This window comes from Beta vulgaris, chromosome 9, assembly GCF_026745355.1.
Source record: "Beta vulgaris subsp. vulgaris cultivar EL10 chromosome 9, EL10.2, whole genome shotgun sequence".
In the NCBI taxonomy this organism is placed as follows: Eukaryota; Viridiplantae; Streptophyta; class Magnoliopsida; order Caryophyllales; family Amaranthaceae; genus Beta; species Beta vulgaris.
The window spans coordinates 12,101,176-12,173,264 of record NC_079210.1 but is presented as its reverse complement, the minus strand read 5'-3'; the positions used below and the strand labels follow the sequence as shown (position 1 = coordinate 12,173,264).

Here is a 72,089-nt window from a genome sequence, read left to right as displayed (position 1 = left end):
GCTCTCTTAGCCGGCATTAAAATGTGCAAAGCGGCTGGGGCCCTGGAGATTGAAGCTAAAACTGATTCTCTGCTGGTGGTCAGCCAAGTGAACGGAGATTTTGAATGCAAGGAGGCGTCCATGAGTAAGTATATGAGCCTTGTAAAAGAGGAGATCAAGTCATTGAAGCGATTCGTCCTAGATCAAGTACCAAGATCTGAAAACCATCAAGCTGATGCCCTGTCCAAGCTAGCCAGTTCCGCTGAAGGGGATGTGCCTAGAACAGTCTTCTGGGAGGTCAAGACGGCCAAGAGCATTGATGCCAAGGAAGTTCTGATTCTTAGCCGAGAAGATAAATGGATGAGCCCTATTATTGAGTACAAGAAGACAGGCCGGTTGCCCCTTGATCCTCTAGAATCTAAGTATGTGAAAGCTAGGGACAAGTGGTTTGAGTTATGAAATGAAACTCTATACAAAAAATCCTTCAACCGGCCTCTTCTTAAGTGCATCAGCAGGAAGGAGGGATTGGACGTTTTGAAAGAACTGCATGAAGGAGTCTGTGCTTCCCACATTGGGGGGAGGGCGTTAGGAGAAAAAGCTTTAAGGACCGGCTATTTCTGGCCGATCTTGAAGGAGGACGCCTTGCTTTACGCTAAGAAATGTGATAGTTTCCAAAAGCATGGCAACATCCATCAGAAGCCGTCCAATTACTTAACTCCAATCCTCTTTCCTCTTCTCTTTGATAAATGGGGGATGGATATTCTTGGCCCTTTTCCTATTGCGGCCGACCAGAAGAAGTTTGTAATAGTGGCCGTCGACTACTTTACAAAATGGGTGGAGGCTGAAGCACTAAGAGGCATAACCACCAACGACGTCAAAGGGTTCATCTGGAAGAACCTCATCACAAGGTTTGGTATGCCCCAGTCCATTGTCTTCGAAAATGAACCGCAATTTGAAACACCCAAGCTTCGTCAATGGCTGGCCGATCAAGGAATCAAGGCTCACTTTGCTGCAGTGGCTCATCCACAACCTAATGGGCAGGTCGAAGCTTTTAATAAGATCTTGTCGGCCGGAATAAAAAAGAAGTTAGATAATGCAAAGGGGTTACGGGTTGAAGAATTGCAGTTGGTCTTATGGTCAATAAGGACAACGGCAAAGAATTCTACTAGAGAAACCCCATTCATGCTGGTATATGGCTCTGAGGCCGTCCTTCCTATAGAGATTGAGGAACCAACCCTTGAGCGGCCAGTATTGTTCGATGAAGAGGATGAATCCATTTTCTTAAAATATGCTTGAAAATACAAAAGAAATGAATGAGGAAATACCTGTAGAATTGGACGAGTGTCAAAGACGAATGATGCTTCGGACGAACAGAGTAGCAGAATGCAAGAGCTTGGACGGGAGTTACTTCTCTCTCTAAAAGCTCAGTAAAAATTGCAGAGTCTCTCTCTCTAGAAATTTTCGCAGCGGTGTTAAAATGATTTCAGAAACGACAAAGTCACATATTTATAGAGGGGTGAAAGTAACCCCCTCATCCGGTAAAAGTAACCGTTGCCATGGAAAGTTGACCTGTGGAGACCGGCAAAATGGCGCCTCTTTTTTTAAAAAGAGAAGGGCAGTTCCAGGTCGGTTAAAAGAGGAAGATCAACCGTCTTGGCGCCTAAAAAGTAACTTCCTCTTTTAAGGGGAAAATGTTGTAGCCTAAAAATCGAAGGCTACCAAGATGACACGTGGCCTCATCAGAGCCCTACACGTGGCGCATGCTCAGGGAGGTAAAGTACGCAAGGTCAAGTGGTTATATGGCTAAAAGTACATTTCTCTGGAAAATGTGTACTAAAGCTCCTCTTATGGCCCAAAAATTGTACTTCGGCCCAGCTAAGGCAGCCTGCATCTCTGCATAAAGGTGAGGTGTATTGGCCAATCAGCACCTGCCACATGTCACCATTTTACAATTTAGCCAATCAGATGCTCCCAAATTAGGGTGACATCAAGGTACAACAGTCATTTCAAACAGTATAAATAGTCCTTGAAATTAGGGGAAAGGTACGTTTTTCAGAGCAAAGTACTGTTATTCTGTCTGCCATAAATTCTCTCTCTCTCTCTACTGTCTCTCTCTTAAAGTTCCTTCATATTCCTGATATCTGACTTAAGCATCGGAGGGGGAAATACCACCCAAACCTCCAGGGCGGGTCCCTTTGTTGCAGGTGGCTAGTCGGAGCTCCGGATCAGGAATTGGATCAACCATTGTTGCACAAGTCTCCAAATTAAGAACCCGAAGTTGGGAGTTGTTGTATTTAATTTCTAGTTTCATACTACGTAACAGGGCCTATCTTGGCCAGCCATGCATTTGATTATTTTGGACATGGACGGCAAAGTCAAACGACCCAATCTTTATCTGTGCAGGGTAATCTGGCGCGCGTCAAGCAAACAACTCGCATTAGACGAGGGGTAAACCTTCCGGCCTCCAGCTTAGAGATGGAGGCATCAACCGGACGAATTCCTGCTGACGGGGAGCGCGAAGTTCAAAGCGCCCGGCCAGCAAATCAAAATACTTCTATTGGAAGCGTCCAGGAGGAAAGTATTCCCAGAGAGTCTCCAGAACTCAGCCTGTCCGGACATGATATGGCTATGGACGAGGCCAACGAGGTGGAGGTCTCCTCTAGTCCGTCTAGCGACTCAGAGGAGTCGTCCACTACTTCTTCCGAAATAAGGCGCCGACTGGGCCCCTTATCTAACCCTAGATTCATTCTAGCCGACAACAGTTGGCTAGGACGAATAGGTCCTGACCTCAAACACTTTTCCTCGGCTATACCAATGCCGGTGTACCGTTTCATTCTTCCTGACCGGGAAGACACTATACTTAGTGCTCCTTCCGGCCATTTAACTGTTTATCGGCTGGCTTTGGATGCCGGGTTACGATTTCCCTTGCATCCATTGATCAGCCGCCTTCTTCAATACTACAACATTGGCCATAACCAACTTGCCCCAAACTCATGGCAAAACATCCTAACCTTCTTAGCTATTTGCGAGCGAAAAGGTGTTGATCCTTCACTGGTCGCCTTTTCCCGGATTCATTACGTTTCTAAGGTTCCAAGAACGGTGGACGGAGCCTGGTTCAGCTTATACAATCGTCAGGGCTACCTGACGTCTTGGGACAAAACGTCCAAGATGCATGCCTAGAAGGCCAAATTTCTGTTCGTCCAGGCGCCTAATGAAGCCGTGGCAAGACGGTACCGGTATTTTAGCCAGGCCACCACCAACACTGGATGAACAACGTCCTGCTTAGAGCTGGAGAGCACTTCAGCCGAAGAAATGAGAGTATCGGAGTATACTTCAGAGTATCGGAGTATTCCATCAATAATTCCTCCTTTAAGGGTCCGTCCAACTGGATCCCCTTCAAGGAGATGTTTTACAATGATAACTTCCTGGTCGCCGCCGGCTTGCAGCGTGCCGAGGATAGAGGTATAACTTGCTATTTTTTTTAAGTAATGCTTTCATCCAATGAAACCATTAATCTAACCATGCTTTTTCTTCTCATATAGATTCGGCCAGAGCAGCGCTTAAGAAGTCTTGGACGAGTAACATAAGCATGTCCAAGTTTACAGACTCCCTCTAGAAAGAGGACAACAAATCCGGCTCTAAAAAGAGGACGGATACTTTGGTAAACACTTAGCAATATTTTATGTTTTTTTTTTGTGGACGAACCCTCTCTTTAAGAAGCAAATCGTCCTAGGGTCACTTGGTCGACTTTCTTTAACCCACGAGACTCGTCCAAAAGTGAACATGCTGAACTCTTGGACGAGTGCTATTGTCTAGACGGGTCTTGCCCTAAAGGGGAACTCGACCAAGGTTCTGCACTTCTCCAAGAGGGAAGTCGTCCAGAATTTATTGGCCGGCTTCCTTCCGCAAAGGATATCGTTTTATTTATTTTTTAGCCTCTGATGGACGGGCTCCCTATTTAACAGAGCTCCGTCTATACTAAAGTTGTACCATCCATGGCCGGTAATCTTTTTCCTTTTCCGACCGCTGGTATTTTTACTTGTTTCTTTTTTAAAAAATGCCCCAACGTCCAAGGCATTGGCATAGAAGGCGGCTTTAAAGAAGAGGTCGGCCACGACCGGGGATGCGCCTCCCCCCAAAAAATCCAAAGGCTTCACAGCCAAAAAGAAAATACCCTCTCGGCCTTCTTTGCCGAAGGTTGTGATTTCTATACTGGCCGAGGAAGACCCTCCTACTACCGAGGAGATGGCCTTAGTCACTTATGTCGACCCATTTGATCCAACTCTCCCCCATTCTTCTGAGCAACCGGACGCGGTTGTTCACTTGGACGGGACAGAATCAATCTACCCAGCCGGACGCGGCTTTGGATGGGTCGGCCTTCTCTAGGCCGGTCGACAAGCTGGTATCACAGACGCCGGAAACTTATAGGTCGTCTTCCCGATCTTCTGGTGAGTCTTACTATTCTAACATTGTTAGGACTTTGCGCGTTGGCGGGCGCCCAATGAGTCCGTCCAACAAACAGGCCGTAGTTATACCCGTTAGAAATATTGACGAGTCTCCTCTTTCAGATAAAGGAAAAGGGGCAGCTGAAGTAGCTCCTGACGGTTCTCCCACTCTCTCGGACGACGAATCCTCGGCCGCTTTTGCGAGGATGAATTCGGCCGATCATGAGAAGCTCAAGCAGGAGCTTTTCAAATGCTTCCCTAAGCCTTATATCAAGGGCTTGAGAGGGGCTTCCTCAGGACATGTAGGCTACATGTCTCAACTGGCTGCTGAGGTACATTTTCTGTTTCTTTGCCGCCTTTATTCTTTACTTGGTGAGTTTGCCTAATTTATGCGCTCGTCCTAACATACTTATCGTTCCTTTTTCAGCTGTTTGCTCACAGCATAAATAGTGAGGATTGAGCAAGGTTGCTCAGAAAAGAGAACAAACAAATCGTCCGGGATGCTACCAAGGCAGCGGACCAGGCCCAATTTTCTATGGCCGAGCAAGAAGTATTACATCGCCAGTCCAGAGAGGCTTGAAAAAAATGCTCGGCCGAGATGGAGGCCGACAATAAGAGTTACCTGATCCGGCTGACGGAGCTGCTGGACGAGAAAGTTGCCCTTGAGCTGGCTCTTAAGGACAAGAGAAATGCAACCCTTCTGGCGGCCGCGGAGCTCTAAAGAGAATATCTTTATCTTCGGGTGAAAATCCACGAGCTAAAGGAGGAGGCCACTGCAACTTTTCAGTCGGCCAAGGAGGCTCTGAATGAAGTGATTGATACTTCGAAGTCCTGGGCTATGAAGGCCTTCAAAATGCTGGCCGAGGAGGACGACATTCCAAGATGTATTCGTCGGCTTGACTTTCAGGAGAGCCTTCATAAAGCCAATTTGGTCGGGGAGGAAGCTCCAATATTTCAAGAATCCTCAGATGACGAGGAAGAAGAAGAAGAGGCCGACCCCGAGGCCCAGGCCGACGATACCAACACTACTCCAGAGTCTTAGCTGCTCTTTTTGTTTTCTTTTCTCAATCTTGGCCGCAGGCCATTTGTACTTTGTAGCTTTTTTTTTTTTTTTTTTTTTTTACTTTTTTGTATTACTAGGTTGTAATTTCCTATTTTGATCTTCTATAAAAAAGTTTCTTTTTTTCACTTCTTGCCTCAGAATTCTATACATATGACGTCTATGATTTGATCCAATTATTTTGAATAATGATGCTAAGTATAAAAATTGTTCGGCCTTTATGATCAGCTTACACCATAATTTTCAACTTAGTCCAATTATCAGAATAATGCCAAGTTTAAAAAATGTTCCGCCTGAAACTCAGATATTGTTCGTCAGAACTCATTATGCCAAATTTCTTTGAACAAGGATTTTTGTTATTTGCAGTAGTATATTTAGCCTATATGCCCCCCTTGGACGAAGAAGTTTCAACAACCTTTCTTTGGTCCAAGAAGGAGAATGACCATGATAATAGTATGCAAGATAGGAGTTAATCCTTTACTAAGGTTGTGGCAATTCGTCCATCCTTGTTAAAGTTTGAAATAACTTTTTCCTTTACTAAGGTTGTTATCTCAGTGAATGGCCTTTGGACAGAAAGTATGACCCTTTTACTAAAGCGTCCTAATTCCAGCCGCCTTTATTTAGGAAATGTTAGCTCTTTAAGCCAATCCATAGTAAGCCTTCGTCATGTGCTATCCTTATAGGATTTTGACATGTTGGCCGATCTCTTAATAGAAGGTGTTTTTATTTGCCGTTCTACTTTGAATGTCGGCTTGGCCGATGGTATGTATCTTTGAACAATTAAGTAAGGCATACATATCAAACAAAGAGACAATCATAGGAGGGAAGTAGATTTGTATTATATGAATTTTGCTTGGCTGGGAGCCAAGATACATGTATACATTTCTACTTTTTCATTAATGTGCCTAGGGCACTTAGTTAGTAAGAGATTACACTTCTCCAGCTACATCGAATGTAATATCTTTTCAAAGTATCTGAATTCCACGTCTTAGGGATAGAACGGTCGTCCATGTCTTCTAGATGAAAGGTGACACCCTGAACTTCGTGGACTATCTTGTAAGGTCCTTCTCAGTTTGGTGTGAGCTTACCTATTTCTTTGGCCCGGCCGACTGCTTCCATTTTCCTCAGGACAAGGTCTCCCTTCTTCAGTGGCCGCCTAGCCACCCGTTTGTTAAATTCTCGAGCCATTCTTAATTTATAGAGTTGCATCCTTAACAGAGCATTGCCCCTTACTTCAGGAACCTGATCCAAGGCCGTCCGGAGAGCAGCCCAATTGGCATCTTCTGAATAAATCATGACTCGCAGAGTTGGTTCTTCAATTCAATAGGGAGGACGACTTCTGAGCCATAGACAAGCATAAATGGAGTTTACCTAGTTGAGTTCTTGGCTGTTGTTCAGATTGACCAGAGAACCAACTGTAACTCTTCTACCCACAACCCTTTAGCATTGTCTAGCTTCTTTTTTATTCCTGCTGATAGAATTTTGTTGAAGGCTTCAACTTGTCCATTTGCATGGGGATGGGCAACAACAACAAAGTGGGCTTTAATGCCCTGATCGGCCAGCCATTCTCGAAGCTTGTGTGTTTTAAACTGCGGTCCATCGTCAAAAACAAAAGACTGAGGCATCCCAAACCTTATAATGAGGTTCTTCCAGACAAACCCCTTCACATCATTGGTGGTGATTCCTCTCATTGCTTCAGCCTCCACCCATTTTTTGACGTAGTCTACTTCTACTATCACAAACTTTTTCTGGCCGGCTGCTACAGAAAATGGCCCAAGGATATCCATTCCCCATTTGGCGAAAGGAAGGGGGAAAAGAACTAGAGTCAAATAGTTGGACGACTTCTGATAGATGTTACCATGCCTTTGACAACTATCACATTTCCTTGCATAGAGCAGAGCGTCCTCCTTTAAGGTGGGCCAGTATTACCTTGTCCTTAAAACCTTTTCCCCTAATGCTCTTCCCCCAATGTGAGAAGCACAAGCCCCTTCATGTAGCTCTTTCAGGACATCTAGGCCGTCTTCTCTAGAAATGCATTTGAGGAGTGGCCGGTTAAATGCCTTTTTTTGTAGAGAGTCCCATCCCAGAGCTCAAACCATTTATCCCTTGCCTTTACATACTTGGCTTCCAAGGGATTAGTACGCATGCGTCCTGTTTTCTTGTATTCAATGATGGGGATCATCCACACATTTTCCCAGCTGAGAAACATAACTTCCTTTTGATCAATGCTCTTTGCCGGCTTTACCTCCCAGAATACGGTTCTCGATACGTCTCCTTCGGCCGAACTAGCTAATTTGGAGAGGGCATCGGCTTGATGATTCTCCGACCTTGGAACTTGGTCGAGCACAAATCACTTTAATGTTTTTATTTCCTCCTTAATCAGCTTCATGTACTTACTCATTGAGGCCTCCTTGCATTCAAAGTCTCCATTGACTTGACTAACCACCACCAGAGAGTCTGTCTTTGCTTCAATTTCTAGGGCTCCGACCGCTTTGCACATTTTGATGCCGGCTAAAAGGGCTTCATATTCTGCTTCATTGTTTGACGCCTGGAACTGAAATCTAATTGCATATTCAAATTTGTCCCCTTCTGGTGATTGAAAGATGATCCCAGCTCGACAACCATTGGCAGTGGATGACCCATCCACTATAAGGGTCCAATGCCGCTTTCCCTCTGTTGGGTCTTGGACGAACTCTATTATAGGCCGAGTAAGCTCCACAATGAAATCTGCTAGGGCTTACCCCTTGATCGGCTTTCTAGGTTCATATGCCAAGTCAAACATGTTGAGCTCCACAACCCATTTTAGCATTCATCCGGAGGCATCCATCTTATGCACGACTTGCCTCAGAGGCTGGTCAGTATAGACAAGAATACTATGAGCTAGAAAGTATGGTCTTAGCTTTCGGCTGGCCATAAGCACTGCCAGGCCAAATTTCTCTACCATGGAATACCTACCCTCAGCATCTTTTAGCACATGGCTAACAAAGTAGACCAGTATGTGTACCGAGTCCCTTTCAGCTAGGAGAACAACACTAACTGCGTGCGGTGATATGGCCAGGTATACATATAGTTTTTCTCCTTCGACCGGGCTGATTAATCTGGGCAATTGCCGAAGGTGCTCTTTTACCTGCTTAAGAGTCTTCTCTGCCTCCTCCGTGAAGTTAAACCATGTAAAATATAACTAACATAACTAGTTACGTCATTCCCTACAATATGCCAGAATCTCTGATAAAATATAGCATGCATACCATCAGGCCCAAGAGCTTTACATAGGTGCGTCTAAAGCAAAGTTGCATGAATTTCTTCTTTCAAGTAAGGCTTCAAAAGACTCTCATTGAATTGAGGAGTGACCGAACATGGAATTTGGCGAAGCAATTCTTGAATGTGGGTAGGAGAAGGATGATCCATGCTAAAGAGTTTCTCATAGTAGTTCTCCAAAAAATCCTCCAAATTTTCATCATCTTGTGGCCAAACTTCCTCATCATCATAGAGCCCCTTAATCTTGTCTCTCCTCCTACGTTGTGATACTTTATGATGAAAGTAATAGTGTTTCTATCTCCATCCTTCACCTGACATGCGAACGAAGGTACCAATAGGCCTCATGTTTACAATGTAAATTATCCACAGAACTCTCCAGTTTACCACACTCCTCGCAACTCTCCTGCCAAATTTCTTTTTGTTGAGCGCTCCTCAAAGCCTTCTCCATTATCTCCTCAATCTGCTTTCCCAGCTTGTCATATTTTCCTAGCTCCGAACTTGTAACTTGCGCCCCACTGAGCCCAACTTATGAAGCACAAAACCATCATCAATATCATTCCATGCCTCGCGAACCGCTTGCTCATACGAGTCATCAAACAACCACGTTGTTTCGAACTTAAAAGCTCGATCTTTCCTCCTTGCCCTGTGAGTTGCACGCTTAACCTTGAGTAAAACGTGAGAATGGTCCGAATTATATTTCAACAAATGTTCAACCATAGCCTATGGGTATGAATCAGCCCATCTCGGAGAAGCAATGTATATGTAAAGACGTTCTCGTACACAAGTATCAACATTCTTTCCTCTCTCCCACCGTCCCACGTCCACCATTGTCCCACATAGCCAAGATCCTTAAGCATCCATCGATTCAACACATCTCGAAAATTATCTATTTCACGCCTCTCTCTATGCAAACCACCTTCTTTTTATCATGAGCCAATATTTCATCAAAATCGCCCAACAGAATTGGAATAGTAGTTTCATCACATATCCGGTGAATTACCGCATTATTTCACACAAATTCATAAAAACAACAATTACAGTTGAGTGCTTATAAATTTTTTAGCTCTACTTTTTGGATAATTAGAGAGATCTGAATATCACCTTTTTGTGAGAGAAAGCATATTTAAAGGTAAACTCATTTGTAATTTTCACATTTATAAGAAGAAATATTGAAAATTTTAAATTAAAAGTCATGTAGTATTTAATATTTATCTTCCCTTTCTATTTATATGTTTTTTTTAAAATAAAAAGTAAGCATTTCACTGATTGAGCGTAAACGATAAGGAGTGTCTAGAGGCGGTACACCTAATAGCCACCCTTGATAGCCAGATACAATACTATCTTATATAGTATTTATTTAATTTTTGTAATTGATTATTATTAAGTTTAGTTTGATTTACAGTCTCTGTTCTATTAAGATGTTAACAATGTTTGATTTTGTCTTGATTTCTTATATTTTTCTATTATTGGTTAGTAGTCCAATATTTAGGGGGGATAGATAAAGCCATTAATGACTGTATAAATTAAACCTTTAGGTCAAGCCCATGGGTTTGACTTTGGATAGAAATTTGTTGATGAACTTGATCTCTTTATGAATGTTTGATTGATCGATAACATTTGAGCATATAAATGGTTTCCTTTGGTGAGTGTCCCAGAGCATCTCCCCTTGTCTGAGAGTTGGTTTATAGTTGAATTTATTGGCGATTCCTTACCCTAGTGTTTTTCAGTCATGGATTTGATATCATAATTTTATCGTTATTATATTTGAATTCATTGTAGCTTCTAATGTAGTTGTGATAACCTAATTCATTTAGTTTAATAGTTAATTCTTATTTAAAATCCAAAAATTACCTCATTGTCATTAGTAACTTATTGGTGCTTAACCTTACTTATTTATGGATTCGACCTTATACTCGCCAACTACGTTGATTAAGTTAGGTTATTTTGGCACACCTATAATGAGCATGTCAATTATGAAAGAAGAATTTTCACTCTTCCATTGAATTAATCTTTACAAAGGCTTCAATCCCTGAAACAATCATCATGCACTCAATTTTTAGTAGTGGCATACAATACAAAATAATGAACCTACTGCAGCTCGTCATTGATGTGTCTATTTTATATAGATTATTAAGCCCAATTCCCTTAGCTTTGAGAGCCGATTTGACCTCTTTTGTGCTCAATTTTTGTATGATTAAACGTCGATGATGAGAGAAGCCAGAAACAATACCCAGTTTTAGTTTCTTGAACCAATTTGGGCGATCCCGGTGAGAGTGAACGGAAACCACTTGCACCAAATGATGTCCACCTCAGTGTATAAGAATATGTGGCCTTTATACGCTGCAACATGGTCATCTGAATCAGAGGTGCCATCATATTTGCAGGATGGCATTTTGATCCTTGGCATAGGGTGATTCAGGATCTCTAGAACAAAGGGAGAGAGTTTGGTTTAATCTGTAGGTGTCCACCAACCGAATAGTTACTAGCATCCTTGGTGTTGTACTCACGGCGGGAGTGTCTAGCAATGGCTCCTCGTACCCATATTGGTCGAGTTGTTTCTCGAGCTGGCGTCCCTCTTTAGTGAAGGTACGCATTTTTCTTATCGTAGTTCCGTCAACATTCCTACCTATCAGAGCTAGTGGTCGCTTATGGTTTCCGACATCCGCATTCTAGGAAGGGGTGTTGTTAGGCTAAGGAGTGCTCGTCAGCATTTGTATGAAGGATGCTACGGTTTTTAGTTGTTTTGGGGAGAAATGACTGAAATAAGCTAGATTGAATGAAACATTGTTATTGGGAATTTGTTCATCATTCCTTGGCGTTCTGAAGTGGAACTCAAGTGCCCCTAAAGGTCCGGTAATAAGGGGTTGGGAAGACCCTTGATCGGTTTCAAATGCTTGCGGTTCATGACTATTGTTTGCGTTACCCATGACTGTTATCACAAACGATGGGAAACCCCCTCCTTCTAGTGCCAAGTTGTTTCGATGTTGAAACGGCGGCGGACCTTTTGGTTGTCCGTCAATGATTAGGGGGCGTCCGAGACTGATGAACTGCAAGACAACAAACGTGAGCTACCCTCAGGAGGGATGTGAGGAAATCCCCTCCGATACTCAAGTCGGTAAGTGTCTGCGAAGGATTTAGAGAAAGAAAGTTAGAGAAAGAGAGATCAAGATAAGCTATTTTTAGTATGTGAGAGAATGTACATGCATAATAGTACCATTTGGCTATTTATAGGAGTACTGTTTATTTGACAGGATGCGTAATCCTTTGACACGTGTACGACTGAGATAAGTCTGATTGGAGGAAAGCTTCCCTTATTTGGTCCTTTTCGATGGCCGCGACCTCCATCTCGGACCATTACCAGGGATAGTTTGGCCCACTCTGACGAGTTCGCGTCCTGAAGAGTTTAATGTCGGACACTTGAAATGCATCCGACTGTAGACTTGGGATGCTATGCTACCCATACAAATGTATTATGAATTATGATGACCGATCTTTCCCCTCCTTTTTTTTTAACTTCTTTTTCTTTTGTCTTTGTTTTTCATTGATATCTAATGATATTTGTTTGTTCGTCTAATTTTATTTTTCTTTTTCTTGATTTTAGAACAGATCATTTGATGAATGATACTGAGTTGATGACAGATTCTTTCTCTCCTCCTATTTAAAATTTTTCTATTTTCTTCTTATTTTTTTGGTATTGTATCCTTTGATGTATGATGAATGATGATGAGTTGATGAGAATTTTTTTTTCATGAGCCATTTTTCAAGCCGAATAGTTGGTGAACTTTTCTCGAGCCAAGGCTCCTTGTTTGGTGCTCGAGTTGAGCCTAGATTTTCGAGTTCAAACTTTTTTTTTTTCCGAGCCAAGTCTGACGAGACGCGGTTTGTGTTGACTCGTTAAGCCCCTCGGTCTCCATCATGTATCACAACCTCAAATTTCTTAATACTTAAGAAATGAAATCCATCCATTGTGTCTTTTTTTATCCATATGAGCCACGAAGGGAGTACAAAGAAGGGGACGGAGAAGGAGAATTCGAACCCGTGACCTATTATTGAAGGATTTATGTCCTCGACTTAAATGCAATTACTAATATATATTGGATCATATTATGGAGATAATAATTCGTTTTATTGGGTCGTCTATACGTCTTGCTAGAGAACGATATAGAACTTCGGGTTAGTAAATAATAAACCCGAAGCCCAATATAATGGATCCTACAAGGTCACACATTAAACTTGGATCAACAAAAGAAACCTAGAGCCCAAGAGGGCCCTAGAGTGGCCGGCCAAGAGCAAGGAAAAGGGGAGAGAATTCTGACCTAAAATACATTTATATATTGGGTTAGGCAGAAAAGAAAATACATCAGATATCTCTTATTATTTTCTCTCTCCTATTCTCTCTCTAAAAGTCATGTACTACTCCATAAACATTGAAGAAGTTTTCTTCCTTTCCAACTAGCATTGGTAGAGTGTTGATCCGAGTTGGTGGACTAAGTAGAGGAATCGCATCTGAGGTTCTTTATCCGGATTACTCAAGCTTTGTGGAATTCACGCTACAAAGGTTATTTCTAGACTTATATGTGATCCTTAATTATATATGCATGTGATCCTGATTTAAGTGCTTATGAATTAGATTCATGAAATTCCGCTTATAGTACTAATAGATTCCTACAGTGGTATCAGTTTTAGCCTCTTGCATATAGAATTTTGGTCATAAAGTTTAGTTTATGTATGATTAATTTTAATTTGATTATGGGAAGGAATTAAATTATGGATTGAATAATTAATTGAAATTGATTAAAAGGAGTTTTAATTACTTGCTTTCCCAATTTATAATAGCCGAAAATTTTCACCTCATAAACCCTAATTTTCGAAATTTATAAAATTCTGATTTTAGATCTCTAAATTTCAAAAAATAAATTCATGTTATTAATCTAATTTTCATGCTTAAAATCGTTTACGTATGAAAATAAATTCATGTAAATAGTGTTTTATATGAATTAATGATTAATTATATGAATAATCTGAAAATTAATTAAAATAGAGATTTTAAGATTTAATTTTCTGAATCAAGCATAAAGAGTTATGTTTAATTTAATCAAGATCACCAAATTAATTTTAGAATAGGTTGTAGATTTTGATTTACTTCAAATAAAATAATAAAAGAAAAAATAGGAATTGAAGGAGGAAAAGGAGCAGCCACTGTGGCTGCTTCGGTGGTCGGCCGGCTAGAAGCCGGGGAGGGGAAGCGACACAGACTGCCGGTGAACAGTCGAGTCGGCGAAGGAGGTGGCTGTAACAGCCACCACGCGACGCACACCGCGCAGCAGCATCGTGCTGCTGGCTGGCGCTGGTACTTTGCTGTCGGCGTTGGCTCAGGAAAATCGGCGAGTTGCCGGTGAATTCATCTGAAGGGTGGCCGTTTTTTTGGCCGGCGGGGTATTACGGGTTGTTTCGCGTGAAAGTAGCCTTGTGGTGCTGATTACTTCACGTGAGTTTTTCAAAGTTTTAAAAAATAATTTTTTTAATTTTTTTTTTTGGAAAAAACGTGCCTTAAATCTGCCATGATTCATGGGCAGTTACAATTATTTTTTTTCATTTTGAAATTTTATTTTGAAAATCAGAATATTGAGAAAGATAAATTTCAATTATGTTAATTATTGACTTGGTCATAAATTTCAATCCATAATCTGATTTTTTTAATCTAAATAAAATTAATTAGGCTAGTTTTAAGGGATAGAATCTTTAGGTGATTAGATATTACTTAAAATTTTATCCTCTTGCTTATTAAGAATATTTGATATTCTAATTGATTGGCAAGTATAATATGTGATATTATTATGTGACTTTTATATTATGATATATTTGCTATGTATGACTAGTATGGCCTAAATTAAGATAGAAAATACGATCTGCATATCGTGATGTATTCTTGTAATTTTCAATATGATCTGCGTATCGTTAAGTATTTTTGTAATATATTTAATTTAGTTATTATTTAAATTTTTTTTGGTACTTATGTAATCCAAAGAAGAGCCCATCAAGAGAAGGCCCATGGAAAAGGTGGATGGAGATCCATGAAGAGTCGAAGAAGGAGTCATTGATGCTTAGTTCTTCGGATTAGGGGCCATACTAGATCATTTTAATTTCGCATTTTATTATTCTTTAAAATGCTTATAAGTTTATTGTATGTTGTTTATTGATGCGCTAGAGTTCACTATTTCATAACAACATAATAAACTTAGGCCCCGTAAATATTAAGGTTTGCTTTTCCAAACATAAAGTACTTATAAAACACTTAATTAATAGTAATAGGCCATGCCTCCACAGGGTGTTATCATTAATTTTGGGATATAAGGTAAAATTGCGAATTTGACAACTTAGTTTGGTTGTCCTTAACAAAATTATTAAAAGCGTTTTGAATTTGAAGCAAGAGATAGTTAAGCGTGCGATGTTTAATTTATCCATCTAAACAAGAGTTATAAAGTGTTATAATTAGTAAAAAAGTTTTCTTACCTTGATAATGTAACGTTAAGATAAGGTTTTCGTCTGCTTAGTGTTGCATGTTAATAGGATCTTGTAAATCACTTATTCATAGGGGACTTTAATTTTGCATAGGTGGTCAACCTAAAAACTTTTACATGTTTTAGGTTGCTTTATAAACATAAAATTGAATTTTGCTTTATTTTTCTGTCTGTAGATATGATGTCTAATAACAACAATAACAACTCCAGTTTCAATATTCGTCCTTTTCTGGAAAAGGACAGACTGAATGGCGAAAATTTCCTTAATTGGGAAAGGACCTTAAGACTCGTTCTGAGGTTTGAGGGTCGAGAGGACGTTTTAGATACCCCGCTTCCTATAATAACTGATGAATCAACTGACGCAGAGAAACGTCGTGCAAAACAGGCTAGTGATTAGTCTATACCAATCACTTGTTTGATGGTAGCAGCCATGGAGCCAAACCTCCAAAAGAGGTTCGAAACCAAGGATGCCTACACGATCATGCAAGAGCTGCGGGCCAAGTTTAAAACTCAGGCCCGAGTTGAGCGGTATGAGACTAATAGGGAGATACTTGAAAGTCACTTGAAGCCGGGTCAAGTTGTTGGCCCCCATGTGTTCGAAATGATAGGTCTTCTCGAAAACATGGAAGGACTCGGGTTCCCTTATAGGCTCGAGTTGGCTACTGACATTATTCTCCACGCACTGCCTGATAGTTTCAATCAGTTCAGAATGACCTACAATATGAATGAGTCTGAAAAGAATTTGCAAGAGCTGCGTGGATTGTTGGTGAATGCTGAAAGGAACGTCCCTAAGGTTGAACCAACGAAAGAGGTTTTGTTGGTTCAAAAGTGAAAGGGTTTCAAAAAGAAATGGGCAGGAAAGAAGGACAAAGGCAAGCAAGTTGCCACTGTCACTGAAAAACCTAAGCCAACCGCCAAGCCAAAGGTCGTTGTGGAAAGCAAGTGCTTCCACTGTCACAAGATAGGACACTGGAAGAGGAATTGCCTGATATACTTGGAGGAAATAAAGAAGTCTAGGGCTTCGACTTCAGGTATATATGTTATAGAAATCAATTTGACTTCTACTTCTTTATGGGTATTTGATACCGGTTGTGGTTCTCACATAGTTAATGATGTGCAGGGACTAAAAAGAAGTAGGAAGCTGGCAAAAGGCGAGGTAGAGCTACGCGTTGGAAATGGAGCACGAGTTGCTGCACTTGCCGTCGGAAGCTATAGTCTACACTTGCCATCTGGGCTTATTTTAGAATTAAATAATTGTTATTTCATTCCTGCAATAACTAAGAACATAATTTCGGTTTCAGTTTTGGATTCTGAAGGTTTTTGCTTTGAAATAAAGAACAAGTGTTGTTCCATTTCTTACAATAATATGTTCTATGCCAGAGCTAAATCGATAAATGGGATAGATTCAAAGAGTTCCAAAGTGAAGTACAGAATTAACTCGGTAATACAATAAAAGCACTGCGATCCGATCGTGGTGGTGAGTATTTGAGCCAAGAGTTTGATGATCATCTAAAGGATTGTGGAATTCTTTCACAATTAACTCCACCAGGAACACCGCAGTTAAATGGTGTATCTGAAAGGAGGAATCGAACATTGCTAGATATGGTTCGATCAATGATGAGTCTTGCTGATCTTCCGATTTCTTTTTGGGGATACGCTCTCGAAACTGCTGCACGCACACTAAATAGGAGCCCGTCAAAGGCTGTGGAAAAGACTCCATATGAGTTATGGAATGGAAAACCTCCAAACCTGTCTTTTCTTAAAATCTGGGGATGCGAGGTCTATGTAAAGCGGTTACTATCACACAAACTCGCACCCAAGTCAGATAAATGTCTCTTTGTGGGATACCAAAAGAGACAAGGGTTATTACTTCTATAACCGTCAAGAGAACAAAGTGTGTGTTGCCCGTGATGGTGTCTTTCTTGAAAAGAAATTTGTTTCTAGAAAGACAAGTGGGAGTAAAATAACACTCGAAGAAATTCGAGATGAGCAACAAATGGACGTGGCTTACGCCATGTCAGAGACAGCCCGACAAGACGAAAGTCATGTTCAGGAGATGACGTATTCAACGAGTGAACCTCCTACTGTCCCATTCGAAGTTGATTCAAGCGAAAATCTTCAAACTGTTGAAGAGAACGTTTCTCTTCATGCTCAGGCCCCGCGTAGGTCTAGTAGACCAAGGATTCCAAACAAAAGGTTGGTTGATTTCCTAATGACTGAAAATTCTGAAATTATGATTTTGGAAAATTCAGAACCTACTACCTACAAACAAGCTTTGACGAGCCCAGACTCTGAGAAATGGCTTGAGGCCATGAAATCCGAGTTAGACTCCATGTTTGAGAATAAAGTTTGGACACTGGTTGACTTGCCTGATGGGTTAACCCTATTGGATGCAAGTGGGTGTTCAAATTGAAAACAGACAAAGATGGAAATGTCTATGTTTATAAAGCAAGACTAGTTGCAAAAGGATTCAGATAAGTTCATGGTATAGACTATGATGAGACCTTTTCACCAGTAGCAATGCTTAAATCAATTCGGATATTGTTAGTGATTGCTGCATTTTACGATTACGAAATTTGGCAGATGGATGTCAAAACCGCATTCTTGAATGGGTTCTTGAATGAGGATGTGTACATGACACAACCTGAAGGTTTTGAAGATCCAGAAAATCCTAAAAGGGTTTGCAAGCTTTAGAGATCCATTTATGGATTGAAGCAGGCATCTCGGAGCTGGAATCTTCGGTTTGATGAGGCAATCAAACAATTTGGTTTCATCAAAAGCGAAGAAGAATATGGTGTTTACAAGAAGTTTAGTGGGAGCAGCTTAGTCTTCTTGGTTCTGTATGTAGATGACATACTAATCATGGGAAACGACATACCAATGCTTGAGTCAGTCAAGGAATGGTTAAAAAGTTGTTTCTCTATGAAGGACCTTGGAGAAGCTGAGTACATACTGGGAATCAAAATCCATAGAGATAGGTCTCGAAGGATGATTGGGCTAAGTCAAGAAACTTATATTGATAAGTTCTTACAAGGTTCAACATGGAAAACTCGAAGAGAGGTTTCGTTCCCATGTCACATGACATATCGCTTAGCAAGAGTCAGTGCCCGACTGAGCCTGATGAGTTAAAGCGAATGAGTAGCATTCCTTATGCTTCGGCTATAGGGTCTATCATGTATGCCATGATAAGTACTCGACCTGATGTTGCATATGCCTTGAGCATGTGTAGCAGGTTCCCAGAAAATCCAGGAGAAGCACACTGGACTGCAGCTAAGAGCATCCTTAAGTACTTGAGGAGGACTATAGGCATGTTCTTAGTATATGGGGGACAAAGTGAATTGGTTGTTGAAGGTTACACGGATGCAAGCTTCCAAACCGACAGAGATGACTACCACTCTCAGTCAGGGTATGTCTTTCGTCTAAATGGAGGAGCAGTGAGCTGGAAGAGCTCAAAGCAAAGCACTGTAGCAGACTCTACGACAGAATTAGAATATTTAGCAGCAGTTGAAGCAGCTAAGGAAGCAGTTTGGATAAAGAAGTTATTGACAGAGTTGGATATCGTACCTAGTGTTCTGGAAGGAATTGAGTTGTTTTGTGACAACAATGGTGCTATTGCGCAAGCAAAAGAACCAAGGTCACATAACAAGTCCAACCATGCGATGAGGAAATTTCACCTCATTCGAGAGATAGTTGACAAGAAGGATGTCAGAATCTGCAAAGTTCATACGGATGAGAACGTGGGTGATCCGCTAACTAAACCAGTACCTCAACCCAAGCATGAGTGTCACGCTAGGGCTATAGGCTTGAAGCAAATGTTAGAGTGGCTTTAGATTGTACTAGGTTAAGATAAACTTATTACAATGTAAAGACATGGTTTTGCTATTTATGTTTATGATAATAAATTTTGTCTTATTTAATTATTGGTTTGGTATTAAATAAAATGTCCAAAATATATCTTGAATTCTATGGTTTTGTCAAATATGTGATTTGATGAATGAAACACCATAAGTGATCAGATTCATAGATATTAAAGTTCCTAATATATGTTATTAAACTGGACATAAATGACTTATTAAAGGGATTAGTATATAAGATTGATTGATAGCGCCGTTTCATGGGCTATGGAAACATAGATTTGTTTAATCAATCATATGGATATGTATAGTTGATGCATAGTCGAACTAGACCTACTTAGAAGTTTTGTATTAGTCGATTCCTGAGACATGAGTGGAACATTACTTAGCCCAATGATTGGTATAACTTTGATATTGTCAAACGTCATGCCATAAAAGGGGACTATAAAGGCAGCATTCAGGTTGTGCTAAAAGTTGAGTGGGAGTATTGGTTACTACAAGATTGAAAAGGTCCTCTTATACGAGATAGGATATGTGTCTTGGCCCCTTGAAGAGCGAAAATTGAAAATGCATGGCCGTGCTCAAATGGATCATTCGATGATCATTTGTTTGACAATTTGAACTCGAATTTCAAGGAATAATTTGAAAGCTAGTATAGATGATATAGAAATATGATCATACTATCAAATTAAGACATTAAGAGACTTGAGGAATTAAAACATTGCACACTCGTCTCGGACAAGTGGGAGATTGAAGGATTTATGTCCTCAACTTAAATGCAATTACTAATATATATTGGATCGTATTATGGAGATAATAATTCGTTTTATTGGGTCGTCTATACGTCTTGCTAGAGAACGATATAGAACTTCGGGTTAGTAAATAATAAACCCGAAGCCCAATATAATGGATCCTACAAGGTCACACATTAAACTTGGATCAACAAAAGAAACCTAGAGCCCAAGAGGGCCCTAGAGTGGCCGACCAAGAGCAAGGAAAAGGGGAGAGATTTCTGACCTAAAATATATTTATATATTAGGTTAGGCAGAAAAGAAAATACATCAGATATCTCTTATTATTTTATCTCTCCTATTCTCTCTCTAAAAGTCACGTACAACTCCATAAACATTGAAGACGTTTTCTTCCTTTCCAACTAGCATTGGTAGAGTGTTGATCCGGGTTGGTGGACTAAGTAGAGGAATCACATCTGAGGTTCTTTATCTGGATTACTCAAGCTTTGTGGAATTCACGCTACAAAGGTTATTTCTGAACTTATATGTGATCCTTAATTGTATATGCATATGAATTAGATTCATGAAATTCCGCTTATAGTACTTATAGATTCCTACAATTATAACCACTAGGCCAAGACATCTTTAGTATTGTATCTTAATACAAATATTTTCTACATGGCACTATAAACTATAACCACACAAAAAAAAATTGATGCTTTTAAAAACGCACACAACTATCGCCCACTTAATACTGTTAGGGAGACATGGTTTATAGAACCATGTTCTAGGCCACTAGTAGAAGAGATCTTCCCTAGAGTGAAGCCTGGTTGCTTTGGTTGTGGGAGATCCTCCGATCCATGACTGACATCAAGCATTGAAATCAATCCTGAAATGGTTGGCCTATCTTCAGGAAGTTCTTGCACGCATAATAGCCCTAACTGGATGCACTTCAAAATCTCATTTTGAAAGCATGAGTCGATAAATGTTGGATCAATGAATGAAAATATATCATTCTCATTCCACAATTTCCATGCCTGGAACCGGCCACCAAAACAAATGTGTAAGTTACTCAAATAAGTAACCTACTCTTTGATATACTTCCTCCGTTTCTAAATAAGTGCAACATTTCTTGTTTTCACGTTTGCCAATGCATTATTTTAACCATTAATATCTTCAATTATCAATAAGTAAAAATTATAAAAAGTTGATATTAAAAAAACTCACATTCAGACGAATCTAGCAAGATCCCACATGACTATGTTTTTCTTAAAATGTAAATCACCAAAGCTAATTAAAGTTTAAACTGTGAATAGTAAACACTATGCAAATGTTGCACTTATTTAGAAACGGATGAAGTATATGATAATAAATAAAAACGCACGAAAATTAGGAGAGACTAAAGTACTTACAAATGTTAAGAGACTCAAAGACCCATGGTCCAGAAAGCTACTATTTTTTCTTCCACTGACCATCTCCAATAGTAGGACTCCAAGACTAAATACATCAGACTTTTCAGAAAAGCGGCCTTCCATAGCATACTCAGGAGACATGTAGCCACTAGGAGAAAGATAAATTCCACAAAATAAATCAATGTTGGCACAAAATCAGCATATTACGTAGGCTTAGTTTAATAATGCTTAATAGCTTACTAGGTGCCAACTACTCTGATGGTGTTGCCTTGGTTTTGCTTGGTCTCAAATATCCTTGCCATTCCAAAGTCTGATATTTTTGGATTGAGCTCTTTATCCAGCAAAGTGTTACTTGCTTTGAGATCTCTGTGAATGATCTTCAATCTTGAATCTCTGTGAAGATAAAGGACACCACGACAAATCCCATCGATAATATCGAAACGCTTCTTCCAGTCTAATTGTTTTTTATGGTTTTGATCTGAAAAAAATTATGCTTAGGAACAATGGCACATTCATTTATTTGATCAAAGTCAATTTTTTTTTTTTTTTGGTTTATTCCCAACTAAAAATCATTAAATATTATGCAATAAGATACCCCAAGGAAACTCCATACAATTGATTTTGGAACGTACCAAAGAGAAGTGCATCTAAACTCCGATTAGGCATGTATTCATAAACGAGTAACTTTTCATCTCCTTGTACACAATAACCCAACAACTTGACAAGATTGTTGTGTTGAAGTTTTGAAATCACAAGCACTTCGTTCATAAATTCTTGTAGACCTTGTCCCGATGCTCTAGAAAGTCTTTTCACTGCTATCTCTTGCCCATTTTCCATCATTCCCTGAGAAGTAACCTCATTTATCAATATTTTCTTCTTTTTCTTTTTTGCTTTTTTAGTTTTAAGTGACAAATAAACTTGGTGATTTAATTTGGGTTTCTTTTTATAGGTCCTTTTTTTGATAACTATTGGCCAGCTATTAGATGAGATCAAACTATTTTGTTTGCCAGCCATTAGATGAGATCAATCAAGTGGTATTTAGACAGCAATTTCCAAATAAGGAGGTGGAACCGTGTAAAAAAAAAGGGGGGGGGGGGGAGTTTCAAGGTGGAGGCAGGTGTGGTTCAATGTCATAGTATAAGATGGTTGAATGACTATAATCTATAACTGCGTGTTTAGTTGTTTTAAGTAAAGGAAGGGAAGCGAAAGAAATGGAAGAGGAAAGAAGAGAAGAGAAAAGAAAAGAATAATTAAAATTTTCCATATTTGGTTAAGTTTTCTCTTTCCTCCCAAATTCCTCTAATGTAGGGAGGGAAGGAAAAAAAAACTTTGTAAAGAGGCTTTCCTTCACTTCCTTCCATTTCCTATCACTTATAATGCTATTTTTGAATTAAACATTGGAAACTAAAATTGTTTCCTTCTGATTGCTTTCTTTTTCTTCCAAATCCCTTCTACCAAAAGTTGTGAGAGATACGGAAAGATAGCGCAATGAGAAATAATTGTAAGTTAATTTGTATTTTAATTCAAAAACTTTATAATAAAAGAATAACTTCGCAGGAATCTCTCTAATCTAATTTAGAGCTCTTTCGGACTGGAAGATCTAAGTTTTTCATCTGAGTTGGTAGAAGTTGATGAAGTTGCATGTGAGGTCCTTCATGGAAATGAAATCCTTAGCACCAGCCTATAATTCTTAAATAGCTCCTATAATTGTTTTTGTGTGCTTTCCCTCAAGAATATCCTTATCTAAGTAGAAAAAAAGGGTGTGAATTTTTCTCAATATACGCAAGATGTTGCTAGATTCATCTCAATGAATATATACAAAATATATATATCCTATAATTCCCATTGATGCATACTTGAATATATCAAGATCATATATATAACTGAAGATTGACATTAAGTAAATCAGAAGAACAAAAGGAAACGTTATAATGGTGAATATTTTGCTTCATCAATCATGTTTCATCATTAATACATGATGAGTTACCTTGTACACTGGACCAAAACCTCCTTCTCCAAGCTTGTTGATTATTGAGAAGTTACTGGTTGCCATGTCCAACTCGCTAAATTTAAACAATGTTAAATCTTTTAACTCAGCCTCATCCAGTCCGGAACCAATAGAATGTGTTTCATTTAAGGATTTGTTATCTACAACATCAAGAACAATGAATATGTCAAGTTAAAATTTAGCAAACTAGGTTTATGGCAGATAAGAGCAAAAAATCACCATATCGTCGAGGCATCCACCTCCAAACACAATATGCGAAGACCAGAATTGCGCATGTCGCCACAATTCCTATGACCACAAGCTCTCTGCTAAAAGATACAGGCATATGTTTCGGAGAAACTGCAACCAATAAAATCAGTTGCCACTCACAATCTCAAGTAGCGGAAAAAACACACTCAATATGCATTTGTAGCACCAGGTAAAAGCAATGCATGCATGCATTTCATTTAAACAAAATTTTCCCAAGGACATGAAATGTACATATTATAGGACCTGAAATAAAGGTCATAGACAACACAAGCTAATCCGTGTGAAACTTTCGTTTGTAAAAGGTTGGGAACACAATTTATAACTGAGATTAGTTAAACTAGTCTATGTACAACCTGAGCACACATTTCATATCACTATATCAGCGTTCACTAATTTGAAAAAAAATCAGGTGAACATGTGCAAGCTTAAGGCACCTTTCGTTCAATTTTTTCAGGCTCCACAAAACGAAATCAATTATTGACTCTCTTTCTTCTTGATTGGTTCAATTTTCATCAATCCATTACCATTATATGCTAAATAAAGTCCCTAATTTGTTACGTTTCCCTCCCCGCAAGTAAAAATAATCCATTAGTTTGTGGTAATGGTTATTGGTTAACAGGTAACTTCCATATCTTGAACCAAACGATCCCTTAGTGTTGTTAGAGACGATCATAAGATATAGGATCAGAAGGAATGCATGAATGGAATGAATTGCATGCATATGTATGTATGGCATATCACACCGAAAAGGAGAACAATCAATTAAACTCGTGATCTGTTAACTCTGAATGATCCAAACGAATGAAAACCTCAACGCCATCGCCAGATAATTGCTGCAAGTCAAGGAGGCTTCCATTCCATATCATGCAGCCAATTCCTTTTGGATATGCATAAGCTACACAGGAACAATTTCTCAAGCACTTCCTTCTACATTGGTCCTGGTCATCCGACAAGAAATGTGCATAGTCTGGCACTTTAACTTGGAATAACCTCAAAAATCCATCTTCTATGCCTTGGGTAATGTTGCAGTTCAATGGCTTTTTTCGTGCACAACCACTACTCCAATTGCCTTTAGCCCATTCATCTACGCTGGTTGGCACAAAACCCTTCAAGCAACTACAGATTGGTGAATCCTTTAGGTTACAAATTCCAAATGGACCACACTTGCTATAAACGTCGCACTCAGATTCAATGGACTGCCACCCGATTTTCCACTTCCGACTACCATCATCCCAGCTTCTAAAAACCATATTTCCATCATAATTTAGAAGATAGTGTACCAGCAATGATTTGTTTTGCACAGAGTATACCATGTCCAGAGTGCCTGCTTGGACATTTTCTTCAAAACGAAAACCATAGACAAGAAAGGCACTCCAAGGAATACACTGCCATTCCATGGGCCAGATCGCCAATAAGGTTTATCACCATCCCAAGTTACAAATTCTGGTAGTTTCAAAGGATTAATTCCAATCCTAAAGCGTCCAGTTGATGGATCATAAGGGGTCGTCCAAGACTGCAGTATTGATGAGTTATCGGGATTATGCATACCTTTTGGGATGGCAATTGATATCCTAGTCTGTGGCAACAACGAATTTGTGAGATGCTCAAAACTCTGCCACATAGTCAAACCACTTTCACTTGAAAGCAAGACAAGGTTCCCGGTATCTTGGAGATAAGCCACTGAACCATTTGTCTGATGAGATACATTTGAAGACCAAAAGGTCACATTTTGTCGATCAGAGAGTTGAAGATTTCCATCTTCAGATATATGCAGCATCCCGGTCGAGCTACTAATAGGGTTGTTTCTGTTAGCAACCCATACAACTTCCATTGTATTAGAATCCTCGATATTATACCAGATTCCAATATAGCGATTCGTAGAGTTGGCGGGGCTGAAAAACCCCATCTTGAAATGGGCGTTACTTGATACTAGAGTTTGTGGATCTCTAAGGAATTTAGTGGTGGTAATATTGGTAATAGCTGAGGCAAATTTTACATAGAAGCAAATGAATAGTAGACTGAACAATCGAGAATTTGCAATATCCAATGTCGTCATTGTTCTTGCTCATAGCCAATTTGCGAAATCTAAACTGCATGAGCTAGGACATATGTCTATGTACTCTTCAGTATGATGCTTGTTTCATCATATAATTTATATCTATAAGCATAAAAATAAACTTTGCTATTATAATGAAACAAGTTGCAACTTGGACTGGTAAATCGGACAATTATACAAGTATGGCTGTTCTCCATCTCTTTCTTTGATATTAATAATCTTTTTAATACTATTACGGAAGGAAAACCCCCCCATGTCCTTTATCTTCCCTCTGAATAAGTTCCGTTTCGAGTACTTTTATACAAATTGGCATACTACATGTTTCTCAATTAGAGGGTTCTACTTGGTCCAAGTATGAATTTTTCAAATTTATAGTTATGCCCCATTTTGATTTACTGAATCAACTAAGCAACTCATATATAATTTACAGGCATCTACCTGGCAAACTTTTCATTAGCATATAGTGATACTGATACAAGAAGTACTCCTATTAGTTTAAGTATTTGTGCCGTATTGATCCTCCGGACAGCATGCATTTTTTTGTTTGGTCTTTTTGGTTTTTTTGCAGCACATGACAAGAAGTAACGATCATGTAGGGATTGGAAGGAGTCACAACGACACCCACAATGTCACACAATCAAGACAACTAACCAATTATGCAATTCAACCACTCCGAATTGTCACACAACCAAGTTAACAATGAAAACCAGCAACTAAATGCAGTACATAACCAGCAATAACAAGAAGAAACAATATCAAACAACACACACAATTTATACGTGGAAAACCCCTTCGATGTGAAGGATAAAAACCATGGGACCGTTTAAGGAGTCCACCCTAAACTTCTCTTATTGATAAATTGAGAGAAAAAGAACCCAACTCAGTCTACAAAGGTTCATACACCCACCAACAATCACCAAGAACAATAAGAGATCAAAGTATAACAATAAAGTGAAAGAATATCACCAAAACAGCAGTTTTGTCCAGAGACAATTCCCGATGACTAGGAGCTTGAATTGACGATCCGAACGGTCAGAAGGTAGCCCCGTGAGTTCTTAGCAAGTTGACAAAATTTCAGCAAAATCCAACGGTGGGATCTCCACCGGCGACCAAAACACTGGAAGTGAGCTGAAGAAACACGAGCAGAACTCACTCTTGGAACTCTCTAGTTTCCTCACTCTTTTGTGTGTGTCTCTCTATCTCCTGCTCATCTTTTTTTCCTTTCACCATATAATCCTCCTAAAGCTTACTAAATAAGCCACATAATAAGCCCCAAAGTTGGACTTAAAAAATAAACAAGCAACATGGTATAATATTGGGCCAAATAAAAGGTCCCAAATAAAAACACATATTACTAACTTGGGTTGGACCCATAACAATCTCCCCCTCCAACCCAACACGGGGAAGACGAACACACTTCAATCATCACTTGAAGCTCATTCCCGCAAGCTTACTACAAACTTCAAGCTTGCTTCCTGGAACCACCTTTGTCAACATGTCTGCACCATTCTTATTGGTGTGGACTTTCTTCAGCTTCATTTTCTTTTCTTCAATTATATTTCGCAACCAATGATATCGAACATCAATATGCTTGGTGCGAGCGTGATATATAGAGTTCTTACTTAAATCCATAGCACTTTGACTATCACAAAGCACTACATACTCTCCTTGCTTCAAACCCAACTCTTGAAGGAACCTTTTTAACCAAAGCATCTCCTTGCTGGCTTCCACAGCTGCTATATACTCTGCCTCAGTAGTTGATAAAGCCACACACTTTTGCAACTTGGATTGCCAAGAAATGGCTCCCCCTGAAAATGTGAACACATAACCTGAGGTAGACTTTCTGTTATCAAGATCACCAGCCATGTCTGCATCTGTATAACCCTCAAGAATAGGTTTGCCACCTCCATAACACAAACAAAGTTTAGAGGTGTCACGCAAATATCTGAAGATCCACTTCACTGCATCCCAGTGAGCCTTACCCGGATTGGATAAGTATTTACTCACCAAACCAACAGAATGTGCAATATCTGGCCTAGTACACACCATAGCATACATCAAAGAACCAACAGCAGAAGAGTAAGGAATAGAAGACATACTTGCTTTCTCCTTCTCTGTTGTAGGACAAGCTCTCTTACTTAGCTTAAAGTGAGCTGCTAATGGTGTACTAACAGGCTTGGCATGCTTCATATTGAACCTTTCAAGCACACGTTCAATATATTTTTCTTGTGATAACCACAACTTTCCAGCTTTCCTATCACGAGCAATCTCCATGCCTAAGATTTGCTTCGCAGGGCCCAAATCTTTCATGTCAAATGACCTGGACAAGTCTTTCTTTAAGTTGCTAATCATCCCTGCATCTTGTCCAACTATCAGCATAGCATCCACATACAAAAGAAGGATAATGAAGTTATCACCGGGGAATTTTCTGAAATACACACAAGGGTCTGCAGAAGTTCGTTTATAACCATGACTAGTCATAAACGGATCAAATTTCTTATACCACTGCCTTGGTGCCTGTTTAAGCCCATAAAGGCTCTTCTTCAACTTGCAAACAAGTTTCTCTTCCCCCTTTTCTTCAAAGCCTTCAGGTTGCTCCATGTAGATTTCTTCATGCAAGTCACCATGTAAGAAAGCAGTTTTCACATCAAGCTGCTCCAACTCAAGATCAAGACTTGCAGCTAACCCCAAAACAGTTCTGATATAAGTCATCTTGACAACCGGAGAGAAGATCTCATCAAAATCAATGCCCTTTTTCTGGTTGCATCCTTTTACCACCAATCTGGCTTTGCGCTTCACTATCTTATCACCATCTTTCTTGTTCTTGAAAACCCATCTGTTTCTCAAGACTTTCTTGCCCTTGGGAGGCTTCACTAGCTCATAAGTGTCATTCTTTTTCAAGGAAACTATCTCCTCCTTCATAGCATCAAGCCACTGGTTTTTCTCATCATGAGACAAGACCTCTTGATAGTTCTCTGGCTCTCCATCTTCACTAACTAGAATGAACTCTGAGCTTGGATACTTTGTTGAAGGTTTACGTTCTCTAGTGGACCTTCTAACATGTGTATCCTCCACTTGAGGGGTAGGTTGCTCCCCTTGCTCATGAACCACTTCCTCATTTGCATCTTCGTCTTGGATTTCTTCATCATCAACATGATCTGGTACATCATTATCAGGTTGTACCTCACTAACATCATCATGTACATCATCTAGTACATCCTCAACATTCTCATTCTCATTTGTTGGCTGAATCACAGGAGGAGTAGAAGTAGAATCATTAGTAGTATCAAAAGACACATCTAAAGTAGAAGTGTACCTTGTACTCAGAAGATCTGCACCCTTCTCGTGCTCAAAGAATACTACATCCCTACTTCTCACTACCTTCTTCTTTTCTGGATCATAGAGTCTGAAACCATATTCTTCATCCCCATACCCAACAAATACACATGGATTGGATTTCGAATCAAGCTTTGACCTATGTTCCTTAGGCACATGCATGTATGCCTTGCTGCCAAAGACTCTCAAATGTGAATAAGTGGGATCACGTCCCTTCCATGCTCTCTCTGGAATGTCAAGACCAAGAGGAATCGATGGAGATCGGTTAATCAAATACACAGCACATTGCACTGCTTCAGCCCAAAATGTCTTAGGAAGATCAGACATTCTAAGCATGCACCTCACCTTCTCTACAATGGTTCTGTTCATTCTCTCAGCAACTCCATTGTGTTGTGGTGTGCCGGGCTCTGTCTTCTCATGTCTAATGCCATGTTGTGAGCAATAATACTTGAACTCTTTCGAGGTATACTCACCACCGTTGTCAGATCGAAGACACTTTAACTTTCTTTCGGTCTCCCTTTCTACCATGACATGAAACTTTCTGAAAATTTCGAACACTTGGCTTTTTGTCTTCAACATATACACCCAAGTTCTTCGAGTAGCATCATAAATGAAAGTGACAAAATATCTATTGCCACCAAGAGACTCCACCTCAATAGGACCACAAACATCGGAGTGAACTAACTCCAATTTTTCTTGCCTTCTGGTGGACTTTCTAGAAAAGGAAGCTCTATGCTGCTTACCTGCCAAACAATGATCACAAGGGTCAAGAGAAACTGTTTTATCAACAGGAATAAAGGATTTACCTGCTAACAATTTGATCCCCTTGTCACTCATATGCCTTAGCCTTCGATGCCACAAATTTGGAGAATTCTTTTCTTCAACTGCATTCACCTCACCAGAACATACACTTAAGTATGTCTTATACAAAGAACAACACAACTCGCCACGAGCAACTGTCATCGAACCCTTGGATAATTTCCACTTACCATCACCAAAGGTATGTCGGAACCCTTCTTGATCAAGGACATTTGCAGATAACAGATTAAGGCGTAAATCAGGAATATGGCGCACATTCTTCAATGTAAGCATGCACCCAACACTAGTCTTCACACGAATATCACCTAGCCCAACAATGCTAGCTGAGCTCTTGTTCCCCATCTTCACACTACCAAAATCACCAGATTGATAGTTTGTGAAATACTCCCTTTTGGGAACACAATGGTATGAAGCACCTGAATCTACAAGCCACTCTGTATCTGAACTTTCTACATGATGACACTTACTAGTTGCACAAATCAAAGTGACCTCATCATCACTCTTAGAGGCGGTTGCTGCAGTATTTTTATCATCTACCTGTTTTTGTGAGTCTTGCTTCTTAGCTTGTTCTTTCTTCCAACGATAGCAAAACTTTTTGATATGGCCAGGCTTGTTGCAGTGATGACATGTCCTAGTCTCTTTATCTCTAGACTTGGACCTCCCCTTTGAGTTACCACGACCTTTGGAACCCGTACTCTTGCTTCTTCCACGATTCTCAACAACAAGAGCATGTGAATTATCAACTCCCATCTCCTTTCTTCTTATCTCTTCATTGAACATACTTTCTTTAATCACATCCAAAGATAACACACCATCCGGAGCAGAGTTACTAATAGTCACAACCAAGGTCTCCCAACTATCTGGCAAAGAACTCAACAAGAATAAAGCCTGCAACTCATCATCAAGAACAATCTTCATAGTAGTCAACTTGTTAATAATATCCTGGAAGTCACTAAGATGCTCAGAAACAGACTTTCCAACTTTCAGTTTTAAATTAACAAGTCTTTTAATCAATGAAGCTTTGTTATGAGCAGTTTTCCTTTCATAAAGACCTTCCAACTTCTTCCACAAATCATAAGGGTCGGACTCTTGTGACACATGGTTGAATATGCTAATGTCAACCCATTGCCTAATAGTCCCCAAAGTCTTTCTTTATTTTCAACTTTACCCAATCTTTTTCTTCCATTTTATCTGGTTTAGATGGTTTAGAAACACTACCATCAGAGTTGGTGACAGTTTCAATTGGGTCATACAAATCCTTGCAATATAACAAGTCCTCCATCATAGGTCTCCAAATGGAATAATTGGTTGATGTCAATTTAACCATTGAACTACCTCCACTACCACTAGTAGACTCCATAACAATGGTCAAATTTAATATTCGGCTCTGATACCAAGTTGTAGGGATTGGAAGGAGTCACAACGACACCCACAATGTCACACAATCAAGACAACTAACCAATTATGCAATTCAACCACTCCGAATTGTCACACAACCAAGTTAACAATGAAAACCAGCAACTAAATGCAGTACATAACCAGCAATAACAAGAAGAAACAATATCAAACAACACACACAATTTATACGTGGAAAACCCCTTCGATGTGAAGGATAAAAACCACGGGACCGTTTAAGGAGTCCACCCTAAACTTCTCTTATTGATAAATTGATAGAAAAAGAACCCAACTCAGTCTACAAAGGTTCATATACCCACCAACAATCACCAAGAACAATAAGAGATCAAAGTATAACAATAAAGTGAAAGAATATCACCAAAATAGCAGTTCTGTCCAGAGACAATTCCCGATGACTAGGGGCTTGAATTGACGATCCGAACGGTCAGAAGGTAGCCCCGTGAGTTCCCAGAAAGCTGACAAAATTTCAGCAAAATCCAACGGTGGGATCTCCACCGGCGACCAAAACACTGGAAGTGAGCTGAAGAAACACGAGCAGAACTCACTCTTGGAACTCTCTAGTTTCCTCACTCTTTTGTGTGTGTCTCTCTATCTCCTGCTCATCTTTTTTTCCTTTCACCATATAACCCTCCTAAAGCTTACTAAGTAAGCCACATAATAAGCCCCAAAGTTGGACTTAAAAAATAAACAAGTAACATGGTATAATATTAGGCCAAATAAAAGGTCCCAAATAAAAACACATATTACTAACTTGGGTTGGACCCATAAGATCATTGTATAGGTTGTCTTGTTTTAGGCATAGACAGGGGGCTCAGTCGTCGCTAAATATGAAGTACTACATGGCTTTCCTCAAAAAGAAGCGTTTTACTTGTGTGGACCTAGTCCACGATAAGTTATTGTGGACCAATATCCTAACACGTGCGAATTGGCTAAAATAAAATGAACCCTATAACTCATTCTTTCTCCTTATTTTATACACCCGCAACTTTCCCAAAAAAATTCAGCGATTCTCTCTCCAGAGTATGTCTTGTAAGAGACCGCCTATTTTAAAATTAAAATTAGGCAATGGTAAGCCCAATATTAAAAAGAGAATTAGCCCAATAGGACTAGGTTAATTTCTTTCGGTGACTAATTTAATACATTTAGTGACTATGTCTACTTTTATATTAAAATTAGATCGTCTCTTTCAATAATTTTTACTCTCTCCACTTCTCAGATCTGTCGCCGTCACCGCAATCTCGCACACAATCTCGCACAATTTACTCTCTCTTTAGAACAAACACTAGTATAAAAAGGTCGATTTGTGTCGGACCCTGGACATCTATTTGCGTCGGACTTGGGTCCGACGGCACATGGCTCGACGCAGATGACCTAAAAATGATCTGCATCGTATGCGAATAGGACGCAGATTAATTAGCTATATCCGTCGCACGTTGTATACAGTGCGACGCAGATGGCTCTCCTTAGCCCAACACAGAGCTTCAGAGGGTATTGTGCGTCGCACATTGCCTAGGGTGCGATGCAGATGAGTGATTTGCGTCACACCTTGGGCTACGTGCGACGCAAATTGCATTTTTTAAAAAAACTTTTTTTTGAGAGGAATAAAAATATAATTTTATGAACTAAGAATGAGGCTATTGCAAACGCAATAAAGATTTTGGTTTCTTCAAAAAAAATCTTAGATTTGTAATAATAAATTACAGAAAATAAAGAAAGAGAGATACTCCCTCCGTCCCAAATTATTTACTACATTTGCTTTATCACAAAGACCAAGGAGGGAGTGGGGACCATTGCCATAACAAGAATTAACAAAAAAGCAAATAGGTAAATTGTGGGACCTATGTACTATATATGGAAATATTTACAAAAACCAAGGAGGAAGTGATGGCAAATTTGTAAATAAAGTGTGGGACCCATGTACTATATATGAAAATAGTTGCAAATGTAGCAAATAAATTGGGACACACCTAAATGGCAAAATGTAGCAAATAAATTGGGACGGAGGGAGTAATTACATAAAAAAGAATACATAAATTACAAAAAATCAATTAGATAAAATTACAGAAAATCAAATTGTATACAAATCCACAACAATTATATTCGTTCCATTTATTGCTTCAATTACAAATTGTATACATATTTGCTTAAATTAAAATTAAATAATCAAACATCATCTCTATATTTGATCCCTCACGTCATTAGCTTCGGCAATTGATGAAGAATTCTCCTTCATTTTAGTTTCAGGTACTTCAGCACATCAAAGTATCAATGCAAGATTTGGGATTGAACTGAAAAAAAATAAAAAAAAAAACCCAGAATAAACAGATATACAAAATCTGTAAAAAAAAAAAAAACCCAAATTAAGACAAAAAAATCGAAATCAAAATCAAAACCAAAAAAGAGGGAGCGAGATGAAAGAACGAAATCAAAATCAACGAAATCTGTACAAAAAAAACCAAATAAAAGCCAAAAAATATTCACTCACCGGATCTGGGAGTGAGATGAAAGAACGAAATCAAAATCAAAACCGACGTTCTCTTGAGAGTGTTTGAGATACTTTCTAATAAACAAAAAAATGACATCTCTTTCTCGAAAAATCACATTATTAATTCAAAAAAATTTACCTAATCTCAGAGTTACCCCATCATAATATCATATTAGGGAGATTTTCTTCAACCCTAAAACATCTAGAGAAGAAGAGAGAGAAAATAACCGCCATGGAAGCAGCTGCAAGAAGATCCAGTGGAGGGCTATGGGAGGGCATGTATTGCGTTGTTATGCGCCGAAACTCCATCTATGTCACCTTCGTCATCGCCGGTGCTTTCGTTGGTGAACGAGTACATTTTTTCTTCTCTGTTCTTAGATTATTTCTTCTCAATCTGGAAATTTCTAGATCTATTGATCTAATTTTATTGATATTTGGTTTCGAGTTCGTTGTTCTTCATTTCACCAGATCTGAGAGAGGGTTTGAGAGTGAGAGGCGATGTTCGCTGGAGAAAGAGAGAGAGTTTGAGGTGAGAGAGAGAGGAGAGAGTTTGAGGGTAAGAAAGAGAGACGCGAGAGGGAGAGAGAATGAGGCTGGAGGTTTTTAGGGTTTGAGGGCGAGACTTGAGAGACGTGTTTAAGAGGCGCAAGGGGGACGGGGCTTTTGGCCTGATCTGCGTCGGATGGGCCAAGGGGTCCGACGCAGATTAGCCTTTTGCAACGCACTTTAGTAAAGTGCGACGTAGATATGGCTTAACGATGTGCATCGCATAGGCTTCAGTATTTGACGCACATGAGCTTTATGCGTCGCACATCGATAGTGTACGACGCATATACCCCCAACCTGGTGCTTATGCAAGGATGTTTTGCGTCGCACTCTTAATAACATGCGACGCAAATTATGTTTTTGCGTCATTTTTCCTTTCATGCGACGTAAATGGGGTGACGCAAATCGTCTTTTTTCTACTAGTAAAAATGCGAAATTTTACGATCAAAATCATCAAAAGTACAAAAGAGATTAGAAAATTATGGAGCACCAATCTAATGCAATTTCAACAATCTCACAACTTGATCTTAACAACAACATAATCGAGTGTGAATCGAGTCGAAATAACAATGAAGGTATGATTTGCAATTTTAAATTGATGAATCAAATTAGGTTATTATTCCAAATAACTTTTGCTTGTGCAAATAAGGATGTTTACAAAAAATTTCAGATTATGTAGAAATACAAGCTTTAAATATTGAAGATGATGAAAACAAAAATCACGAATTTATTTCTAAAAGTGCTGAAGGTAATTATTTGCTTAGAGTATGTACAATGGGGCTCTCCAACTAGTTCTCCAAGGAGAGAGAAAATGCAGAATCACCTCTTACCCAACAATGAGGTTCTTGGTAGTGTCTTGGGTGTCTCTCCATGAAGATACTTTGCAAAGTGGCTCTTGGATGAGATATTTGAAGGAGAGATAGCTCTCCAATATTTGGGGCCCACATGCTATTGCAATTACTTAAGTTTTCTTTTCTTCTTACAACCATTTAATGATCTTTTTTATAGAAATAAAAAAAAAACATGGTAATAATTACTATCCCAACAACTATAATTTTTCTTTATTTATAAAATGAGCCTAATATTGGATATATTTCATACACAAAATCTACTATCTTTATTTAATTTATGAAATTAAATATTAGCATTCAAAGTTAATATATTTAAAAAAAAATTCAACATTACATAAATTATGAAAAAGATAATTTTTTTTGTAATTATATTTAATTTACATGAATAACTTTATTTATATAACTTTAATAATAGTATAAAATGAGGTTCATTTATTGATATGAGGACCAAAAAACAATGCATGAAAAGTTGAATGGAGAATTCTTTAAAGAGTTTTATTGTTGTTGGGTGTTTTTAGATATGACTCTTGAGAGTAGCTTGAAGAGAGAGAATAGGAGAGAAAGTATGGAAAGCTAGTTGAAAAGACACCAACCATTGTACATGCTCTTAGAGATATATTTAGAATAATTTTTGCTTTCTTGAGGGTCGCGCACGATAGCATGCAGTCCAACAACTAATATATTAAAAAATTTAATATTATATGTAGCAAAGTTTTACTAACTTTCCTCCTCAAACGAAAAAAACAAAAACAGTGCTACTAAATTTCATAAAGAGTAAAGGAAAACCTTATTATTAGGACTGTACACACCTTTAAACATGAACATAACAAACTGCATTACAAAGATTATAAATGTAGACCCCTTCAACTAAAAAAAAAAAAAAAATGTAGGGAAATGTGGTACTATGCTACTATTTCGCCTTGGCACCTTTTTCTTTCTATGATCTATATGGACTTTGTAGCGCACATAACATGAATATTTGGTAGGCAGTAAAAATTGGTAGTAATCGTAATGCCTTTGAGTGTAATATTGTAAGAGAATTTTTTATGTCAATGGCCATGCTAATGCTTGTCTATTCTCCCAAAACATCTAATTTCTTGATAAAATTTTATTATCAGTCATACCACTTTGAAAGGTGGTACTGAATGTTAATACAAGAAAACCCAGGTTTAAGGTATACCATGGACACTGACATTTAGGTTCTTACAAAATTACACTAAAACGTATTACTATTACCATCACTTGTAACCTGGTAGATGTATAACTATTCTTGTAACATGCATAGTTTCAAACGAAATTATGTACACACCGTCTTCCTCATCATGAAAGAATATCTGAGGATTGTGCTTCGCGGGCAACCTTGATGAATACATCCTCCAAAGTGGTGTCAGCAAGACCCCATGCTTGGACTGAGAATCTCTTCTTAAATTTCTCGACTGCCTTGAAAACATCAGAAATCTGGATTTCATGTTTGGGAATCTCGAACTTCTGCGTTCCCGAGATATGGTATATCTTTTGGGCGTTGGGAGAGAGGCCTCTCACCATTGTTTCCACTTCTGCATCATGCTCTGCCGAAGTTGTCATTGTGAACACAAAGGATCCTCCATACCTTCCCTTCAGCTGCCATTTAACAAAACACTAATTGAGTACATATCAAGGAGAAATATTGTGTTGCAAGTAAATAGATACCCAGCTACACTTGAGGCAAGAAAGCATCTATGATGAAAGTAACTATAGACTTACTTCATGTGAATATATATTGAAATTTGATGCACATATATATGCTATTGAAGAATATAAATAAAAGTTCTGCACACATCTGTCCCCCAAAAAACACTTTACGCCCCGTTTGGTTTGTGGTCATATATAGTGGTAATGGTAATGAAATATAGTGTAAATGTGTGAAGAAGTTCTCATGCCAATGATCATGGGAATGGAACTTTATCACAAAACATGGGTTTCCTTTTATAAATTTCCATTACCACCCAATACCACATTCCCAAGTGGTAATGGATGGTAATGAGTTTTTAGGAGGAAAATGGACATCTTGGGATGAAGTAGCATTACCACAGGTAATGACATTGGATTTGTAGTACAAATTTACATTATAATGCATTACCATTCCCACCATTTATGGCCTCTTACCAAACGAGTTGTTAATGTTTTCTCGTGCAATAGTTACCCCTCATCTCGACTTTTATTTTTATTACTAAAGGAAATTCTAAAGTAAACTAAAACTCTAATGTCAAAAAAAAAAGTAAAATACAACTTAGAAAGTACAATGAGTGTGAAATGCTCTCCATTAAAGACTCTTTGCTCTAAAGCTTTGCCTAATTTATAAATGTAGCTTTTTGATTCACTATTCGTTTGCTTCGGATTATAGGAAAACTAATCAATGTCATGTAACTGATGCACTTATTTCTTATTGTGAGGTAACACTATCCTTGCCATTTGAGAAGCAGTGGGATCATGCTCTGCTTGTGGCATTCAAGTCTAAAGCCTGGTAAAAGAGGAGGGTTGCAACAGGTGACAACCGTCCTAAAACTTTGTGGGGTTTCCCAACACTGTGACACACTGCACTTCTTGAACCTTGGTGCCTGAAAGCGGTGCACACACCAGTACACCACATCATTGCCCCCGTGTGTGCTGTCTAATAACTCTAATGAACAAGGGCTTCTAGGTTTCTAGACAAGGGAGGTCTGGAAAATTATTCATCATTGGGATTATTTAGAGCATTTTGGAATATAGGGTCTCTTGAAAGGAAAGTTAGTGGAGTTGGTTAAGTGATGAAGAGGAGAATGTAAACCTTTCATGTCTTCACCTCAAAAAAATTAAGTTTGATCAGATCTTATCAGGTTTGATCAGGTCCAATTAGGTGAAAATACAAGGTGATCAGGTCTAATTAGGCTGATAAGTTCTGTTCAAATAAGTTCACAGAATGCACCATAAATGGGTAGGAGAAAAAGGAAGACTTATTATGCCTTAGGATTATATGTTGTGATGTTCAGGCGAGTAAAAGATAGATATGGATTTAAGTTGGAACTATAATTAGTGATTAGCTAATAAACAATGTAGTTCTCATATAGAAAAAGTGATACGATTTAAGTATCAAGAACTCAAGATCATATGTGGTAGAGATATTAAAATATAATTAGTGCCTAAGCACCTCAAATTGATATAGAGGATGAATTGAGAAAGGCCAATTTTGGAGGATAGATAAGGTGGTACAAGGAACTTTGGAGGGTGAAGTTATTAATCCATGGAGACCAATATCGACATGTGGAAGGCAACAACAACAATAACATCTTAGTTCCAAAACGATTTGGGGACGACTAATGTGAATCGTCATAGGAAACTTTCACCATGACCATTGAAACAAGAAAAGAGCGAGAAGTTAAAAAGAATAAACAACGAAGAGGGAGAAAGTGAAATTAATAAAAGTAAAACAAGAAGAAAAGAATTAAATAAAAATAACACAAGGAGTAAGAAAAATAAGAAAAGTTCAAAACGAAAAATGTAACGATAGACACATAAAATAATTACATTTGAAAATATAATAAAGAAGAGAGCCAAGAAAAGATGGAGAGAGAAAAAACAGCTTTGTAGGGAAAACAAATGAAAAGCTTAAGAAAGGGAATATGTAAAGAATGATCAATGCAAAAGGTATGCAAAACGCAAGTAAACTAAAAAGGGTCAAAAGGGAAGATATATAAAGTCAAGCCAAGTCATCCTTCCTCCACTATGCCCTATTCTATCCAACGCCATATTTTCCTCAATCCCAAATGGTCTCATATCATTCTCAGTCACCTTCATCCAAATTTTCTTAGGTCTTCCCCTACCCCTTACAACCCTATCATTTTGCCACCCTTCCAGGCTTCTAGCCTCCCAACCCGGGCATCACTTAGTCTCTGTCTTACATGCCCAAACCATCTCAATAGATTCTCCATCATCTAAACCTCAATCGGTGTAATGTAACCCCTACTTTCTTCCTAATAATCTCATCCCTCAATCGATCCTTTCTTGTATGCTAACCATTGTTCCTAATTCCCTCGCGAATTGCGAATTGAGAAAAGAGAATTACGGTCGGTTTTGGTTCATTTTTGGCCCATTTTGGGCTAATTGGCGAATTAGATAGCGAATTGGATAACAATGATGCCGACATATCCAATATAACATATGCATCTCCGCCACATTCATCTTTATGCACGTGACAATGTTTCACTGCCAGCAGTCTGTGTTGTACAACAATGCATGTGACAATGTAAAAGCGGCAAATAAGGAATAAGGAGACCGCTATTGAAAACATGTACGGTTTAAGAAAAATATTGCAATATATAAGAAGCTAAATTAAAGTAAGGAAAGTATTTTGATGGGAAATTAAAGGTATATTTTTTAAAGTAGGTAAGAAGAAATCTTGTGGGCTGTTTTTACATAGAGGCCCATTACAACATTAACCACCGACCCCCCCCCCCCCTTTAATCTCAAGAAAATACTTGCAGTAGGAAACTAGGAATTGAACCCTAGACTTTGCTAAGGAAGATGGAAAAGCTCACCACTTGAGCTAGCCCTAAATCCTAGCAATTGAAGGTATATACTATAAGGACGTATACAAAAAAAAAAAAAAAAAAGATATGAAGGATGGTAGAAAAGATATTTATAAAATATTTATGAGATAACTACTACCTCTGTTTTGTTTTAGATGCAACATGTGGTTATTTTGATCCACTCAACAAAAGGCAAATGTTGCAACTAAAAAAATTAGAGGTAGTATTAACCAATCTATTCGATGAGATTTGGAAGACAAACAAGACACTGCATGACTGCAAAAAAGAAGCCCTTTGGTACTTATTCACAACAGCAAAAGAGATGCATTAAGCAGCTCAAATAATTGGCATATGAAGCTTCTCAGCCATACAACAAATTTGTGGGACATAGTGATAGAGTAAGAAAGAGTACAAACATTGCTGAGAACCAATTTGAGTTTATGCTGGAAAATCTACCATAGAAAAGATTATGAGAAAAATCACAAGGTATTTCAAAGAGAGGAAGAAAGATCTTCACAAGCTATTTATAAACTTTTAGAAGCCTTATGACGAGGTATTGTGAGAGACTTGCTTAGTGAGCAATGATGAAGAAGGGTATGCCACGAACAAGGAACAACTATACTGGCCCAGTGAAGAATAAATACCGCAAAGTGGAGATAAGGGTCAGGACATGAGTAGAAAAACTGGCGCGTGAAGGAATTGCCATGGATTTCTGTCAAACAGACATTACAAACTGGGGTGGTGAGAGCTTGGAGATACGAGGGATTGTCACATTCACTCATTTTGCCTACCATTTTTGTCTTCCATTAAGTCCGCCTAACCAATAATTTATAGAAGAAATCAAAGCTCAACGTGGCAAACAAATGAGGACGGAGGGAGTAGCTGTTTCATTCTCTTTTTTTTTTATCTTCTTATTTGCTCAGTTCTCCCTTGAATATAAACTGTCTTTCCATAAAGTTTCTTACGAATAGTTTCACTTCGTGTTCTTCTAAATGAAGGTACTTGTCTGAATTGGATATATTCACATGAGGAGTTGTTACCTGCTTTGGGCCTCCTATACATTGCAAGTTACCATCAACAAAAATTCCTATCCGGTCACAAAGAACTTCTGCCTCTTCCATAGAATGGGCTGAAAGAAGAAGAAAAAAGAGTAAGATATTAGCGCTCATGTTCAGAAATTACATTTAATTAAGCATCTGAAATATAACCATACTTGTATACAATTTCAGTGACATTCAGCAAGATACATAAATCAAGGGCAAGTGTGTAGTCGGAATTCTGTACTCTTCCGAGTATATAAACAAAAGATAAACAAGAGACAGTAATACAGACAACGTAAATGTATCTGGAACTTTGTTGAATAAATTCCGCTGCCTAGTGGCTGTTCACAGCCAAAGCAACCAAGAAAATCCTTGTAGCCAGCCCTCATTAAAATTTAGACTTGAGAGTGGACTGTTTTGCTGTGTATATACTTCCTCCGTATCATAATATTTGCAACACTTTCTATTTCGGGATGTTTCAAAATATTTGCAACACTTTTTTTTCTTTCCTTTAGAAGGGTGAAATTACTTAAATACCCTTATTTTATAAAATAAGTATTGATTACATACTTTAATCTAAAACAATTAACCTACCTAATCTTTCCCCTAACTACTATATGATCTTCACTCTCTCACGGTCTCACCCCACCACCACCACCATCTCCACCCCACCACAAAAACCCAACCCATTCCCCACCACCTCCACTCTCTCTCCTCCCTTACGCCCTCTCTCTCCTCCCTCATGCGCTCGAAATTTTGAGCAACCATTGTCGGAATTTTGAGCCACCACTAAAGCCACCATTGTTGGAATTTTGAGCGCCCTCTCTCTCCTCCCTCACGCCCTCTCTCTCCTCCCTCACGCCCTCTCTCTCCACTGAATCCACCACCGCTGCGAACGAACGACGAATGAAATTCCGACAAACGAACGACGACGACGACGAACGAACGACGACGAACGAATGTGAGGTCGAATGACGAAGACGAAGATAAAGAAGATCAAAGATGAAGACGAAGTCGAGCGAAGACAAACGAAGAACAAAGAAGATGAAGACGAAGCATTTGACTGCGAAGTCTTCAACGATCTCCTTCGTTAGATATGGGAAAATCTTTCTATCTTCATCATCATTTCCAGATTTTCCCAAGTAATTAAGATCTGTAATTTTGAGTTTTTTATAAGTTAGAACTGTAATTTGGTTTTTCTGTTTATGATTTGGTTAGATCAGATTTGTTTTTTTTTTTTTTTAGTTTACTCACATAGAAGATGAAGATGGAGAAGATGAAGATCGTGGTGATTTTATGTGAATTTTCGTGAAATGGAAGATGGTGGTGGCAGGGTAGTCGTGGTGGTGGTTCTGATAGTGGTGGTGAGATTGTTGTGGTGGTGGGGTGGGGACGGCGGGCGGTGGTAGGGTGGTGATGGTGGATGCTAGGTGTTGATATAATGGAATTATTGTATTATTAGTTAGTCTAATTATATACCCCTTTCCATCTAATTATACACTATTGAAAAATTGCCTCGAAATCCGCAATTTCAAAAGTGTTGCAAATATTGTGATACGGAGGAAGTACATAAAAAGAAAATTGTATAACTTATGAAGAATGATGACATTGAGATGATCGTTTAGCGAAGCAAATGTCTCTGTTATGATGTTATCATAAGCTTTCTATTTCACTCTAAATTGCCCGCATTAGATGTTTAGGGCTCCAACACAAGATTGAACACCAATCGGGCTCTTAGTTTTAGGTAAAAATCATGCACAACTTCTCCTAAATGTATGAGTTCAGCACTCAGATGCACATCCATTTTCAACACTCATATCCTTAAACCTAGTCCAGGTAATAAAATGCAAAGTTTTAATTCAGAATAATCAAAAATCAAGAAAAGCAAATAGTAAGCAACAAAGTCTCGCCCATCAAAACTCCCAGTATGTTGTCCAAATCTAACTACATAAAGTCTAATTGGCAAACTGATCAAAACTTAAGTTGAGCCCATGCAGAAATTCTTAAGAAAGGTACTCACTGCCAAGTTTAGTGGAGAAAGACCCAAGTGACTGATTTGCCTAAATCTTTGATTCATTGACTTCAATATTTGCATTACTTCCCTATGATCTAATGTTGAGATATTCTTGTGCAAGACAGGCTCATGGCATTTTCGGCCCTTCGACCATCAATATCAGCATCTATTCTAAGAGCAAAGGACTAAGAATTTTTTACAGGTTCATTGAGATTGTGAGCTTCAAGCATAAGAACACCAGTTCGTTGCTGATGAGATTCCTATATTGTTATATGCTTCAATTACAGAAGATGCAAATTGGTGGAACTTAAATACAGAAATTAAGTGTTTTATATAGAGAGCGAATCTATAGCCTTTAATTAGTGAAACATCAAAAGGGAATTCTAGTCTAACGGGATCAAAAATAGAAATTGAAAAGGGAATGTAAAGAATCTTTTCTTTTGTGAGGATTTCCCAGAACGGATCAACAATGTTGGGGATGGAACCCAAAGCACTTCAATATGTTACCTATGCTACCCCCCACAGTCCCCCAAAAATTTTAGATACATAGGACTTAGGAGACAAACAAGAATAATATACCTATTTTACATATATTTAAAAACAAGAAGTCCAATATGGAATAAAATATAAGCATCATATTAAGACTTATTTTAGATATCATGTCCAAAAATAAACACACAAGTATTTACACATTTTGATATGTGACATTCTAAGATATTTTTTCTAAAATAAATTAACAGTAATTATTATATTATAAAGAAGTTGATAGCTCATACATGACCGATCTGCATTAGTACTTTTTATGGTTACTGTTTCATTTTCTATTTTTCTTTTACAAGCTGAAATTTTGAATATGATTCATTTATACTCCGACCAAACAACCAACTTATATTTTAAAACATTGGCCTTTTCCCAGCCCCACGACAACCCAAAAGAAGGGAAAGTAATAGGTAAAGACCTTCAAATTCTGTCAAATGGAATGAGAGAGAGAGAGAGAGTACTTGTAAGAATAATAGCTCTGTCTTGTTTCGCTTGCTTCACAACATTCCACAGATTATTTCTTGAAGCAGGGTCTAGCCCAGTGCTTGGTTCATCCATGTAAACAACCTTTAATAAGGAACAACATCAATTAGAATATCTTAGTCATACACAATAGTGATCAGTCCAACCAACAGAACCATAGTTCATGGACAGGAAACCTTCTTCAGGGGAGGGGGGGGGGAGGGGGGGAGGGGTGGATGTTAGCTGAACCCCTCGACCAGACAAGACTTTACTGATACATCGATAGGAAGTCAAACCTTAGGGTCACCAATCAAGGAAATAGCCACACTAAGCCTCCTTTTCATTCCTCCGCTATATTTCCCAGAAAGTTTGTCAGCAACACCGCCATGATACAAGTTCACACTTTTTAAAGATTCTTCAACTGCCTGCAGCAACATAAAAGATGACAATGGCACTTTTATATTTGTTTGATGGCAAAATACGGAATGTTTTCACATCTTCAAACCAATTTTTTTTCATTTCCAAAAGATTTCAATGTTGTCAACATTTCTACAAGTAATAGACTGACCTGCATTAAGGCAGAACCTTTGAGGTTTTTAAGTCGGCCATAAAAGATTAGGTGCTCTCTTCCGGTTAGGGTCTCCCAGAGTAGACTGAATTAAAAGAAAAAAAGAAAAAGGAACAGGATCAGCCTACACTAAAAACTCGAGAGCAAGATATACACATCAAACTTAGATAAAAGATCGATAACATACTCATGCTGGGGGCAAACACCCATGCTGGTGTATATTTCATTCATTTGAAAACGGATGTCTGAACCCTCAACAAATGCTGCACCAGATGTGGGATCTGTGAGCCCAATCATCTTAAGAAAAAGGATAAAGACATTAATGATCTTTTTTTTCATTCAAACAAACAATCAATTAATACGCCCTGCTCCATACAGTATCCATATGGTTTATCTTCACAGAATGCCCCTACCTCTTATTAGTTACCATTTCTAGTAATTATTATGCGCATTCTAAGCAAAAAAACTGTACTACTTTGCAGGACACTAAAAAACATGATTTTCGTTGTGGAAATTAAGAACAATAGTTACATGTGCCCTTGAAAAAGTGGTATTCTCAAGGTGGGAAAACGAAATAAGAGAAAGCTCGAATTATCGAGATTTATTTTTGTGATTCATTTACGTTTAATGATCAGTCAAAAATCATGTGTGTGTACAAACAAATCTCATAAGCCAGTATATATTGCAAGCAAAGGGTACAATGTTCTCACCATGCTGATAAAGGAGGTTTTCCCTGCACCATTTGGGCCAAGCATCCCAAAGCATTCACCACGTGGCACAGCAAGAGACAACCCTTTGACTGCAAGTTTTGGAGGATTCCCATCCCTTCCAGGATATATCTTTCTCAAGTTGTTGCAAACTATGGAAGTGTTTGAACTTGGTTCTGATAACAGCTGTTCTACTCTCTCCCTCTGTTTCAGAAATCAGAATTATGAATAAATAGTACAGTATGAAAATCAAGCATCCGCAACTCAGAACATTTATTTATCATTTCTTTAGATCCTTATTCTTGTGTAAATACTCCAAATAATGCATGCTACGTATGCCTAATAACTCCTATGAAAGGAACGCTATTCACCGTATGTATCTGAGTGTTATTCAGCAAAGTAACAAGCAGGAAATGGAAGTCCTGGATTAGGCGTGAAGAGCCTAGGAGTTCAGCTGGACATAATCTTGGCACGAAGAAGACTCGGTAGAAGATCAATACAAAAAATAGACAATTTGCTTAACACTTCCCTCTTTTAAGTCTCTTTCCATATGGGACGAAAACACACCATCCTATTCTTATTTTTAACCACCCTAAGAAAACACACCACCCTGATTTGCATACCAGATTCCAGATAAATCAAATTCAAGAGAATGGAGGTAGGTCTCCCTATGTCGTAGGTTCTAAAAGTGGTGTTAATCTCTGCGGGAAGTTAAACATGAGGGTTTCTTGCAGCTTGTGTTTTCGCAATTACGTACCAAAGAGCCTCAAAAGAAGCGAAATAAACCCTACATAAATTGTAACGCTTTAGCATAATGACTTGCTTTTCCTTGGGTAAAATCAAGAAATCACCTAATCCAGCATGGGATGTTGTTTCCCCCCAGTTTCAAAACTAATTTCTCAAAACAGAGATTGTAGACTGCAGAAAACTAGGAACAAAATGGCAAAAAAGAAAAGGACCTCTTGGACAACATCAGCTTTCTCCATCTCAACAAAGATTTTTGATCCTTGCTTTTGTAAACTATGCTTCCGTGAAACAGACTTGGACTTCCTCAGCAAGCTCTGGAAGAAAAACAGTGGATTCCTCTTCACGCCACTTCCAGATGATACAACTTGATCAACATAGAATGCAATTGGAAGCACAATCAGCCACTCAACAAACATGATGATCATAATCTCTTTCATCCCATTCATGCCGTCACCCAAGTTTTCCCACCGCATACCATGGGTACCCATAGAATCCCCGAGAAAAGAGTATTGCCCAAGCTCATATAAACCTCGATAAAGAGAAAATCCAGGATATAACTCCATGGCAATAATCCATCCTCCTGAAATCATAAGGTGCAAAAATATTAATGCTACACATGAAAATATTGAGAGAAACCAACCAAAGTTTGATGCATTTTCCCTATTTCATGAAGCAAGCAAGTTGAGCCTATGCAGTAGTTGCGTCAAAACCCAAACACGGCTTTGGTCAATGTACGAATTCATTTCTTGTTACGCTGCTATGTGCTAACAGATATTGTAATTGCGAGTAAAAGCATAGTTCATGAATGATATGGTCACTCTTTCAGTTTGTATAGGAAACCTCCTCCAAATTCCAAAAACATCAGATGAAATAATGAGGTGTAATCTACAGTCATACACATGAGACTTTGCACTATTTATCCCATAAACCCACTTGATTTCTATTGTAGCATAATGTGCTGAAAGAAACAATGTACAACCAACTTTGTTCCGAAAGGGCGGGGGGGTGATTGAAAATGCTAAAGTATAAATTCTTTCACCCATTGACACAGCTGCATCTAACATTGAAACATCACAAGTATGAATGGCATAACTAACTTTCCAGACAATATAGGTAGAAACAAATTTATGAAAACTTACTTGGAAATGAGGTATCTTGAACAAAATTCTGGAACAGAAATCCTCCTAACAGCCCAGTGCCAAATGTCAGTAAATAACCTACAGCTGTAACAAGTTGGGCACAGAACATTAGCACCAAAGACAATTCAGCAGACTTCTGTATTTCAAAAAGGCAGTATTGAACCCAAAGTCACACCTCTAGCACTTAAAACGTTCGTGAAGATAGGGGCCACAAGAAATGCCATAGAAATCTGCAAGTTTATATAAAGGAAATAGAATACGAATTGAATGCTGTAGTCATTTGTTGTGAAGATTTTTAGTCCTGCAGAGAAAGCAACAGGAGGCATTGAGAAGAATATAGCAGAACCTTTGCTGCTTGTAAAGGAAAGCAAACGGTGGAGTTAGGATTTGATTACCAATAAGTGATCCGAATACCACAAAACATATCATGTAGATAGCAGATAAAGCTAGAAAATAAGCATAGGAAATTGTCCAATAAGGGCCATCACCAAGCCCATGCATCTTCATCATGATACGTAATCGTTGTTGTTTTTCGTAAACCAGAGCTGTCAGCACGACCTGCACCAGAATAAAAAAATTATAACAAATCAAAGTATCTTAATGAAGGTTCCAGACTTTGGAGACCTAATCCAAACGGCTGGTAGTATAATTAAGAAGAAACTGCAATATGCGCTGACATATTTTAAGTTCAAACTGCATGCACAAAACCCACTAGTCCATGTGAAGTACAATAAATTAGAAACTGAGAAACATGCTAAAAAGAAGAATTAAATAATTAGTTTGCCACCCAATGATGTGTGTTGTTTACCTGTGCTGTTCTTATATAGGAGATGCGGGGGGGGGGGGGGGGGGGGGGGGGGGGGGGGGGGGGGGGGGAGGGATACGCATCATCTGGTTCTGTATGTGACTTAAAATTTTTCAACCCAATAGAAACTTTCTAAAGGTTCTCAGGCAAAATCTATGTCTTTACACGTGAAAAGTTCGATTTGTGAAAAGGGTGATTATTCTAGAGAGACTTCACTTACCTAACTGAATTGATTGGCTTCTGTTTAGGAGTTGGTCACCTAGAAACAAGGGTCTTTGAACTAGCTTTACTCACTTATTTAAAAAGGAATTCTTTAATCTGAATTCACTCTTCTCATTAAAAAAACTTGCGAGAAAATCAAAACTTAGTTGTAAACTCAATACATATAATAAAAGTTAGAACCGGGAGCCATTTATATAGCTTATTAATACTGGAACAACTAGGAAATTGAGCTAAAAATATAAACTAATTAATTTATCTAATATTGCTCATGAATATCCAAGTTAATCTTCAGAAAACAGAGTATCACCTAGAATGAAAACAAACTAGAAATAAGTTCCTAAACCATAGAGGAATTAGAAGTTTAGAACTCATCCTTAGTGAGATAACCTAGAATCTAATAACTTGCTTGTCTAATATAAAGATGATCTAACACACACAACTCTCTACTGCTTGTTTGTGTGATTGACATAGCCAAGAATACATCACCTGTTAAAATACCGCTGTATGAATCAAACTCTGAACAAGAAATTATGGTATGCAAACTGCAAGTTTAGTTGATTTCTAATTTAGCCAATTCCAATAACCAATCAACTAATCAAAAACTAAGGATGGTTGTTGCTTGACAAAACCAAGCCCTTGTAACTTCTCGTGCATTATGGTAAGTGTCGTGACTCATGAGGTAATTGTTGCTTGACACAAAGCAAAATGATCATACCTAACTCTTTGCAAATGAGCACAATAATTTCAAGCATGATAAATATGACGTCCACTCTTGACATTTAGTAAACTGACAAAGAAGGAAAAGAAAATGTAAGCTTTTTGCTCCCCTCGGCATTTCCTCATGACATTTAGTGTTAGTGAGAAAAGAGAATGGTTGCAAATAATTGGAGAAAAGGTTATCAATTTCGAAAAATATTGTATTTTTCAAACTCAAAGATGAGAGAAGAAGCTTGAGTTCTTGCATCCATCAACGTTTAGAGAAAGAAGATGAAAGTCATCCTTCGTCAGGTGTCGTCATGACGTTGAAATCAACATCCGCTGCGTGAAAACGTGCTATGACGATGTAAAAGAGGAGAAATGAGAGACAAATTCAAAGGCCACCTTCCATACTTGACGGTTGATTAGGTGAAAACATGGAGGGGAAAGTTTAAATAAGGGAAATGAGGAATGAGAGAATATAGCCATTCAATTTGAACTTTGAAGTCCTTGATGATAAATAGGTAAAGGAATAATCCTCAGATAAGTTTTTTTTCATTCTTTTCTCTTCAAATAATGCTTCATTCCTTTCTCCATTACTTTTACCGAATCTCTTACAAAAATTCAATTTTTAGGCCTTGACGATAAATAAATAAACAAAACTTGAGGTTCCTTATTATGTAGTTAAATCCCCCCCCCCCCAACTACTATCCAAATTTTATTTACTTCACCTAATAAGATAAATACGTTCTTATTACCTAGTATCCAGTTCAGGCTGCCGCTGACAATCATATCACACGTTCAAATGAACTTATGACCAGACATTTAAGTCCAATTACTAGGAATCAAAAACAATATTGAACTATGGCTACAACAAATTTAAAGGGAGATTCAGATCCAAAACTTAATTTCGAAAGTGGCACTAGCAATGTGTACTTACAGGAAAGAGTGCTACAATAACAAATGTGAAAAACTGCGCACTGAGGAGAGATGATATATCAATGCTCAGCCGAGTTCCAGGCTTTGGCATTTCTTTGACAAACTCCAGAAGCATTCTGGTACTAGGTCCAAGCAGAAACTGAAGGTAGGCATTGGACACCTGTAATATAAGTATTGAATGTATAAGTTGTACAGAAACATCATACAGATTGATCTAAGAAAATAGCTAATTACAGCATAATGATTAGGGCATGGCAGAGCAAAAAATAGGGTGCCTTTGAAATTTAAAATTCAAAACCCTAAACCTCAATTTTATACGAAGAGGCTGTCACCATGATGAATATAAATCTAATGACAAGTGACAATCAGAGATTGTACCAAATCATCAAATCTATAGCTTCTCAATGCCAGTAAAGTGCATCGTAATTTTATGATATAGAGATCAGAAATTAGAAAAATGGAAACATAAGAGAGAGGTAAGATTGGAAGTAAATCAAGAACTGATCAATTTGAACACAGTCTGAAAAGGTCTTCAAACAGAAAGCAAATATCAATGATGACAAAGTCTAAATGACAAGCAACCTATGAGTTCATAGCAATACCAGATTCACTGAGCGTGGTACACGTATCAATGCCGACCTAGAAAATCCAGTGTCATTCTTGAATGTTGCATTATACCACAAGCTCACATTAAAGTTGTTCATGTTTGAGTTGAGAAAATCATATGCTGTTGAAAAAATTAGATATTAAACATGGGAAAAGGAAGAGATTACTGAGCAATAGTAATACAATTGTTATAAATTTACCTGCAACAAATTCATTTATCTCCCTTTCGGGGTTACCTTTACGGTAACCCTTATACAAGTCATCATTAATGTCAGAAGAACTATTCCGCCACAGATGAAGACCTTGAGCACAAGTTACATCTGTATACAAGACAAAACTTCAATAAAAATTCGCATAGCACACTAAAGACGGAGAGAGAAAGAAATTGCATCAACAACAATCATTATTATTGCACCTGGATTCATGATGAGCATGATAAATTATTAAGTCTATCATGGACAAACAAGTGTAGTATTAAAAAGATAAAAAGATTGGGTAATTGCAAGTTAATTGTCGAATTAGCATCCAGTTTAGCTCAGGTTCAATCATTAACGTTCGGTTCAATTTCAATATAGTTAACAGGTTCTTTCAGCATGAATTTGTTTTAAGTCACCTAAGGACCAGATTATATTCCTTGAGGAGAATGGAGAATAGGAACTTCATATGAAATCAACTCACCATTATTCTAACAATATTAATAGTCTCAGAGTTCATTGAATCACTCTCAAAAAAGAGGAAGCATAAAAAACTTTATGAGGCACTTTCCCAATTATACCCCTCTTTTCAAGCACAGCAAGTCACATTATCTGAAGCTTTGTCTTTGTCATCACTGAGTATTCAATGTGTATCTATATTGAGGCATAGAGCCATAGACAAAGAAGATTTGAAAGAATGTTCGACCTATGATATGATGCCATGCTAAAAATATGGAATGAGAGGCAAGCAATATTATGACTGCACATAGCAAGAACACATGACTGAAAGATCATGCCTATGTACCATCATCCCATCAAATAATTTAAACTGTAGCAATTTTTTATCATAAACCCAACTAAAGAAAGTCAGATACCTTGCTGCAAAGTTGACGACAGAATCTCTACGGGCAAAGAAAATGACGATCTAGACTGGCAGCGTGGTTGAACAAAGTACAGAGGGAGGCCTGAGGTGTAAGCAGGATCAAGAAAATTCTGCGTCTCTGGCATCGATGCTGATCCCTGGAGCAATTAAATGCATCAAGATATAATTACCTTCCACAATATCAAGCAATGACAGATTGTATGCGGCATACCTAACCACTCACCAAGACATTATTTGCCAAACTAAATAAAAAATCGGAGGAATTCACAGGGGATACCGGGAACAGGTTGCTGGCCAAGCCTGGAAAGACACAAAATAACATAATTAAACCAGGTCCCATAAAAAACAGAAGTTAAAAGGAATACACAGAGAAGAAAATATACTTTGACCAAGTGTTCGATTACTCCCAGTCACCAGTACAGTGACAGGACAAGATCCTGTCTGTCTACATGACTGACTAGGTAAGTCTGAAGATGTAAGAAAGTCAGTTCTAACAGCGCGATTTTGAGGATCCGGAACTTGAAGCAAGGCAGGCCATTTTTGGGGGGTAGGAATCGGACAACTGGAAGCTTGCTCCAATGTTGAATATTGAATCCCACATTCAGTTGTACCATTAACTTGAGCGCAACCACATCTATACTTTTCTTTGTTCAATTCATTGTCAATCACTCTTTGTAAGGTGGAAAGCAGAACACAAAGTAAAACCGGGAATATTATGAGACAACAATTTGAACGTTTATTTCGTCTCTGCAGTGTAAAGGTGAAAATTCAGCAAAAATGGGACAGTACTCACAACATAATAACCTTCTCAATTTTTCATGACTGAATATCTAAAGACTTAGCATTTGGGAGGGTATATCGGATGCAGGATGCAAAAATAATCAGCAGTTTATGCCTAAATTATATGCCATATAAAAAATGTAAAAAAAAAAAAAAAAAAAGATAATTGAAAGTATCTACACCACAGTTCACACTTACAACAACAACAACACTCACAACCTCAATCCCCATTGGATGGGGTCGGCTCCATGAGTCAAGAATTTTATCAACACGACATTTACAATAAAAAAAAAAAATTGCATATAGAAAAATGGGCACCATCACACCATCAATTCTAAGCTTAAGAAACACCCAAATCAAAGTCTCATATCATATACTTTCATGGTTTACGTTTACCCAATTAAAGATTACACACAAATTCACAACTTTACCTACATATGCCACCATTTTTAAAAAAAAAAAGCAAATTATGTAAATATGATCAAAGTAGATTATTTTAAAACTCCAAAAACCAAACAATAATATGCAACAGTAACATCACATATCCTTGAAAACTATCATAAACCTTGACGAAAGCTCAAGAATAGCACCATTTTAAATCTTAATAACAAAAATCCAGAAATGGCCAGGTAATGCAACAAGTACCCATAATTAAAAACACCCAGAAACTTCCAGATGATAAAAATTTACATGAAAAGCAGGCATATGATAAATGTACACAACATTGAAGAGAGAAAATTAACCTGAAAAACTAAGTTTTTTCGGAGGAGAGCATTGGCTTGAGTAGAGAAACTGGCGCGCCCATGTGAAGGAATTGCCATGGAATTCTTGTTGAACAGACAAAAGTTACAAATTGGGGTCTGGGCCTGGGGTGGTGAGATTTTGACCGTTATAAGTTGTGATTTTCTGGGTTTTATAATTTATATACTCTACTTTCCCACACGCATCAAATCTTCGTTTCCTATCAAAATCAAAACCCCACAAAAGACAAGAAAAATCAACTTGTCTACTGTTATTTTGGTAAATTGCTTTGAACTTTCCAATATGACGATAGCCATCTGTTTAGTCTAAACACTCAAAAGAACACGGAAGTAGCACGTTGTTTGTTAGTATTTTATTTTGTTGCCTTTTTTAGCACTTTGACTTGTGAAATTAGACTTCTAACATATTTTTATCATCTTCAAAGTTCATATTATAATATACTTTCTCCAAAAACATTTATACCTTATAGCACAACAATTTATGAGAGGGGAAAGATAGAAAAATCGAAAAAGATGAGCTGGTAGAGAGTACTCCTTCCGTCCCAAAATATAGTTCTCATTTCTATTTTGGAAGTCAAATTTTAAAAAGTTTGCCCAAATATTCTTACTAATGTATACAAAAAAACATATTCATGAGGGGTCTTGTTAGATTCGTCTCAATGTATAAATTCGTAATATCAACTTTTTATATTTTTTACTAATAAGAAATAGGAGATATCGTAGTTCAAAGGTACGCCTTGGAGACTGTGCAAAATAAAATAGGAACTATATTTTGGGAAGGAGGGAGTAATATATTGTCAAAAATGTTGGTGTTGTAAGTAACATGCAACTCCCTAAACTGTGAATTGTTGAAACTAAGTAAAAAAACGCAAGTATATATGAAAAATTGGCTAAAAATCATATTACATACGTCCCAAAATATAGAGCCCGTTTTTATTTTGGGAGTCAAACTATAAAAAATTTTACCAAATATTCTCATTTATGCATAAAAAAACATACTCATGTGCGGTCTTGTTAGATTCGTCTTAATGTGTACATTCATAATATGAATTTTTTACACTTTTTACTAATACGATATAGAAGATATATGCCGTGTTCTTTTGGACTTACTTTTAGCAATATTCCAATCCCCTTACGAGTTCATATGAATTTATTTTAATTCAAATGGGGGTTAAGTGATCCAGTGGTAACATAAACAAGATCAGTTAACCTACATATATCGGTCCTTTTTGGTAAAAAATGGATATGTTAATTGTTAATTGATTCGGTTTGGAATCATATCAGTTGAGTTTCATTAATCGCTCCGCCCTTAACTGATCCGATTCATTTTCAAATATGTTAAACCCAAATTGACCTGACCGATGATTAGGCTTTTTTCACTAGTGTGAGAGTGTACTCAACTCAAGAGGCTGACGAATTTTTTCCAGGGGATTCGCAACCTACATCACCACCAAAATAAAGAAATACATCATGTCTCTAGTGTTGAAAATCGGTTTGGGTTCAGGTTGACCTGATTACATAAACGGGTCAGCCACACACAACCTGAATCCCACCTATTTATGTAAACAGGTTAGAAGTTTGAACCTGAACTTGATCTACACATAAACGGGTCGACCTCGACCTGGCCTGTTTAACCTATTTAATTCTTTGGACTCTCAAATAGATCAAATTCGGGTTACTCGAACCCGGAGCATATTTTGAGCAAATAATTAGCCGACATCAAATTTTCAAAAAAAAAGATTATGAAGTAATCGAAGTATGAATATTACAATAATAATTTAATTGAATCTAAGCAAAATTGTCATTCCTAACAGAAATACTACTGCCAAACCCACGTTGAATTCCACTAGAGATGAAGTCAGATGGAGTAATCGAAATTGCATCCCTTTTCTCAACGTATGGAACGACCTAATAGAGATGGAGTCAGAGATGGTATGGTCAAAGGCGGCGACAATATTCATGTCTAAATAACCAGAGGAAACCCATAATGCTTTGTAGGCAGCGCCGCATGCTATCCCGACAGTGAGGCTGGCGAGGCTTGCGTTACAAATTATGGTTCCGGTGAGGCTTGACGAGGTGTGGGTAAGAGATAGTGGAGATTAAAGAGAGATGAAGAGTGGAGAGGTAGTTGAAACTGGCGTGAGGAGAATTACAATGTGAAAGTTAGGGTTTTTGAGGAGCCTTATTGCTTATTGGCTTGTTGCTCTGCATGACCACAAAATCAGAATTGGGCTTGGCCCAAATTTTAAAACAGAGCAAAAGATAAACACATTAAATGGTTTAGGCAGGTTGCTTACAGGTCGAAATATCCAACCCAAACCTAACCCATTTAGTTTTCAGGTCGATCCATTTACTTAAACAGGTCAAAAATCTCAACCCAAACCCGCTTATTTGGGTTGGATCAGTTTTTGCTAGCCTTACCGGTCTCACCTCCAAAAAAATCCCCACACCTCTTTTCTGACCTCCAAAAAACCCTACACCTCCTATCTCGTCTCTCATAGACCCAACCCCCTATGCATCACCTCCTACAAACCCAAAAAAGAAAAAGATAAGAGATATCGTTACCCCCATGAGGAGACCCAGAACAAGGCAACACATAAACTCAAAGCCTTGTGCACTGTGAACCCCCACCATAACCAGAGTAAGATACACAACCCTACCACCACCTAAGCAAGAGACACAACCCTCACCACAACTTGAGCAAGAGACATATATACCACTATTACCTAGTATTTCTTAGTTTTTCCATCCTATTAAGGCATCAAGAACAAGACTAGAGGATTTTAGGGTGCCTAAAAGCACACCCAAGAAGTGTGAGACCTATGTATCCAAAGAGAATAACATTGGTAGGAAGGGCATAGGGAGGTATAAAGGTCAAGTTCTATTTCTTTTGTTGAGGAAGCTGTTGTGATGATGATCAAAAATCTAATGATGAGTATTACATACAAGTCTGATGAAGGAAACATAAATAAGGAGGATATTTGAAGTAGTGAATTCATTATGGAGGAGGATGATATTACTGTGGAGGATGATATTAATGAGAAGGGTTTTGAGGATTATTTATATGGCAATTCAAGCTTGGATAAGTCATACCAAAATAGGAAAGTATGGGTTGAATGCCCATATAGATATATCAGGCTAGAGCCATGTGATTTTTCCAACCAAACAACCTTTTTGGAAGTCCTCGGAGATTATTGCATTTATAATTGTTGAGAAGGTTGATTCCAGGAGATTCGCAGCTTATTGTGCTATAGAAAGTTATGATTGGAGGATACATGCCTCTGTGATGGCTGATAAAATAAGTTGGTAAATGAAAAATTTTAAGGGGGAGCAAAAAACATGTGGTAGGTTAAAGGAAAACCTTATGGTATACAGTCCTCTGTTTGGCTTTGCAAACATCTATCTGACCACATTGCTGCACACCTAGATGTACCAATTAAGAGCGTGCATAAGTTTGCCTTAGAAAGGTTTAGGATTAAGGTGAAAACAATGATGTTCTACAAGATGAAGGCCATGGCAGAAGTGTACATCTATTGTAGGTTTACTGAGGCCTCTTGTTGTCAAAGTATACAGAGATGATCAAGGACAATAATCCTGGATCATATGCCCTAGTCACCTGGACGGAAAACTACTGGGAATGTGGTCTCAAAATTCAAAGTATGTTTTTTTTTCTTCTAATTTCACTAGTAGAAAAAGGACGATTTGCATTCCCCCAAGTGCATCGGACGACAAGCAAAATGACGCAAAAACAGTCTCAAAAAACATACTAGTAGAAAAAGGTCAATTTGCGTCGCACCTGGGACCACTATTTCCATCGGACATGGGTCCGACGGCACAGGTCTCGACGCAAATGACCTATAATTGATCTGCGTCATATACTGAAACGACGCAGATCTTGGAGCTATTTGCGTCGCACGTCGTATACGGTGCGACGCAAATTGCTTCCCCAACTCCACAAAACAACACGAATAGAAGGGGATCTGCGTCGCACATAGCACAGAGTGCGACGCAAATCAAGCATCTGCGTCGCACCTTGTGCCTTCTGCGACGCAAATGACTGATGTGAAAAATAAAAAAAATACAGTACCAAAGCATGAATGCTATGCTTTGGTACTGCACCACAACCAAACAGAAACTTCAAAATCACCACAACCAAACATAAACTTCAATTAAAAAAAGACAATGAATGTGTAGAGATAGATCTGGAAAAATAAAACTAATAACAATACCGTACAAAAATTCGAATAGATCTTGAAAAATAAAAACGAAAATGCTTGGAATTTTAGAACATATATATTACAATAATTCAAAAAAATAAATCTATCAATAATAATGTTGGAGCTTCCTTTGCATCTTGACCTTCCTTCTCGTTGTTATACTTCGAACACATCTGGAAAAATGAAAACGAAGATGCAGCGAAAAACGAAAAAATTCACGAAAATGAAAAAATGAGGTCTTCAAACAAGATCTGAAAAAATGACAAATTACCAACAATTAAGACAGGCGAAAAACGAGAAAAAGAAAAAGAAAAAAAAATAAGTTACCTTCACGGATGCATTCACGAAGTTCGTTGCTCTTCGAATGTTGCTCTGCGAAGAACAGGTTACCTTCGAATGATAAATTCACGGATGCAGACGAAATTGAAGTGTCGATGTTGTTCTTCGAACAAGTTACCTTCGAATGACAAGTTCGTTGCTCTTTGAATGTTGTTCACGGATGTTGCTCTTCGAATGTTGTTCACGGATGTTGCTCTTCGAACTGTGGAATTGAGAGAGGGAGAAGGAGAGAGAGAAGAGAGAGAAGAGAGAGATGATAGGAAGCGGCCGCTGGAATTTTTAGGTTAAGGAAAGAAATGGAGTGAGTGAGGGAGGGAGAAGGAGAGGGAGAGAGGAGAGTGATAGGAAGCGGCCGCTGGAATTTTTAGGTTAAGGAATTTTTAGTTTTTAGGTTTAAACTTAAAAACACGCGGGTTATGGGCCGCGAATCTGCGTCGGACGGGTCATCAAGTCCGACGCAAATTGGGCTTTTGCAACGCGCTAAATTAACATGCAACGCAGATCCGCGAAGACGATTTGCGTCGTATGTGCCTGAAGGTCCGACGCACATTGGGTTTTTGCAACGCACCTATGTTATATGTGACGCATATAGCTCATATTGGTGCTCACTTACGCATGATGTGCGTCGCACCCTTCTTCGCGTGCGACGCAAATGACCCTTTTGCGTCATTTCCGTTTCAGTGCGACGCAAATCAGGGGACGCAAATCGTCGTTTTTCTACTAGTGACATCATTGCGTAAGCACCAGATACGAGTTATATGCGTCGTACTCTCTCAATTTGTGATGCATATAGCTCAGATACATATATAGATGTGCGTCGGACTATGAGGCCCATCCGATGCACATCGCTGCAACCTATCTGCGTCGCACTTATCTAGCTAAAGTGCGTTGCAAAAGGCTAATTTACGTTGGACCCCTTGGCCCATCCGACGCAGATCAACCCACAGCCCATAGCACACTTATAATTTTTTAACACGCCAACTCCCTCTCACCCTCTAACCTAGAACTCCCTCTTACCCTTTAACCTAAAACTTCCCCACTCTCTCTCTTTCTCTCTCTCTAAGCGAGTAAGCGCCGCTCGTCTTCCACTTCTTCAATCTTCTTCCCCTTTTTCTTCTTTGAAACTTCCTTTGATTTCTTCTCATCTTTAGTACTTCCTCCGTTTCTTTTTACTCGCTACACTTCTCATTTCACGGACTCCTAGGCAATTTTTGAAGAAGAGAGAGGTAGAGAGTAACAAGAAAAGGGACCCATGTGTGAGGAGAGAGATAGAGAGAGTTTATTGCCCAAAAAAGAAGTGTAGCAAGTAATGTGAAACTTCCCATAATGGAAAGTGTAGCGAGTAAAAAGAAACGGAGGAAGTATTATCTTCAACCATGTCTGAACCCAAATCGATCGAGGCCAAAACAGATCAAACTCATTCCTGAAAATACTTCTAGAAATTGAAGATCTTACCAAAATCGAACCAAGAGAACCAAGTGAAATCTCATCGAAAAGAGTTTGTATCTCGCCAAAATCGAACGAAGAGAATCGAGTGAAATCGCCAAAAGTAATATGAATCGAGTGAAATCACCAAAAGTAATACGAAATCGACGAGTGAAATCGGGTGAAATCGGCTTCCCCAGTAAAACTCATATCTCTTTCTCTCTCGTCTTCACCCTCAATTCCTCCCTCTTTCCTCACCTATGCTTTTTTCGATGACTCTGCTACCACCTCCATTGACGAAATCTCATCGAAAAAAGAGTTTGTATCACTTTTCTGAAAAATTTGCTAAAATTAGAATAATTTTGATTTTTTTTTTTGCTGTAAATTCTGTTTCAGACTATGTTCGTATCCACCAAAATTTGCTGGATTTGTTGAACTTAACTATTCAAGCTCAAGGATATGGTCAAGATCTTATAAAAAGGCATGGATTCATAGCATCCTTCTCATCTCACTTTTTTCATTTTTGAATATTTATAATTTTGTAATTAATTTTATTGTTATTCGGGAAATACTAGAAATTCAAGGATTTTTAAATTTTATTTTGAATTTTATGCTTAATCTTTGATATATTGAGAAAGAATGAGTTTGATTAAAGTCTGGTTTATATACAAGTTGTAAAATTGACGAATGGAACGAAGATTTTGATTGAAGTCTAGATTATTGTTGATTATTGTTGGATTATTGTGGATCATTTGCAAAAGAGGTTGGATTATTGTTGATCTTTTATTTTTCTTTATATATATGAATTGCCGATTTGCGTCGCACCTAAGGGATTATGCGACGCATATTTCTTTTTTTTATAGTTGATTTTTGCCTAATTTGCGTCGCACATAGCTGAAGATGCGACGCAGATTCTTTTTTTTAAAATAAAAATTATCTGATTTGCGTCGCACATCGTCAACCATGCGACACAAAATATCTTGACATCTGTGTCGTTTTCCGATACGACGCAGATCATCTCTCCTTAATTTGCGTTGAGACCAGTGGCGTCGGACCCGAGTCCGGCGCAAATAGGGGTCTCGCATCCGACGCAAATTATCAATTCTGTAGTAGTGTTTGCTGCACTAATTAGAGGGTTCTTAAGAGGGTATAGGCCAATTACATGCATTCATGAGGCTCACTTAAGGGAATATTTCAAGGGTATCATGTTGTCAGCACTTGACATTGATGGCAATAATGAGATATTTTTTATTGTATATGGTATTGTGGACACTAAAAGCATTCTCAGCTGGACCTACTTCTTCATAAGCCTAAAGACTATGTTTGAGAAATAAGTTATAATAAATATGATTGGACCTTCATAAGTGACAGGGTGAGTGTAGTTTCTTTTTTCCTTTTTCTTCTATGTTAGGGATTCACTTCAATTGTTTCTTCTACATTAGCAGGTTCTCTTCAGTTGAGTAATTGCTAATTGCATCATTGTTATATGTGAAGGTGTTGAGACCTATTTGCATGTTGTCTTTCATAAGAGAACAAAGAGAATATGTTGCCAACGTTTGTATATGAACTGCCAAAATGCAGGATATAGTGGGACATCCTTACATAAACTTTTCTAGACAACAGCTAATGCATACAGCCGGTATGTATTTAACAAAGTTATTAAAAGAATTCTAGCATATGTCCTAAAGTTGTAGAGTACTCAGAGAGTTACACACAGCTATGGAGCAGGGATGTTTTTTACCCTTAACTTTATAAATTTTGTTTTTGTTGGAAAGATATATTTTATTTCATTAATTGAAATCCCTACGCACATGTATAATAGGTAGTATTCAAGAAAGAAAGCAAAAATAAAACAATTGAAATAATAGATTTGAAATTTTTGTTGTTGTAAAATTGATGACAATAAACTAAATATGATATTAAAGAACACTACACATGTTAATAGTCATGCATTTTATGAGAGTGTCTTTCATTCTTACTCACATTTGAAAAAGAACTTTTTTATTTTATTGTGTAAACTCAATTGAGAATAATCCAAAACGATTGAATGATAGTTTTTCAATGAATAGCATCTTTAACTTTTAAGAAACTGTGCATACCAAACTCAAAACTTTATAAATTGCGAGAAGCTATTGAAATTCTATATCCTCACTAGAGAAGAAGATAACTCATTATTAATTGGATAGGAAACTCTAAAAAGGAAAAGAAACAAGGATTATTAATAATGAAAACGAAACTCATTAGTACAATATATTGGGGATTACTATCATAGAATAAGATGATGGCAATCCTCAACTTTGATACTCAATTTTATTGGTTTGTGTATTCTACTATAGTGAAATAAACTTTCAAATTAAATTAAAATTTTCGAGTCTGTAATTTATACACATAACTGATCCAGGCTCGGTTCTGGGGGTTGTTTTGAGCCCATTAATATAAGGGGTCCGATTTTGATTTAAAGCTTGTAATAAAGGAAAGAAACAACAACCATAATCAACAAAATAAAGTTTGATTTGGTGGTTTGCTTTACACTTGCTAGAGTAGAAGTAGACATGCTTTCAAATCCCATTAAGGACAAAAAGTTTGATTTTCTATTTTTTGCCAATTGTTTGCTTTTATATATTAAACTTCTTTTTTATATTTTTTTTACATTTTTTTATACCCTCTATCGCACAATACTTTTTCAATTTTTATTTTATTAGTTGTACTTATCCTTTGGAATTATTTTTTTTGGATACAACCCATTGTTAGTTTAATGTTTTTTTCTCAACAAACATGAACCACCACGCTCTCTCCTTTAAGTAAAATAACCACTTTGCTACCTCATGTCACATCTACCTTTTCTTTAATAAAATAACAATTGATACTAATCTTTTAACATCTATACTAATATATTAAAAGGCGTGCGTAAACCAGGAACGGTGCCACGTGGCGCTCTTCCTAGGGAGTTTTAGATCATGTAATCCATGTACAATAAAAAAATTAGAAATTGCATAGTATAGGTTTTGATCCCATGACCTCAAGTTCATGTACTAAAGTTTTAACCACTAAACCAAGTAGTATTTAGTGCTATCATATCAAAGTACAATATTAATAAATGAAAATTTTCTTACCCGGGGCGTAGCCGGGCCTAATAACTAGTTAAGTACCTGAATAGGTGTAAGAAGTGATTCTGGACGAAGGAAGTCATCTTAAAAGTTTTCATTATTCATTTTAACATATTTTCTATTTTGATTTTAATACTATTTAGATATATACATGATTTTGACTATTTATTTTGATGTGTGCTTAAGAAAAAATTTAGTGTATTTATTTTACCATGTAAGGGTCAAATAAAATACTAATTAATGGTGAAATTTTGCCCTGACCGATCCTAAATCATACATTGATCTGGCCAACTTTTAAAATCCAGTCAATCTAGCAAACTTATTACTTAATCATTAAGTTGATATCCATATTTTATAATATAGTGTTACTATCGTCTTATTGTTGTTAACATCAACAAAAGATTGTCCCTGTCAAAAAGAAAAAAAAAGATTGTCTGACTATCAGCTGCGCTGATTTATTTCAACAAAACCTATTAGCTCTTACTGGGTGTAGAATATTGCTTTTTGACAATGAATAGCGGACGTGGTAAGAAACTAAGAAGAATAAGACAAACATAACATTAAACATGACTACATGAGTACATGACAACCAACCCCCTTATTCTATCGGAAAAAACTTTATCTATCAAGTGGGTCAACAACCCACTACTAATAGAAATGACTAAATAGTGGAATCCAACTCATTAGTTCTAATAGTTTTTTAAAGCTCTATTTTTACTGGGTCAACTACCCACCAGGTAGATGTAGCATTACCCTCTGCTATCCCTTTACACTAAAGTTGAGCATCTTTTTTGAGGGAAAAGATAAATTTTACCATTTATAATCGATACTTAAATAAAAAAACATAACATAACTTGATTAAATATTTTTTTTTATGATATAACTATATATGATAGTAATGAACCTGAGATGACAATACAGGTATAACTCTTGTTTATTTGCTAAATCATGTCATCCTTTATGAAGGCAGTGTCTATCATTATGACATAATTTTGAGAAGAAAATAACTAGATACGACGACAATACAATACATCTCCCGTTTATTCGTTAAATCATGTTGCCTTGTATGAGGCCGGGCGTCTCTCGTTCTGACATAGTTTTAAGAGTAAATGTCTTTATTGTTAGGTGTGATCAATGAGAGAACCGGATATATCACTCCAAGGAACGAAATTTACGCTTTCCTATTAGTTTAATTTCGCCCCACTAGGATCACCGGGTTACCACGAAATAACTAATGAGATACAATGGAGTTGTAATTCACTTATATGATCAATCAAAGTGAATTCTAAAGGACTTTGTGTTTTGGATTGTGATTTACACTCTATGAAAAGTAGCTAGAAATTCAAAGAGCAAGCAAGTGTTTAGAGGAGAGAACACTTAACACTTTTTTTTCTCTATCTTTCACAAGTGAACTACAATGGCCTATTTATAGCCATCAACCTAGGATGCCATTAGTCACAAAGGAGTGATGAAACACCATTGAAGAACTCATTAAAATCTTAATTCATTAGCATGTTAATGTGTATTAAACCCCATGTAACATACTACATTTAACCATCAAGATTAATGCTAAATCAATGACTAGTAACATCCCTCATAATCAACTAAGAGCATCCAAGAACACAAGGTATCCAATGTTGTTTCATTGCTTGTACACTTAAGTCCATTTATGTATAAATGTTCCAACATTTATTGGATTCTGTAGATTGCGTAAGAAATTCTAGTACTAATTGCAAATTTGTAGAGCAAACTATCAATAAATTATTTCTTTGCAACAAATCACAAAACCAAACTTTAAACTCTTCGTAAAGGAAACTAACATCACACTCCCACCAGTAGAGACAAAGAACTCAATTATTGAGTAAAATACTCTCATACATAGAGAGAAAAGAGGATTTTTATCAACAAAAGCTAGAAAAATAGATACATAAAAATAGAAATTGGGGTTTACCATTATAGAAAAGATGATGGTAGTCTCCAATTGGTTAAGAAAAACTAGTTTTTCTTTAAGGAGAGAAGAGAGAGAATAAAAAGAGAATGAGCAAATAGTATATCTTCCTCATTGTTTTTTTTTTTTTTTTTTTTGGACATCGGTAAAACTTACAAAAACTAAAGCGAAATTAAAGAAGGAAAGCGAAATTAAAGGTAGACTATTGGAAGTTGTCCCCGACGGGCATGATTAGCTAGCTCGTGGACTATCTGAACCTGTGTCCGATTAACCTTTGTAATTCGACACCATTTGAATTGTTGTCCCAGACAGCGAATGTCAGTGAGAGTCCAGGCAATGAAAATTGGTTGTGTGCTCTGTTGAAGTAAACTTCGGACCAAAATCTCAGAGTCTGTGTATAGCATGATGTGAAGATACCCCTGTGCCTGGGCCCAAATCAAGGCTTCTAGACAAGCCCGAGCTTCAGCAACTAGAGCAGAAGATGCATGAATGCAACTACCTTGTCCCTCCCTAGCGTTGGTAATGATATGATCTGCCACCCATGCAACACCAGCCAAAGGTGAGGACTTCATCCAAGAGCCATCCACTTGGATATGTAATTGTGGATTCCCAGAGAAAGAGTCCCCATAATGCACGAAAAAGAATCCTGGCGGCCCACCAGTTGTTTCGCGCAAAGCCTGACACTGTGGAGAAGGAGTGGCCATAAAGGTGATGTGTTGCTGAAGACCTTGTTCTGCCAGAGAGTGTACTACACCTAAATCTAGAACTAAGCCATCGAAAATATGTTTATTTCGACCCTGCTAGATAGCCCATAAGATGGCCATAAACAAGGGAAGACGATCGCCGTTGTACCCGTCCTGTTGATAGAAATAATTAATCCAGGCGATGAGCCAATCTTTGAAGGTCATAAGTGGAGAAGAGTTGGAGATAATTCCTAATCGGCTGGTTTGCCACACCACCGTGGATAAATGGCAAAACCTGAAAATGTGCTGGCATGTCTCAAGTTCTACATTGCAGGTTGTACACACATCAGATGTGGACAGACCACGGTGTGAGAGGTTAGCTGTTGTTGCTAAACCGTTGTGGAATAATTTCCAGAGGAAAATTTTCCATTTTGGCATGATGCGAAGTCCCCATAGTAGTCGTAAAAATTTCGAAACTAGAAGGGGGTTCATGCTATAGATATCATTATTTTGAGAGAGAACGTGGTATCCAGATTTAGTGGTGTATTGACCCGATGTGGTAAAGGGCCAAATAGGAGTATCGACAGGGTTGGAGAATCGCGGAACTTCTAATGCGGTAATGGCACTAACATCAGTGGAATGGAAAAACGAATGAAGACGGGTTATGTTCTAACCTTGTTGTTGTGGCAACAAAAGAGAGCCTATGGTAACCGTAGCAGTAGTTCGAAGTGGGACATTATCGCGAAAGAGGGGAACCATCCCATTGACCCATCGTTCTTTACCAGCAACTAGAGTGGAATTTGATCCAATTTTCCAAACATAATTTTGCAGGAGAACCTTCTCCGCCTGATGTAAACCTCTTGCCCCCCATGAACATTGAGCACGCAATGAACGAAGTGTAGTAAGCGGTGAAGCAGGAACTTGAGACACCCCCGAAAAAATTTGGAAATGAGTAAATTGGAATTCCGGTGCATACGCCAAACTTTTTTAATCAGAAGTGATCGATTGTACATCGCAATACTACGTAACCCGAGACCACCAGCACCTTTTGGCTTTTGCAAGAGCTCTTTACTTCGCCAGTGGATTCCTTTTCCAGAGCAATTAGACCAGAAAAAACGGTTGAGCATAGCATCCACCTTGTTAGCAATGGTTGTAGGGATTAAGAACACAGAAAGGATATGTGCTATCGAAGCAATGAGAACAGAATTGATGAGAATCAATTTCGCAGCTTGCGACAGCGGTGAATGAGACCATGTTGTTATGCGCTGAGAAATTTTATCTAGCAAGAAGGTAAAGTGCTGAGTTTTTTTCCCTTGTATGTCCACAGGAGCCCCAAGATATGTTCCGAGAGAAATTTTCGTTTCCAACTGTAAAATGTCTTTGTATTCTTGACCCATGTTAGCAGGGACGTTAGGGCTAAATTTAACAAATGACTTACGTAAGCTAATCATTTGTCCATAAATATGGCAAAATCGGCCCAAGAGGTTGGAAACTTCCATGCAGGAGGCATGAGATGCTTTAAAGAAGAGAAGGGCATCATCAGCAAAAAACAAATGAGATATAGAAGGAGCATACCTGTGCGCTCGATATCCATCAAAACGTCGAATATCTGTAGCCAGTGTTAACATGCGAGACAAGATATCCATACAAAACAAAAACAGATAGGGAGATAGGGGGTCCCCCTATCTGAGACCACAATGCGCAGGAAAAGCCTCGGTAACCTGGCCATTGATCAAGAGCCGGTAAGTCACTGTGGAGATACATTGAGTAATCAACTGTATCCACTGAGTAGGGAACCCATAAGCGTGAAGAACTTTTAATAAAAACCTCCAGTTAACCCGATCATATGCTTTATTCATGTCAATTTGAAGAGCCGCCAGATGAACATTACCGCGTCGATGCCTATTCAGAACATGGGTTAACTCATGAGTTATCAAAATGTTATCATCCATATGACGACCCAGAATGAAGGCACTCTGGTAATCCGTGATAAGGTCCGATAGTAGTGGCCGAAGCCTGTTGACCAAGCATTTTGAGACACACTTATAAATTGTGTTGCAGAGACTAATAGGCCGAAATTGAGAAACCTCCTCCGGGTTCTGACCCTTGGGTAGCAATACAAGAAGTGTCTGGTTCCACTCTCGGAGGATGAATCCGGTGGAGAAGAAGTGAGTAACTGCGTGAAATACCTGTTTCCCAAGAATGTTCCAATGTTGTTGGAAAAATTCGGCTATCGAGCCATCCAATCCAGGAGATTTAGCATGACCAATGCCAAACATGGCATCTTGTACTTCAGCCTCAGAGAAGGGCAAAAGTAGTTGCTGGTGTTGTTCTCTGGAAATATGGGGTAAATTTAAGTCACGAAGTAGTAGGTCGATAGCCTCATCTTGGGCTTGATCAGATATAGGAGGCACATTAGAAGTGCCATATGCATCTTTGAAATGGTGCAAGAATGTGTCCACTATAGTAGGAACATCCTCAGTCCATTGTCCATTGGCAGTTCTAAGCATGTAAATATATGCGGAACGGCGTTTCTGTCGCATCCTATTGTAAAAGAATTTGGTAGGAAGTTCGCCAAGTTGAACGTATTTGTCTTTCGATCGTTGAGACCAGTACGAGTGCGCTAAAGAAGACTGAAGCAATTCCTGGTGACGTTGGAACATAAAAGCGTTCCCTTGAGGAAGAGTGGAGACATTGGTTGCCGTGTTGCCTAGTTTTGTAGAGAGCTCCTGCCAATCAATCCCCCAAACAACTTTATAATCCAAGCACCATTTCCTAATCTTGTTGCGAAAGATAGATAGATGCTTAGTAAACCGGTACATTGTAGATCCTGCGATGGGTATGCCCCATACCGACGAAATAATATGAGGCAAGTCAGGGTGTGTAAGGCACCAGTTCTCAAACTGATATGGCCGCCGATTAACTTGCGGAGGCGGTTCTGTCCGGTAGAAGATGGCTGAGTGATCGGAATGTAAAATAGGAAAGTTTTTAACATAACCAAGGGGATATCGTTCATTCCAAGTTGGTGAAGCATAAGCTCGATCAAGACGTTCCATAATTAATTCCTCACCATCCCTATTGTTTGTCCAAGTGAATCGAGGTCCAATAAAGGGAATATCTTGTAATTGTAAATCATGCTTCCAATTAGTAAAATCTTCCCATCCCCGAATTATAGTAGCCCCGCCCAATTTATCTTCGTAATGATCAAGTTGATTTAGATCCCCTATAATGAGGAACTCAGGAAATGGAGCTAACAGGTGTAGTAGTTGGGACCATACTAAAGTACGAGATTGGTGGCTCGATTCTCCGTACAAAAACAAGACGTACCAGGTCATTCCATTATTAGCTGATATTTTACAGAACACAAAATTACACATCGAACTAAGCACTTGAATAGCAAAAGGAGCCCAAGAAACCACAACCAACCCACCACTAGAACCTAGGGCATCTACACCAACTATAGTGAGTGGCTTAGTACTACGTAGCAAGGACAGTACATGTGCAACAGATCATTACGTTTCATGCAAAAACAAAAACATGGGCTTAACCGTCGCAACCAACCAGTGTATGTACGGAATTATCGGGGCATCACTGGCATTTAACCCCCGACAATTTAACGAAAGGATATTCATGGAACCAGTGGTGACTAGTCTGGGTCAGTCACTACCCTAGCTGGCTCGTCTGATACCTTAACCATCAAAGAAAAATGTAAGTCCATGTTATCTGCATGACCGCCAACTTCGTTGCTACGTTGGCGTTTGAAAATCCATTTTCCAGCTGACATAGGTGCGGATGTAGCAGGTTGACGTTTCTTCGATATCAGCTCCGCACCAGGTTCCACATCCAAATTCCGTGCCATCGACACATCAGTAAGTGCCTTGCCTCTACAACTCCCATGCAAGAAACCTACATTGAAACCTCCTTTAGCTTCCCATTGAGCTAAACGTTGACGCTTTCCAACTGTAGACCTATAACGAGCCTCCAAATGCAAGCCTTCCATCACATTAGCAGATTGACTACGCTGCAGAGGCTCCCGACGCCGCTTTTGTCCTGCAACCAGGCCGGTGGAAGTTGCGGCAACATGCCTAGGCGGCTGAATACGTAACCAACTACTAGGCCCAGCTTCATTGGCCTCCGGAGGACTAGTCATACTCCATCCTTGCTGGACTAGTGCCTCAAGAGTCCCCATAGTAATAGTAAAAGCCCGACGACGAGGAGGAGAACCAGACTCCCCCATGTCCTCATGTGCAGGTGCGTAGCACTCATCATTTCCAAGTGCAACACGAAATTTTTCGGAGGCCGCGTGCTAATCCCAAGATGACGAAAAAGAAGCTTAACTTGAGAGCGACGCGCTTCTTCCGGTGGCAAAGTTAAAGGTGGAGATGTATGACCTGTAGTCATGGCATGTCCCTGGCACAGTTGTTGGGGGCCCAATTCCCCTATTCGGTCGTAAGCACTATCCTCGGTGGCGAAGCGTCGTCCAGGCGATGGAAGGACCTCTTGGCCGCTAGCAGCGGGTGAGAGGATCTGAGTGACACTAGCAGGGGAGCCATGAGAAAATGACATAGGAGGATCAGTATGATTGTCCGAGTCATGAAGAGATGGATTATTGGCATGAGAAGGTAAATTCGGTGGTTCGACCGACGCCTCATGACTTGCCAACTCCATTAGTTCGTCATCCGAACTTGAATCTGCCATATGAACGTCAACATGGCGTTCATCAAAATGATAGGGATCATGGTGAAGAACCACACGAGTTAAGTCCACCCGAGCATTCCGATAGATAAACCGATATGGTAACCCGCGAATAATATTCGTATAAAGAGGAATATCCATAGGGCCAAACATGATATTCATACCATCGTGTTCGAACTCCGTAAAACGACGATGAATGAGATGGTGCGCATCATACGCAGACATGGGACATCGTCAAGTGCGATGTCCCACACAACCACATTGTTTGCAAAATTTAAAAACTCCTTCGTATCTAAAATAGACCCAAACTACTTGACCATCATCCAAGGGTAAGAAGCAGCCAGGTATGAGTGGTCTTGATAAGTCGACTACTAACCGAGCTCTTAAAAAAGCCTCCGAAGGGAGACCAGGTCCGGTTTCTTCTACAAGATCCACCAAACCAACATGTGATAAAATTCTGGTTGTCCATTCATGTTCCAAGAACCGCCAAGGTAAGTTATGGATGCGGACCCAAAGAGTAGCCAAGCTAAAGTTAAAGGTGGAAGGTACTTGATTACCTGAACTAGCCCGGAAGGTAATAATCTTACCATCAATGACAGTGGTATGTTGACGGAGAAGCGCCGCACTATCACGGGGATCTTGACATTCAAAAATAAAATAAACTCCAGTGCGAAGAACTCGTATTAAACCGCGAGTAATCTAGTGGTTATTGACGATATTACTGACAAGGCTAGTGTTTGGAGGGACGAGGTCGAAGAAACGACCGACGACTGAGTGAGTCCATTCGATATTAGGTAGAGGTGGAAGATTAGAAGGAGGGTGGCTAACAAGAATACCCATTCTCTTATGGATAGAGCGAACGGGAAGAGCCTCGCTATTACTAGTTTGAGAATGAGAAAAGCTCATTTTTCAGCAATATATAGGTTTTGGAAGGAATTTTTTTACAGTAGAGTTTATTACAGAGAGACGACGTTGGAACTAAGCGAAAGAAGATTCGAATAACAAATTTATTGTGGCAGTATTGCTTTTAAACAAACGAAAATTAAAGAGGAGGTTCAAGAAGATTTTACCGGAGGGAGAAATCGCCAAACGGAAATCATGCAAGTTAACAGGTCTCGGTGAAGTGGATTGAAGTGGGCCAGGTGTGAGCAAGATTTTGCTACAGGTGGCAGTGCGACCGAAATCCTTCACTGAAGGAAAACCACGAAACCAAGTGGGAGTGGAACTCACTTTGAAGTGAGAGAAACTCTCGCTTATCCTTTTTTAAGAGAGAGGACTTAGTGTGAATCAAATATATAATAATGTATTATATTATCTTTATGTACTCTTTCTGAAAGGATTATCTTAAGGTAATTTATTTCAAATATTAATAAGTTATTAGTTACAGTTAGCATACTTTTTCATGTTTTGAATGTTAGCTAACATAATTTTGAAGCGCCGCGCAAGTGAGTATTATAAATTTTATAATTATATTGACTTGTTAGCGTACTTATTAGGAATGTGATCAAGTTGGCCTTTTGAAGTCAAACATTGATTAAATTATAAGGAAAAAGAGATTCTTTTGCTATGCTCTCGTGATTATTGTCCATGCAACTTGTAAATTAACCAGTCAAATAACAATCTCGCATTCAAACTTATATTAGCTATATTTAATTCGAACCAAAAATATCACCATTACACTCTATTCTGTTTAACTTATTTAATTTATATTTTTAAAAGATAATTTCAGATTAATTGAGATGAATCCAAACTAGTTAAGATGCTATTTGAAGATTATGATTACTCTTTGTTACCTACTCCAGGTTGAGACCAAAAAATGGGAATTACCCATCTCAACCAAAAAATGTATTTCCGGCATATGAAAATGGTATGCTTGATATGAATTTAGAGTTTAGAATTAGCAAATTTTTATAGATATTGAGCTCATGATCAAGTATTCACCTTTTAATTCGCTCGGTTCTTTTTTTTTTTATATTTAGGATAGATGATTTTGCGTTTGAATTAGACAAACTTAATTAGGTATAGTGTTATAGCACATTAACAACCCTAATAACCAGGTTGATATTATATGTCTTACTTAATGTCTTATCTTATATTTCACTCTAATTTACGAGAGCCACCTCATCAATGTAAAATTAAGTGTATTAAATAATTTATATAATTGGATGAAGCGGCAAGTTTAGAGTCCTTTGGGATGGTAAATAAGATACAACCAATCTTTTTTATCTCGTGGACACAACAAATTAGATGTGACAAGAAGTGAGAAAGAAATTAGAGGTCAAAAAACTGCTTCGATTACATTGTTGATCAAAACTGGCAATGAATGATATAATGGAAATTAGACAATAATACTCAACTATGGTATTAGAAAAACCCTTTGATTTAGGAATTTGTTAAGGGTTAGGGCCTGTTCTCCCCAACTTATTTTCAGTTCAGTTCAGTTCTGTTCAGCTCTTGACAATACTTTTACTCTCACATATCACTATTCATTTCAGTTCAGTTCAATTCAGTTCAGTTCAGTTCAATTCAGTTCTGTTCAGTTCAGTTCAATTCAGTTCAGTTCAGTTCAGCTGTTTTATGCCGAAGAGAACATGCCTAGTTATAGGAACAACAAGGTCAAGAAATTAATGGTTGGTATATATTGTTATTGACATTAAATAGTTTGAAATTTATGAAATTTTTTCCTGTTATTTTATTTTATGTGAAATATTTAGATATAATTATTAAATAATGAAATTTCAAATTTCTTTCGATATGCTTTCATTAAAAGAGATGCCACCCAAATCGAGGCTTACTTATTTGCTAGTATTAGCACAAAACAGTCAAAAAAAAAAAAAAGAACCACCTTCCTTTCAATTAGAATATTTCTCCCCTGCATAATGTATAACAAATCTTAAGAGCATTGTCAATGGTGAACAAAAAATTCACCAAATTTCCCTCCTTACTCGTGTTTTGTTCATTTATGAACAAAAATATCACTTTTATTCCACTCATGAACAAAT

The 72,089-nt window shown here is 38.2% G+C and overlaps 4 protein-coding genes across 4 annotated transcripts; all 4 read right to left on the bottom strand.

Moving 5' to 3' along the window:
* Positions 1–20,494: 20,494 nt before the first annotated feature.
* On the bottom strand, positions 20,495–22,097 carry LOC125491573 (G-type lectin S-receptor-like serine/threonine-protein kinase At1g11330). Its single transcript, XM_057392160.1, has 4 exons — positions 21,893–22,097; positions 21,501–21,738; positions 21,261–21,408; positions 20,495–20,885 (listed from the first exon to the last, which is right to left on the bottom strand). The coding sequence occupies exons 1-4, from the start codon at positions 22,095–22,097 to the stop codon at positions 20,586–20,588; spliced, it is 891 nt and encodes a 296-aa protein (XP_057248143.1). The 3' UTR covers positions 20,495–20,585.
* Positions 22,098–24,275: 2,178 nt separating this feature from the next.
* On the bottom strand, positions 24,276–24,767 carry LOC125493774 (G-type lectin S-receptor-like serine/threonine-protein kinase At1g11300). Its single transcript, XM_048637292.1, has one exon. The coding sequence runs from the start codon at positions 24,765–24,767 to the stop codon at positions 24,276–24,278; it is 492 nt and encodes a 163-aa protein (XP_048493249.1).
* LOC125493279 (G-type lectin S-receptor-like serine/threonine-protein kinase B120) lies at positions 24,759–25,573 on the bottom strand. Its single transcript, XM_048636471.2, has one exon. The coding sequence runs from the start codon at positions 25,571–25,573 to the stop codon at positions 24,782–24,784; it is 792 nt and encodes a 263-aa protein (XP_048492428.1). The 3' UTR covers positions 24,759–24,781.
* Positions 25,574–36,101: 10,528 nt separating this feature from the next.
* Positions 36,102–52,892, bottom strand: LOC104903246 (ABC transporter A family member 7). Its single transcript, XM_010691255.4, has 18 exons — positions 52,656–52,892; positions 51,516–51,879; positions 51,356–51,432; positions 51,125–51,269; positions 50,256–50,375; positions 50,052–50,176; positions 49,451–49,609; positions 47,183–47,345; positions 46,963–47,088; positions 46,788–46,871; positions 45,861–46,228; positions 44,905–45,105; positions 44,382–44,491; positions 44,195–44,279; positions 43,923–44,051; positions 43,626–43,731; positions 40,611–40,699; positions 36,102–36,646 (listed from the first exon to the last, which is right to left on the bottom strand). Exons 1-18 carry the CDS (start codon positions 52,731–52,733, stop codon positions 36,347–36,349), a joined length of 2,829 nt encoding a protein of 942 aa, XP_010689557.2. The 5' UTR covers positions 52,734–52,892; the 3' UTR covers positions 36,102–36,346.
* Positions 52,893–72,089: the final 19,197 nt, after the last annotated feature.

Coding starts and splice junctions, on each gene's coding strand:
- LOC125491573 (XM_057392160.1), bottom strand. CDS start 22,097: ATGGAAAATGGGCAAGAGATAGCAGTGAAAAGACTTTCTAGAGCATCG. Junction 21,739..21,892: donor TTTAGATGCACTTCTCTTTG/GTACGTTCCAAA, acceptor AATTTTTTTCAG/ATCAAAACCATAAAAAACAA. Junction 21,409..21,500: donor ATCAGAGTAGTTGGCACCTA/GTAAGCTATTAA, acceptor TCTTTCTCCTAG/TGGCTACATGTCTCCTGAGT.
- LOC125493774 (XM_048637292.1), bottom strand. CDS start 24,767: ATGGTTTTTAGAAGCTGGGATGATGGTAGTCGGAAGTGGAAAATCGGG.
- LOC125493279 (XM_048636471.2), bottom strand. CDS start 25,573: ATGACGACATTGGATATTGCAAATTCTCGATTGTTCAGTCTACTATTC.
- LOC104903246 (XM_010691255.4), bottom strand. CDS start 52,733: ATGGCAATTCCTTCACATGGGCGCGCCAGTTTCTCTACTCAAGCCAAT. Junction 50,376..51,124: donor GTCGTCAACTTTGCAGCAAG/GTATCTGACTTT, acceptor TCTTGTATACAG/ATGTAACTTGTGCTCAAGGT. Junction 47,346..49,450: donor TTATTGTAGCACTCTTTCCT/GTAAGTACACAT, acceptor ATTCTGGTGCAG/GTCGTGCTGACAGCTCTGGT.